Genomic DNA, 72,089 nt, shown 5'->3' with positions numbered 1-72,089 from the left:
GAGCTTTCACGATGCTGAAATAAGTTTAGAGAAAGGAGGTAAGTCAATAGCTTTGAAATTTGAAGACTGGCTCTCAAACCATGATGAGGAAATTAATCGGCTTTACCTTCTGTTAGACAACAGTTCGGAATTTTCTACAGAACTAGACACTAACAATCACTCTGCAAGTACTGGCAGGGATGATATCGACGGCATATTTGAAACTAATGAGTTAATTAAGAATAAAATTCAAACAATTGAGAATTGTAATGACACTGATAGGCAGGACCTTTTTGAGATTTTACAAGCACATTCCACAGTTTTTACTCACAAAACAGGAACAATCAAGGGATTTCAATACCAATTTCGTGTTCGTGAGTTTATTAAATTTTGTGTTAGACCATACGTAATTCCAGCACACTATAGGGACCATGTTAGAACAGAAATACAATCCGTGCTTGACGAGGGCATTATTGAGCCTGCAGCTCATACAACAATCCGTTACATGTTGTTGAGAAGAAAAATGGATCGATCAGGCTTGTTTTAGATTCGAGACAAATCAATACTATCATTATTCCTGAAACAGACAGGCCGCAGACGATGGAAGAACTTCTTCAAAATTTTAATGGTGTAAAAGTGTTGTCTTCCATTGATCTCAGATCCAGCTTTTATCAGATCGAACTTCATCCAGAATGTAGAAAATACACAGCTTTCCTTTGTTTCGGCGTTTGTTATCAGTTTCGGAAACTTCCTTTTGGTTTGAACATTTCTTCAGCAGCATTCACTCGCGGGCTAAATTCCATATTACCTGAGTTCTTAAAACGTCACATCACCTTATATGTGGACGATATTCTAATAGCAGAAGCTTCATGGGAACAACATAACCGCATCCTTAACAGTTTGTTACGTATTTTTGCAGAATCTGGAATTCTGAATACAGTAGGTCAAAGGTGAGGTTTTTGGGACATATTTTTCTTCTGAAGGCATTCAGCCGGATCCTGAAAAGTTAGACTCAATCAGAGCCATTCCAGTTCCATCCACAAAAAAACAAGTCCGCAGTTTTCTAGGTCTCGTAAATTTTTACCGTCGTTTTATGAATATGCAAATTCTTGTTACACCAAAACTTTGTTCTCTTACTGGAAAAAATACTATTTGGAACTGGGACGAACAAGCACAGTTGGAATTCAATTATTTGAAAGAATCGCTAGTTAACGCGCCAATACTAGCTCATCCAGATCTGCCACAAGATTTCTGCCTTAGCACGGATTCTTCTAAAGTCGGTCTTGGTGCCCATTTATTTCAAGAAGCCGTAGAAAATGACACTACCATTCAGAAAACCATTGCTTTTGCTAGCCGAGTGCTAACAAAATTTGAAAAAAATTATTCCGTTACTGAATTAGAAGCTTTAGCTATCGTTTGGGCATTTAACAAGTTCCGAATCTTTCTATCTGGCAAGCACGTAAAAGTATACAGTGATCATCGTGCATTACAATTTCTTACGTCTTCAAAATTAAATCATGACAGGTTAAAACGTTGAGCATTGTCTCTGCAAGAATTCCGCTTCACAATAGTCTACATTCCCGGCAAGGAGAACATTGTTGCGGATGCGCTGTCACGCGCACCGGCTGGGCTTGAGGAAAGTAACACAGAAGGCAGCATTGAGAAAAATTTCAGTATTCTTTACATTCACAAAGTCGCCTTTGAAAACTTCATCACCACATCTTTAAAGGACATTGCTCATGAGCAAGATAAAGATCCGATTTGGAAAGACATCAAAATTAAATGGCATGAAAAGACACACACTCAGATTTGGCATTATTACCTGGTTAGAAACAACATACTCTTCAAACGCTGCACTGTTGATGACAAGCTATGGGTACTTTGCATTCCAGATGATTTTGTTAATAACCTCATTTGGTACATTCATTTCAGCTACGCACATTTTGGCCCACGAAAATTTTATCATATTCTTCGAACGACTTGTTATTTTAACAATATGGAAAATCGAATTCGAAGAGTCTTGTCTATTTGTAAACTTTGTCAAAAGGCGAAATCATCTACTATCTCACATTGTGCTCCGTTGTCTCCTATTATTCCTTCTAAATTAAAAGAATTTGCTGCTGTTGATCTCTTGGGACCCCTTGTCAGAACATCGAATGGATTTTCGTACGTTCTAGTCGCTGTTGAACTTACTTCAAAATTTGTTTCTTTCACTCCGTTACGAAAAGCCACTGGACGGTCTGTATCCAACGCCTCTGTTAAAAATTTCTTACGTGAAGTTGGCTACGTTGCTAAAGTCATTTCAGATAACGGACCGCAATTCAGATCTGCTGTTTGGTCACGCATGCTTCGGAATCATAAAATCAAACCTGTTTTTATTTCATTGTACTCACCACATTGTAACCCGTCTGAAAGGATTATGAAAGAAATCAATAAGCTTTGCAGACTTTATTGTCACAGAAAGCATCAGCATTGGGACAGATATTTACACTTATTTCAAAATGTGCTAAATAAAATGCCTCATGATTCCACTGCTTTACCACCTACTCTTGTACTAAAGAATGAAGAACCACCAAACAGAATCAGAGAGCTTGTACCTTTCCCGAATACACGTAAACTTCGACACAAAGACATAATTGATTTGGCTCTTAAAAATATAAAATCTGCAGCAAACAAAAGGAGAAACCTACACGGTAAAGCAAATGCAAAGAAATTATATATTGGTCAGAAAGTTCTCATAAAAGCTCATTCATTGTCACATAAGAAGAAACACTTGAGTCACAAATTCTTTCTAGTTTACAAGGGACCTTACAGAATCCGACGTATACCACATGATAATTGCGTTGAAGTTGAAACTCTGCGTACTAGGAAGAGTAAAGGTTTACACCACATTTCACATGTAAAACCATTTATTGAAAGATAATCTGCTTTTTAACTTTGTCTTTGTCATAAAACGTTTCACTTCACATTTCTAGTATGCATTGTCAGACTTAGAAACTGTTACCATGCAGCAATGTTTGAAGTTAAATATCCAGTCAAGAACCAAGAGAACTTATTTAAACAGAAATTACGAATGCATTGTTATTGTGAACAGACGACACAGTGTTATTGTGTTGGTGCATTCTTGCTTGTTAGTTGCACGATTACGTAACGACTATAAGGCTCACATACTTAGAACATTTACCAGTACTGCTAATGAGATTTTAATGCAACATTTTGGTTTACTTGAAAATACATTCTAAATTAAAGTACTTTCTGAGAGATACCAGATGACACAGTGGTTAGGTTATGTGACAGCTACACGATTATATCACGACGTTACTAATGAGTGACAATTTACAATGTTGCTTTTGCGGTGTATCTGTTTTATATCTGCACAGTTTTTCTGAATTCTTCTGTAAAGTAAAACATGTTTTAGTAGTAACTTTTTTGGTATAGCTACAAGTAGACAGCCTTTTCCGTAACACAACAATACGTTACAGCACAGTACTTTCATCATCACAACAATAAGTGTAATAACTAAGATATCTATACGCAAAGCATTTCACTTTTGTTTATCATGAGGTAAGTACATTGGCTTCTGCAGAACTTAGCTTTCGGAGGACAATAACTACGACACTTCCACAGAGATTATCTTACAACAAGACGCACATTTAGCGCTACAGGACACGCATTTGAGTGATTAATTTTGTACTTAAAACATTTATTTTTAAAGATTTTTGAATTACAAAGAAAGTTTTCCGTGATACATTTCATTCCATTGCAGTAATCTGTAACACCTGAGGGTATAATTACATTAATCCTCAGGGGTGTACACGCCTACTTTGTGTACCATTTGCTTATACAACTTTACACATCAGTACCATATTTCTCTAACACAAATTACACAGCTATCTGATCATTTAACTGAGAGAGACAAACTTTTTTACTACGGCAGTGACAGATGTTTACGTAATTACACAGTTGGATAACTTCACACTTACGAAATTGTATTTTGTCTGTACTTTGTGAACTGTTCATATTTTTTCGGAACCATTGTGATACTATGAGAGCTTTGAATGATGTATTTGGTATGAGATCATGATTTTTAAAGTACATTTGAGGCAGATGACACTTTTGACATGAGCAGAGGATTTTTTTTGGTTTTGAAATTATTGGAGTAAGCTACGACGATTTTGAGAGTTGACTGAGGTGTTATGATGTTATTATCATGATGACTATGTGTATTATGCTGTTGCGGTATGTTTATGATCAATAAGCTGTTACTATATGAGGAATTTGATTAGGCTATGTATTTATTATGATGAAATATTGAAGTGTTGTCACAAGATTGACGTGCCGACGAATATATATATATATATATATATATATGTGTGTAATAAGGTAAGGACTTGTGAAAAAGGATGTTGGAAACCAAGAATCGTACTTTAAGAGCTATGAAATGTGTGTAAATGCGTGAATGTATCACAATGCCGGCGAAAATTTTTTGGACACTGTTATATTCATAAGATTTTGTTTCTACACATTTGCAACGCAAATTCTTGACCCGTGAAATTTTGTATATGAGACTGTCACTGTAGCGTAGTAAGGAAGTTAAGTGACCACCTGCACGTAATGCATCGTGGGCACCCAGCTGTGTCAGACGCCTGGAGAACAAGCCATTAGGGTGTGCCTTTTCAGAGGCACAGGTAGAAAAAAATAGGGAGGCCATTATCTTCGCTATTGACATTCCTTTTTAGCAAGCATCGCAAATACGACACGCTCATTACTTGGAAACATTCTTACATCTGCACACCTGATTATGACAAGTATCTTTCTATGAGAGTTGAGAGATATTTTACTACTTTATGAAATGCCATATGGCTAATGAATGATGTTTCATGCCTTCCTTTGTAAATATTTTCATTTTTTTTAATATCTAGTTTCTAGCTGCACTGCAGCATTGGTTAAAATAGAATTTTATAGATGTACTAATATAAATATTTTCTGTCTACAGATCCAATAAATACTAATTTTGTAATACATTTCCCAAAAATGGGGGAGCACAAAGACATTTCCCTTCACGGGAATTGCATACGGAATTTTCTTTTCAACTACTTGGTAATTTTTTTTGTAGAATAACTTCTTGTGGTGCACCACTTTAATTACATAGACATTAAGATGTGAATATACATTTCCCTTGTCTGCATTATTGTCTTTAGTGTAATGTTTTTTTTCTGCTTGAGCTATGTCATTTTTAGATATAAGTTCTTTCATTTGCTGCTGCTGTTTGCCTGGCATAGTGTTACTGAATTTGACTTTGTGTTACTCTGTTAAGCTAGTTTTACTACTGATTTATTTTTCTTGTTGCTGCACATTGGCTCATATTAGTTGTAATGTTGCATTGCTTGGTAATTTAGATTTACTGTAGCTTGCTTTGCAATTTTCAATTTCTTTTGTCATTGATGTTTGTGTTAATTGTTTTGTGCTGCTGCATTGCCTCGTCCCTTAGTTTATGCATCTGAGCTCAGTAGATTTAAGTTAGCTAAAGAGGGGGTAGCCTATAAGAGAATGAGTTGCGATGAATTTGAAGAAATGCACTGAGAGGTTATACGAGAAAAATACAGAAAGCATGCTTGGATAGGATTTTTTTGGCTGGAGCAAATATCGAAATAAGACGAAAGATCTATGGAAAGAAGTTTTGGGTTGGACTGCAGTGCCAAATGTTACACTGAAAACGAACCCTGTCCTTTCCTTTTGTGTAATCCCACTATGTGTTTGTGTACCGTTGTGTATTTGTTTTCTTCCTGTCTCTGTGTAGTTACATAGAATTTTTTCTTCTTCTAATACTAAGCTACATTCACTATGATGAGGAATACTGTTATCCTCAAATATAATTGGCATTAATAATATGTTATTTACCTTGTAAATATGCTTAGACATTATTTATTCTGTTTTGTTTTAATGCTTATGTGTAAAGTTGATGTTTCAAAAGTTATTCTGCTCTTTTATGTATTTACTTATCTCATAATTCCTGTAACACTGATGTATATGTTATTTCGATTCTTTTGTAAAGCTTGTACTACGAATGTTATCTGTATTGTTATGTTCTTTAATGATGTATTTTGTACCTTTGTAATTGTATTCTCATGTTATAATATTGTAATTGACACCAGTTCATCAAATTAAGTAACTTGTAAGCATTCATTTCACTGCACACATATCTGTTGGTCATAGTATATGGACAATATGTCAGAAGTAGGGGCTGTTAGTGTTTGCACGTATGTTGATAATTCAGCAAGGGACTGGATAACAGCATTGCTGGTTCTAAGGACAATTCCAAAAACTTCGTGAGTGCACAAGTGGTGGTTTATGGACTTGCTATATTCTACGCAAGACTCTTCGATGGTGAATGTGCACCTGCACAGTCGCAACAGATGGCTGCTGGCTGTCTCTACAAGGACTACAGTGGGTCTGCATCTTTGATGACCCACCAATACCATTATTTCTACAAGGACTGCAGTGGGTCTGCACCTCTGGTGGCCCACCAATACCATACTCTCTACCAGGACTAGAGTGGGTCTGCTCTGTGATGACCTACCTACCAATATTCTTCAAAAGTTCGAATGACTCTGCTGTGGGTTTGCTCTGTTGTGGCCCATTACCTATCAGCATGTCAAGAGTCAGCACTGTCTTTCCGTTGGAAGGACAACACTACTTCTTCAAGACTCCATGGAAATCCACTACTTCCATGTGCATTTTCTTTTACTGCTCAGACTTTGAGAAAAACACTGCAATCTTACAGCGATGAACAATGTGGACTGTCTTTATGGACTGTGAGAAAATCTTAGCTTTTGACCAACATTGTATCAATAAGTGTGTGCATTTGATATCTTTGTTATTGTAATTATGAAAAATTTTATCAAACCATTATTGGCCACTGCCCAAAACAATTTGTAAAATTTTTTGTGGGGGCATGGGGGCTATCTAAGTAGGCTATGTAAGTAGGCTGTTTAGGTTCTTATATTGGTAACGCCGCCGCCACGTAGCGCTCTCTGTACGAAAATCACTGGCTGTGCTGTGTGCAGTATGTGGCTAGTTTGCATTGTTGTCTGCCATTGTAGTGTTGGGCAGCGGCAGCTGGATGTGAACAGCGCGTAGCGTTGCGCAGTTGGAGGTGAGGCGCCAGCAGTGGTGGATGTGGAGAGAGAAATGGCGGAGTTTTGAAATTTGTAAAAATGGATGTCATGAACTGCTGTATATATTATGACTTTTGATGAATATTAAGGTAAATACATTGTTTGTTCTCTATTAAAATCTTTCGTTTGCTAATTATGCCTACTAGTAGTTAGTGCCTTCCGTAGTTTGAATCTGTTATTTAGCTGGCAGTAGTGGCGCTCGCTGTTTTGCTGTAGCTTGAGTAACGAAGATTTTTGTGAGGTAAGTGATTTGTGAAAGGTATAGGTTAATGTTAGTCAGGGCCATTCTTTTGTAGGGATTTTTGAAAGTCAGATTGCGTTGCGCTAAAAATATTGTATGTCAGTTTAAGCACAGTCATGTATAAATTGTTCAAAGGGGACGTTTCACAGTGTCCAGTTGCTGGCAAAGGAGACAAAGAGGGGATTCTGACAAGCTGCAGTCGATGCTTCGTGGCAAATTTCCTGTTGACTATGTGATACCACAGTGCCCGGACGTTCGTAGGGAGGAAGGGCTGGTGGACGGTAGTCCACACTATGGGCCGCTGGATGGAGGGATGTTTGGTCTCCATCACATTCCGGGGAACACAGCGCAGCAACAGGCTGTAAAAATCCCTAGTCCTGGGTGGGCGTGTATCCGGGAGACTGGTATGTATGTAACTGTAGTCGACGAAAAAGGTCGAAAGATGGGACAAATGAGGCACGATATGGCCGACAGACACCGGTGGTGAGGTGGAAGCAGGTAGGAGGACCTCAAGCAAGCTGCGTGTTAGAGATGTACCCTGGCCCGTCCACTGTTTTCTCATGGTACTCATGTACAAGGCGGCAGCTCGCAGACGGACATTGACGAGCCCGACGCCACCATACCGTGGGGGCAGGGTAAGTGTCTCATAACGGACTTTGAACATTGAACCAGCCATGAGATAATAGCCAAAAGCTGCCTGAAGGTTGCGCCCAATTGCAGTTGGCAGAGGGAGAACTTGCGCGATGTGAACCAATTTTGATGCCACATAAAGATTAAGAAACTCAACCCGTTGAAGTGTGTCCTGGCGGCGCAAGAGGTTCTGGCGGACTTCGTTGCGGATAACGTGTAACAGGCGACGGAAATTCGTTGCCGTTGTGCGTGTGACCGTGGGGGTAAACGTAATGCCCAGGTACCGAAAGTCCGCACAAGCGGCAGGGGTGCCACTTCACCCCCCTGGAGGCCTCGTCCAATGTGCATTACAGAAGATTTGGCGACATTCATGGCACTGCCAGTGGCAGCCCCATAACGGGTAATCAATTCGAGGACTTCTCGAATCTCAGAGCCGGAGCGAATGAGGAGGAGGAGGTCGTCAGCATATGCCCGACAGCGAAAAGCGTGTTGGCGTAGGGTGAGGCCAGAGAGCTTGGTCGTCAAGCCCCCAATAAGGGGCTCAAGGGCAATGGCATACAGAAGGGTAGAGAGGGGGCACCCCTGCCGTATCGAACGGCAGATAGGTACCGGCCCTGCTAAACGTCCATTGACTTGGACACGTGAACTGGCACTGTCGTAAAGACGCCGGATGACGTCGAGAAACGGAGGGGGGATGCCCATTCGGGCTGCCACCGAAAACAGGAAACGATGACGTACTTTATCGAAGGCGCTGTCGAAGTCAATAGCGACGACCGCTGCACGGAGTCTGCAGGCCGCCGCCATCGCAATTAAATCTCGGCATTCCCCTGCGGCAATCTGTATGTTAACCTGTCCTCCAGGCGTCGTTTGCTCTGGCGAGAGGATATGAGGGAGTATTGTTCGGAGCCGCATTGCCAGTAAGCGCGCGAAATCTTGTAATCGGCATTGAGTAGGGTGAGCGGTCTATAATTCGTTACCATCCACCCACGGGCTGGTTTGTGGACTGGGACGATGATTCCCTCAGCAAAGGCGGGTGGGATTGCGTGGTCAGATGTCGTCAGTTCTTGATACATAGTCGTCCACCGTGGTGCCATGAGGTCCCGAAAGGTACGGTAAAACTCAATCGGTAAGCCGTCAATGCCGGGCGATCTGTTGACAGCACCCTTGGCGATTGCGTTGTTGACTTCGTCTAGCGTGACCGCCACTGTCAAAGCATCCGCCTCCGTGTGGGGGATGGTGCGCGTGACGTAATGCAAAATGGAGTCGTCTCCTGCAGTTTCAGCGTCTTCTTCACTATAAGTACGACGGTAGTGCTCGACGAATGCGTGGACGATGTCATTCTGAGTGGTCACCTGCGTTCCATGAGGCGTGGTCAGAGTGCTGATGATCTGCCGACGACGCCGTCGTTCGTCGGACACTATATGATGCATGGATGAAATTTCTAAATCCGCGTGATCGTGGCGCCGCGTCCGTATCACGACCCCTTGCAGTTTCCGGCGTACCAATGCAATTATCGTCGCCTTAGTTCTTTGCCGTTCCAACTGGTTGTCCGGGGTTGGCGGTTGAGCGTCCAGATCTCGGAGAATCGCGTAATAGAAGTCAACAGTGGTGCGATGCCAGTCGGCCATGTCCTTCCCGTATCTCATTAGTGTCCTCCGGATCGCCGGCTTCGCGCAGTCCAACCACCATGTCAATGTCGAGTGGTAGCGAGAAAGGCGTCTTTCGCAGGCTGTCCACGTTTCAGTGAATTGTTGGCGACACGCCAGGTCATGCAAGTGTGACGTATTGAGTTTCCATGGCGCACGGCTGCGCCATACTGATTGCGGCGGAAGGAGGACCGTACAGATGTATGCGCAATGGTCGTAAAAGGCCAGCGGCCAGCGTTCGGCGCCCCGTTTCGCAGATCTAAGAGTTTGTGAGACATATATACTATCTAGTCGGCTTGCGGAATGACTGGTAAGAAAGGTATGGCCAGAACGGTCACCGTGTTGAACTTCCTAGGTATCGTGAAGCAGGAGGTCTCGCACCATTATACGTAATACCTGGCATGTAGTATAGTGGGGAATCTGATCTTTAAGATGCATCTCCTAGTAGGGAATGGTCATAACGCCCTAAAAACAGGGGAACGATTTCCTCGGAATAAAACTGGACTCTTTCATGCCGTCGGTCGGTGCCTGAGGGAGCGTAGACATTAATGATGCGTGTCCCCATGGCAGTGCGTGCCATGCCCCGAGATGATGGAAGGAAGGCGACTTCGGTCACAGAAATCCCGTGGCGGCCGTAGATGGCCACTCCGCGGCCCATAGGATCACTCGCGGAAGCATGGGCGGTATAGCCATTGATATCCGGAAGGCTAGCCAAGTGAACTTCCTGCAGAAGGGCGAAATCGATATCCGAAGCCCAGAACATCTCCTGCATAAGGCGGATTTTCACCATGGAACGGATGTTGTTGGTGTTGATGGTTGCTATCCGGTAGGCTTGGTGTCGGATTGCTGGAGGCTGGTCCACTCCGTTGTCCACGCAAGGGTGAGGGCGTCGCAGCGGAACGTTATCCCGCTGGCCCGCAGGGGAGTCTGGGGAGAGTATGATTAGTGGTGCGGCCGTGACGGCGCAGGGCCCCGTAACGGCTCCTGCTCCTCGACCTCCTCCTCGTGCCACGCCGTGGAAGCGGATATTGGTGTATCTTCCATTTTGTCTGCAGAAGATGTAATGGTGCGTGGTGGAATGTCGCCTGTGATACGTTCATGATTTAGTTCAGCACGGGGCGCAGGCACACCGATAGATGTCTCCGCGCTCATAACGTCTTCGTCAGCAGTAGCGCGTTCTGAGGCCTCGTGCTGGTCGACTGTTACGTCCTCCTCGACTTGTAACGTCTCCTCTTGGCCGGAAACTGTGCGACGTCTTCGCTTGCGACGTTTCGGAGAACGCTGTTTCCTTGTGCGACTCTCCGTGTCCGACGACGGAAGGGAGTCGCGTCGTTCTGGGAGAAAGGCCGCTGTAGGAACGATGAGCGAGTCGATCTCCATCGTGTTTACGAGGTCAGGGTCAGCGTCCGGTTGCGTCGGCATCGCCGCCTCGGCCGGCCGTCCGAGGCGCTCTCCGTCGGTGTCTGGTCGGGCTCGTTGGTGGCGTCGTTTGTCGTGACCGGGCGACGTTGCAAAGCGATAGGAGACGCTAGAGCAGCGGCATAGGTCACAAGTAGCACTGTAGGTTGCGACGTGGGTGGTTCTTCGGCAGCTGGAAGTTGCGTAATACGCCGTTGTAGGCATTCGGACCTAAGGTGGCCTTCTTTGCCGCACCCGGAACAGGTCCGAGGCTGGCCGTCGTATATAATTATTGCACGGCATCCGCCGATCTGTAAGTAGGACGGGACGTGGCTTCGGAGATCAATGGTGACCTGTCGGACCCCGTTTAGGACAGGATACGCCCGTGTTCCCGGGTTCGATTCCCGGCGGGGTCAGGGATTTTCTCTGCCTCGTGATGACTGGGTGTTGTGTGCTGTCCTTAGGTTAGTTTGGTTTAAGTAGTTCTAAGATCTAGGGGACTGATGACCATAGATGTTAAGTCCCATAGTGCTCAGAGCCATTTGAACCAACCTATCGACTGACCCAGGCGATATGCGAAGTGCGAGAAGAATTCTACAATACACGGCCCATGAAACCCTCGTGGAAACTTTGCCGACCTGATTCAACAAATCAATCAGTGGCCTAACTCAAGCCGGAGTGGGCGCAATATAACCGAATTCAACGTGGCAGGGTGACGTCGTTGTGCGGACGTCGGCCGGCCTCGTGGTGCTACAAGGCTGCACTCGTCTATTCACTCCTAGCTATCTTGCTCAGTACATAGCTGAACGAAAACTTTCTATATCCAAGCTCACTCGTTCCGTTTCCTAGGTCCTAAACTGCAGAGATGCTCACTCGCTCTCAGGAAAGCTGAGTAAAGAGCGCCATGTCCACACTCTAGGCAAGCTGGGAACGGAAGACCTCTATGGAGACTGCTGCCAGTCCACTCTTCGCCACGGTTTCCCCTCCAGCAAAATCACTCACGCCAATTGCAGCGCCAGTCACGTTAATTATGCGTCGCTTCCCAGCGCCGACCAATACCTGCTCTGGGAAGTGAACAAATTCCCACAAAATTTCTCTTCCTCTCACTTCTGCTATTTAGCTCCTCCCAGACCACCTATCAAGGCTAGCGTCTGCATAAAACACCAATTTTTCCGAAATTCTGATTCCCAGGAGAGTACTTCAAATTCCTTGATCCTACGTTCCCATTGGAGGCCGGCGTATTTCATTCTGTTGTTCTTCACCTGATTTACTTTAGACTCTGCGGACCGTGAATTCAGCGTGAAGTTGCGAATTCTTTACAGACGAATGGAAAAACTGGTAGAAGCCGACCTCGGTGAAGATCAGTTTGGATTCCGTAGAAATGTTGGAATACGTGAGGCAATACTGACCCTACAACTTATCTTAGAAGAAAGATTTAGGAAAGGCAAACCTACGCTTCTAGCATTTGTAGACTTAGAGAAAGTTTTTGACAATGTTGACTGCAATAACCTCTTTCAAATTCTGAAGGTGGCAGCGGTAAAATACAGGGAGCGAAAGGCTATTTACAATTTGTACAGAAACCAGATTGAAGTTATGAGAGTAGAGGGGGCATGAAAGGGAAGCAGTGGTTGGGATGGGAGTGAGATAGGGTTGTAGCCTCTCCCCGATGTTATTCAATCTGTATATTGAGCAAGCAGTAAAGGAAACAAAAGAAAAATTCGGAGTAGGTATTAAAATCCATGGAGAAGAAATAAAAACCTTGAGGTTCGCCGATTACATTGTAATTCTGTCAGAGACAGCAAAGGACTTGGAAGAGCAGTTGAACAGAATGGACAGTGTCTTGAATGGAGGTTATAAGATGAACATCAACAAAAGCAAAACTAGGATAACGGAATCTAGTCGAATTAAGTCAGGTGATGCTGAGGGAATTAGATTAAGAAATGAGACACGTAAAGTAATAAAGGAGTTTTGCTATTTGGGGAGCACAATAACTGATGATGGTCGAAGTAGAGAGGATATAAAATGTAGACTGGCAATGGCAAGGAAAGCGTTTCTGAAGAAGAGAAATTTGTTAACATCGAGTATAGATTTAAGTGTCAGGAAGTCGTTTCTGAAAGTATTTGTATGGAGTGTAGCCATGTACGGAAGTGAAACATGGACGATAAATAGTTTAGAGAAGAAGAGAGTAGAAACTTTCGAAATGTGGTGCTACAGAAGAATGCTGAAGATTAGATGGGTAGATCACATAACTAATGAGGAGGTATTGAATAGAATTGGGGAGAAGAGGAGTTTGTGGCACAACTTGACCAGAAGAATGGATCGGTTGGTAGGACATGTTCTGAGGGATCAAGGGATCACCAATTTAGAACTGGAGGGCAGCGTGGAGGGTAAAAATCGTAGAGGGAGACCAAGAGATGAATACACTAAGCAGATTCAGAAGGATGTAGGCTGCAGTAGGTACTGGGAGATGAAAAAGCTTGCACAGGATAGAGTAGCATGGAGAGCTGCATCAAATTAGTCTCAGGACTGAAAACCACAACAACAATAACAACAACAACAACAACAACAACATAACAAAAAAGGATAAATCAGATTTGTAGGTTTCTAGCTAATGGGTCTTGAAGTGATTACTGAGAAGCAAAGGTAGAAAGTTTGTATACTGTGTCTCCTTATTGCTTTTGTATAGTGTAAGTGTGTATTAATGGTACTTGACAAATATCATGTGCTATCTGGTCTTGTGTGGGTTGTGGAAAGCAAGTTTAGGATATATTAAGTAAAGGCAAAAGTAATAATTATGGTAAACAAGAGAAAGGGCTCATTTGCAAATCTTGTGAGTGCCTTAATACTAAAGTGACAACTGCTGCTATTCACTGTGTAATTTGTCCATTTGGGTTTGTTCATTGCACTTCACAGAACAGTATTTAATGAAAGTTCGTTTTGAATTAGTATAAATAGGTTCTTTATAAATAATGCTTTTACATTATTATGCCTAATTAGGCTGGCGACCGTATAACTATTTAAATTAACAGTAATCAGTTACTGTTACTTTTTGCAAAATTATTTTCTTTCTGCTAACTACCAACAGTTATTCTTAAGAAATTAAGGTTCTATACCAATTTTCCGTTAGGCAAACTCGGTCAAACTTCTAAACTCCTTTCAGAGGGTAACATCTACTGCAAATCTTTGCCATACTTGGCAAATTTTCAATCGCAGTAGTGTTGTACGTGGCTGCCTTGTGACAGAAGCAAACCTTGTCGTCACTCGGTAAACTGCATGCCGGTATAACAAACAGAAAAAGTGATTCAAATGGCTCTGAGCACTATGGGACTGAACAGCTGTGGTCATCAATCCCCTAGAACTTAGAACTACTTAAACCTAACTAACCTAAGGACATCACACACATCCATGCCCGAGGCAGGATTCGAACCTGCTACCGTAGCAGTCGCATGGTTCCGGACTGCGCGCCTAGAACCGCGAGACCACCGCGGCCGGCTAACAAACAGAGCAATGGTGTTATTCGTGGCTTTTCCCGTGACAGGACTATTTGTTCTGTTGGGGTGTAGAATTATACGTGGCGACGGTGACAGAACTATTTGTTCTGTTAGGATGTAGATGTTATAAACTGGCGAGACTTGCGAAATATGGCAACATTTACAAATAAAATTAATAAAACAACTAACTCAAGAAGACAAGTACTTACGATTGAAGTTCAGAAGCTCAATTTAATAAAAAGGTTGCTGTCACATGTGAATGGTGGCCTCACAACGAAAGGAAGAAGACAGAAACAACTTTGTCAAGAACAGTTCGTTAGCAAGACTCATATAGGTCTGCAGTAGAGATAGCAGTGTTTCTACACTGAAGAAATCTTACCTCCATTCCAAGCAAACGTCAGATGTGGGTGCTTAGTTTCAAAGTCAGAAGGTGCCTTAACTTTACAAGAACGGAAATTAAAGATGCTTATTGAAGTCTGCAGTAACTGAAAAGCGGTAATAAAACATTCCACCAATATCTCTTTAGTTTCTCGGTAGCGCTACTAGTTCCCGAGAAATTAATTTCCTTCCAGTTCACAGCAGCACATTACGACAAACTGCAAAACGTAACGTTTCAGCTAGCATTCTGTCACCATCGGAAGACAAAGTTCTTGCAGTCTGCGAGCAACTATCACCCGCGAATGATAAATTACGTTAAGAGTTCAAGATACATTGGTCAGCCAGAACGCTATGAACAACTACCTAATAGCCGGTATGTCCAGCTTTGGCACGGATAACAGCGGCGGCGCCTCGTGGCATGGAAGCTGGATGGAGTTGGCACCACATCTGCACACACAAGTCACCTCATTCCCATAAATTCTGGGAAGGGGGGCGGTGAGATCTAACGCCACGTTCGCTCACATCCCAGATGTATTCCATCGGCTTCAGACCTTACAAGTTGAGGGGCGCGCACGTCAATTGGAACTCACCACTGTTTGCGTCGAAATTTATAGCGACACTGTTAAGCCTACGGTTTCGAGCTCAGTACATCTATTGTACGTCACTTAACCGCCTCCCAGTAACCCAAACTGGAAGACCTTCTCTAGGTGCCGGGTGGTTATGATTAAACTGACTGTGTTCCCGAGTGCTACGGTGTGGGCTGCACAAGTAACATGACACTGAAACATCTTAACTATATTCATTAATCGGTGCGCTCTCGAAGACTGCTGGAAAAAATAATAGTCCCACTTTCTGCCTCAGGCGAAAATATGGCCGTGTAAGCAGTCAGACCACTGCGTAGAAACCAGTGATGCTCAAGATCCGATGAAATCGAAAGTGTTCTTGCCATTCATTAAGGACGTGACTGACCGCATAGGAAAAATCTTGAAAAAGCGGACCATCACGGTAATTTACACACCCATACGGAAGATACAAGAACACCTAAAATCGGCCAATGATGCTCTTCAACCTCTGGAAAAAACTGCAATTTATAGGATTCTGTGTAGCTGTGGGGAGGTGTACGGGGTACTGCAAAAAGAACTGTCAAAAAACGATCTTAAGAGCGCAAGGGCAATTGCAGAAGAGGGGAGACTGACAGATCGGCTGTTGTGAAACGTGCTTTATAGCCAGGAGACCACAGCATTTATTTTGATAGGACTCAAGTACTGGCAGCAACAAGTGGATATCACGAAAAGCTGTACAGAGGAGCCATAGAGATTGGAACCCCCACCCCCCAAGAAATTCAATAGGAAGGAGGAAGGCGTGAAATAGAATGAAATTTGTATTCCTGTGCTGAAGATGGTGTGTACCAGTGTTCCATCATAAGACGGTAGAAACAGCGGACGACGACTTTCGACAAGGACCAATTGCTCTCGCGTATTCAAAGCATATGACGTCACGCCACTGCGCGGAAGTTCACGCAAGCAATTTTACTGTAGTCAGTAGCAAGCCAGGGTGTGACTCGGAGATTCAACAAAGCTACGATCCAGCTTGAAAATGTCCTCCGCAGATGGGGACGGGATTTAAAGTTAAATCACTTCGACCACGGCATAATAGTCCAGGAAATTTTATTAACTGTGAGAATAAGAAATTCGCAGACTTTCGTGGCCGTTGTCACCGATGTTAAAATCTTCTGTGTTATTATGGCGCGTCATATTTCCTCTAAAATGAATTATGTTTGGACTCCTCTGCTGGGATCTTCCTCAGGGTCTTCCGGTGTCTACTACTGCTAGAACACTGTCTGAGACGAGTGCCACGTCGTTTTGTATAGGGAAGTTTTCCCGCGTTCGTCCTGGAGAAGTGATCGTATTGTATTGTACTGGGGACCTATAAACGACGGGCAGGCTTTGTCCCCGCCGTAGGCCGCAGTGGTACAAAACATCACGACAGGCTACAACAGTCCACTTACCGCTCCGCCACCCCACACCGAAACTAGGGTTATTGTGTGGTTCGGCCCCCTCTAGGAAAATTCAAGATGCGTGGCCTTTCAGATCCCCTGGCGTAAATCCACGAAACTTCTGGTTGTGAGGATGTCTGAACGATTTTGTCTGTCAGGCACGTATTCGCGCTCTTCCTTGTTCTGAATAGCATACGACGATACATCACTCTGTTTACACTGGATGTGCTGCGAGCAACCTACATCTACATCTACATCTACAACTACATAAATACTCCGCAATCCACCATACGGTGCGTAGTGGAGGGTACCTCGTACCACAACTAGCATCTTCTCTCCGTGTTCCATTCCCAAACAGAACGAGGGAAAAATGACTGCCTATATGCCTCTGTACGAGCCCTAATCTCTCTTATCTTTGTGGTATTTCCTCGAAATATAAGTTGGCGGCGGTAAAACTGTACTGCAGTCAGCGTCAAACGCTGGTTCTCTAAATTTCCTCAGTAGCGGTTCACGAAAAGAACGCCTCCTTTCCTCTAGAGACTCCCACCCGAGTTCCTGAAGCATTTCCGTAACACTCGCGTGATGATCAAACCTACCAGTAACAAATCTAGCAGCCCGTCTCTGAATTGCTTCTATGTCCTCCCTCAATCCGACCTGACAGGGATGTACTCAAGATTAGGTCGTATTAGTGTTTTATAAGCGGTCTCCTTTACAGATGAACCACATCTTCCCAAAATTCTACCAATGAACCGAAGATTACAATCCGCCTTCCCCACAACTGTCATTACATGCTTGTCCCACATATTTAATCGACGTGACTGTTCAAGCGCTACACTACTAATGGAGTATTCAAACATTACGGGATTCTTTTTCATATTCATCTGCATTAATTTACATTTATCTATATTTAGAGTTAGCTGCCATTCTTTACACCAATCACAGATCCTGTCCAAGTCATCTTGTATTCTCATACAGTCACTCAACGACGACACCTTCCCCTACACCACAGCATCATCAGCAAACAGCCGCACATTGCTATCCACCCTATCCAAAAGATCAGTTATGTAGATAGAAAACAACAGCGGACCTACCACACTTCCCTGGAGCACTCCAGATGATACCCTCACCTCCGATGAACATTCACCATCAAGAACAATGTACTGGGTTCTATTACTTAAGAAGTCTTCGAGCCACTCACATATTTGGAAACCAATCCCATATTCTCGTACCTTAGTTAGGAGTCTGCAGTGGGTCATCGAGTCTTTCCGGAAGTCAAGGAATATGGCATCCGTCTGATACCCTTCATCCATGGTTCGCAAGATATCATGTGAAAAAAGAGCGAGTTGCGTTTCGCAGGAGCGATGCTTTCTAAAGCCGTGCTGATGCATGGACAGCAACTTCTCTGTCTCAAGGAAATTCATTATATTAGAACTGAGAATATGTTCGAGAATCCTGCAACAAACCGATATTAAGGATATTGGACTGTAATATTGAGGATCCGTCCTTCTACCCTTCTTATATACAGCCATCACATGCGTTTTTTTTTCAGTCTCTCAGGACTTTATGTTGGGCAAGAGATTCGCGATAAATGCAAGCTAAGTAAGGAGCCAATGCAGTAGAGTACTCTCTGTAAAACCGAATTGGAATCCCATCAGGACCTGGCGATTTATTTATTTATTTTCAACCCATTCAGCTGCTTCACAACCCCAGGGATGTCTATCACTATGTCCTCCATACGGGAATCTGTACGAGACTGAAACGGCGGTATGTCTGTACGATCCTCCTGCGTGAAAGATTTCTCAAATGCTAAATTTAAAATTTCAGCTTTCGTTTTGCTGTCTTCCGTTGCCAGGCCAGACTGATCAGTGAGTGACTGGATGGAAGCCTTCGACCCGCTTACCGATTTTACGTAAGACCAGAATTTCCTTGGGTTTTCATCAAGATCTTTTGCTGAGGTATGACGGTGGTAGTGGTTGTATGCTTTGCGCATCGCTCTTTTTACAACAGCACGAATCTTTACTAACTTTTGCCTGTCCTCATTCTCCCGATCTTTCTTGTACCGCGAGTGCAACTGTCTTTGCTTCCTGAGCATTCTCCGAATTGCGCTGTTAAACCACGGTGGGTCTTTTCCGTCCGTAACCCACTTTTTCGGCAACTCTGACCATGCTATGTTACGGATGGAGCATGTTGCTGAGTTGGGAGACCATATGAAAGACATGTTGTAACTTGTGAGCATATTCTAATAACTGTGTCATAATCACCGTTATCAATGGTTGATCATACCCAAACCACATTCTGACCACTCACAGCGTCATGTATACACCTGCTGGCAGAAAGTGGAACTATTACACTAAGGTACCATAGGAAATGGTATAGGGATGCATATTCAAATACAGAGCTATGTAAACAGGCAGAATACGGCGCTGCACTCGACAACGCCTATACAACAAGTGTCTGGCGCAGTTGTTAGATCGCTTTTTGCTGCTACAATGGCAGATTATCAAGATTTAAGTGAGTTTTAACGTGGTGTTATAGTCGGCGCACGAGCGATGGGACACAGTATCCACGACGTAGCCATAAAGAGGGGATTTTCCCGTGCGACCATTTCACGAGTGTACCGCGGCGGCCGGAAGAAGATCCTGGAAGAACCGGACCAACGACGACTGAAGAGAATCGTTCAGCGTGACAGAAGTGCAACCTTTCCAAAAACTGCTGCAGGTTTCAAATCTGGGCCATCACAAGTGTCAGCGTGCGAACCATTTAAGGAAACATCACCCATATGAGCTTTCGGAGCCGAAGATCCACTCGAGTATCCTTGATGACTGCACGACACAAAGCTTTACGCCTCGACTGGGTCCGCCTAGACCGACACTGGAAACATGTCGCCCTGTCGGACGAGTCTCTTTTCAAATTGTATCGAGAGGATGGACGTGTACGGCTATGGAAACTGTGGTGTCACCGCCAGACACCACACTTGCTAGGTGGTAGCTTTTAAATCGGCCGCGGTCCGCTAGTATACGTCGGACCCGCGTGTCGCCACTGTCAGTAATTGCAGACCGAGCGCCGCCACATGGCAGGTCTAGAGAGACGTCCTAGCACTCGCCCCAGTTGTATAGCCGACTTAGCGAGCAATGGTTCACTGACAAATACGCTCTCATTTGCCGAGACGATAGTTAGCATAGCCTTCAGCTACGTCATTTGCTACGACCTAGCAAGGCGCCATTACCAGTGTATAGTGATTATACTCGTAAAGCCTGTACAGTCAGACCGATGTTCTCCAATAGTGAATTAAAGATAAGTATTCAAAGAGCTTCGTACTTTATTTATTAGACTCAACTCCTTTAACTGTTCCAGACCTCACGCCAGTCTGCGTGAGCTTTAACGCGTGCATTTCGGCATCCTCGCATTGTGACTTGGCTGTCTTGCCAAGTCACTACAGATTGGACACGCGGGTCCGACGTATACTAGCGGACCGCGGCCGATTTAAAAGTTACCACCTAGCAAGTGTGGTGTCTGGCGGTGACACCACAGAAACAACGTCATGAATCCAGGGACCCAGCATGTCAGCAGGGGACTGTTCGAGCCGGTGGAGTCTCTGTCATGACGTGGGGCGTGTGCAATTGGAGTTATACGCGACCCATGATAGTCTAAATACGACTCTGACATGTGACACGTATGTAAGCATTCTGTCTGATCACCTGCATCCATTCATAACCATTATGCATTCCGACGGACTTGCCCAATTCCAGCAGGACAATGCGACACCCTACACGTCCAGATCTGCTACAGAGTGGCTCCAGAGACGCGCTTCTGAGTTTAAACACTTCCGCTGGCCACCATACTCCCCAGACATGAACAGTATTGACCATATCTGGGACGCCTTGGAACGTGCTGTTAAGAAGAGTTCTCCACCCCTTCGTACTCTTACGGATTTATGGACAGCGCTGCAGTATTTATGGTGTCATTTCCTTCCACCACTACTTCAGTCATTAGTCGAGTCCATGCCACGTCGTGTTGCGGCACTTCTGGGTGCTAGCGGGGGCCCTACACATATTAGGCCGATGTACCAGTTTATTTGTCTCTTCACTGTATTTGTTCAGCATACTCCACAAGCTCACCGCCTAATAACCTATCCTACGATGTTTCTGCGTCCTGCCATGTATACAGCCCACACTGCCACCCTTGGAATATCGTTAGTTTTATTATAACCTCCTGGTACGTGTCAATCTCTGTAACGTTCTTCTATTGCAGAATCGTTGAGCATATTCTAAGCACAAAGTTCGTGACTATCAAGGAGAAAAATATGCTTCAAAGAAACAATATGTTTCAAGGAAATCTACCTATGTGAAACACAGCGTGTCCAATTCTCACAAAATATCTTGCCAATGGCAGACGCAGGCAAACAGGTAGATTGTGTCCAGCGGTATTCCTGAAAGATGTCCGACAATCGTACCCCAATAATTCCCTAATTACCGAGATATAATCATGCAGAAGATGTTCACAGGTTGTGTTCAGCAGAATCCAGTATATTTCATTCGATGGAAAATGTTCAAAATACCTTCTGCGACTACTGGGCACCGTTTATATATATGTAGGTACAGGTATAGGCGCTAACTTAGCCTCGATAGGCTTCCAAGATTTGTTCTTCTCTACGTTCTGAGCCGCTCCTTGTACAGAGACAGGGACATCAGAAATTTCAGACGTGGAAACTGAGCCGTGGCGAGCTGGCGCCAGTGTTATTTTGTTTATGTATCGTTTAGATCGATTGTGGTTGAGCTAAGCCATCTTTGTGGTGTGAAATTGGTTGGGCGTTTTGGCGACATTGGCAGCTTGGAGATACGAGTTCTGAGACTTCGCTGAGAACAAATTTTGAAGTGAAGCGGTGAAGCTGTGGAACCCGCTCCCTCGTATTGTGTACCCGTTATGAAGTAAGTGGACGAAATTGTGTTTTGTTGGCCGTCGCCCTCGGAGCCATTTAAACTTTATTATTGTGATGAGACTTTCATAGTCGAGCTTTAAGATGGTGTGGAAGAGTTCAGTCGGCCTAGTTAAATGGTGACCGTTATTTGAATGTTTTCTCAGAAGTTTTATTAGTGCTTTGTGTCTCTTGTAATCAAATGATTTTATGTTGGCGTTTTCAAAGCCTGCACTCTATTAATACAGTTGTTTATGTATAAAATACTTAACGTCAAAGCTGCGATTTTGTCAGTAGTGTAACGTGTTCCTTTACATGCTTACCCATATACCGAGTCAAAGGTTCTGTCGAGTGTTTCTATATTTCAAAGGTATTGGAATGTCCTTGTGATTCGGGCAGAAATTTTTGATTGTGCTAGCGCCTTGGCGGGGAATGAAATGTCGTCCGAGGTCTAGGCCTGGCAGTGTTTAAGAACTTGGCCACTACCGGGAATTGTTCACATATCGCCTTCCCAAGTTTAGTATTTATCTTCCTTCCGCTGTGATTGGCTCTGAGCACATGGGCCTTAACATCGGAGGTCATCAGTCTCCTAGAACTACTTAAACCTAACTAACCAAAGGACATCACACACATCCATGCCCGAGGCAGGATTCGAACCTTCGACCGTAGCAGTCGCGTGGTTACGGACTGAAGCGCCTAGAACTGCATGACCACTACGGCCGGCTCTTCCTTCCGCCAAGGCGTGTTAATCTGGTAGATATATAAATGTATATTGTATGTAACCTGTTCGTATATGAACCTGTTCTTTAAATATTAGGGATTGGCAACTGGCTAAACCTTAAGCTGCATAGCATCCGATGAGTTCCTTGTGCGACTCTTTCTAGTAATTTTTTTTTATTTAACACGTCTGAGCACGTGAACATTTATTTTTAAAGATCAGTGTTTCTGCTGTAGTTTTTTATGTAAGTAGTTCTATCGTGTTATGTAATTGGATCTTAGCTTGGCTCTAGTGTTCAACTGTCATTAAGTCACCCTTTACTGGTAATTCTTTTTATTATAAGTACTTTGAGGGAAATGCTATATGGGTGTTTTAAATTCTGAAGTTTGTCAATAATTCTGTTTTGTTAATAAGGGATTGTTTATTTGAGTACTGAGTACGTTGGGGTTCTAACTGTATTTGCAAAGCTTTATCTAGTGGCTCATCCACAATTTGTAATTGTCGAATTTATTAAAAGGCGTAATGTCAGTAAATTGTCTTAATTATAAATTGTAACTACCAACCATGATTCCATCCCGCTTCCTCTTTTATGGTATTTAAGATGCGAGGTACGATTAAGGAAACAATGCACCAGAAACTTTCAGTTTTAATTAAGTAGTTAGGGCATAGTCTGTTGATCAGGAACTGTAAGATACCACATCTAGATGACAAAGAGTGGTAATGAGAATTGCGATCACTACAAAGGCTCGATCCAGCTACCTGGTTAGAGCGCCCACTGTGCTACTGTGGTTTAGCAACTTAAGCCACAGAAGGGGACTGAAACGCTCAGAGTGTATCGGCTTTGTAACAGAAGTGGAGCAGCGCCAATACCGATTAAAAATTTTACACAGCGGATAGAAATCAAATCAGATTTATGGTGGGGGTGAAGTGTTATTCCTGTAATGTCAGCTATACTGCAGACATATAATGGACGCTTTCATCTCTCTTCTGCCCGGGAAAGCAATTACAACTCGATTAACATGCATAACGCAGCGGCCGCCACCGGGCTGGCGGTTAGATACCGGCGCCGCTGGCGGCGGTGGTGGGAGCAAGATGTTTGTTACAGACGGCAGGCACAATTACAATAATTAAGACGGGGGAGGGGGCGGCGAATTCACAGCCAGAATGCTGATTGGGCGCCGACCGCCCCAATCGCCGCCCCCAGCCGCCGCCGGCCGCCGGCTGATTGTACTTTAATTAAGGGCTGGGCTGCGGGGGCGACCCGCGCGCTGCCGTTGCCCCCTGTCCTAATCCCGCCCCGCCGGCAGAGTCCATCCGGCCGCGGCGGCGCCGACTCGAGAATGTACCGGAAGCACCGCTACTCTGCCCACCTCTCCGGCCGGCCCGGCAGCGCAGGTGAGGGGCTGGCGGCGGTTCGGCTCCTGCGGTTCGGGACGGACCGCGCCACACCACCATTAACGACCTGTGCGGTCTGTGAACCCGTAACAGTTGAGCGAGCCGTCGAGCATCAAATATGGGACAAGACCGTCTCAACAGTGCGTAAACGGGCTTCGTTAACATCGATACTTACACGGGAGCCTACGAACCTCCCCTCACCGATTTCATTCATATAGGACATGATTAGGACTTTGGAACATGTAAGCAGGAAAACGCAACTCTCAACCACTATCTAGAAAAGAGAGTTTGAATGGTCGCTTCAATTAAGGAAGGCTGTAGCCGAGCGAGTTCGTCAATTGTCTGCAGACGGCGAGAAAATTGTCCCTGATTTTTGGCACTTCCTTAATGAGCGACATCGTGTGGTTATCCGCAAACCCAAATACAGATAATTTTCCTCTAATTTCGTTTGTGATGTCTTTCTTAATCCACCCCAGAGATGGGATGTTACGGCAATGATGAGGTGACCCACGCGAATTCCACTCTTGGTACGGGTTATTCTCTGGTCATCGGAACATTCTCCTCAGCGACTTAGTACTCCTACTACGCTCGATGGTAAAAAAAATAAATAAATACATTATTGTTGTTGTTGTTGTTATTGTTGTGGTATTCAGTCCTGAGACTGGTTTGATGCAGCTCTCCATGCTACTCTATCCTGTGCAAGCTTCTTTATCTTCCAGTACTTAATGCAACCTACATCCTCCTGAATCTGCTTAGTGTATTCATCTCTTGGTCTCCCTCTACGATTTTTACCCTCCACGCTGCTCTCCAATGCTAAATTTGTGATCCCTTGATGCCTTAGAACATCTCCTACCAACCGGTCCCTTCTTCTTGTCAAGTTGTGCCACAAACTCCTCTTCTCCCCAATTCTATTCAATACCTCCTCATTAGTTATGTGATCTACCCATCTAATCTTCAGCATTTTTCTGTAGCACCACATTTCGAAAGCTTCTATTCTCTTCTTGTCCAAACTATTTATCGTCCATGTTTCAATTCCATACATGGCTACACTCCGTATATATAAATATATATAAATCAAAAATAATTTATTTGACCTTGTCTCCTTGATTTGCTTTGTACTTCTACTCTTTCCTTTATTCCTGAGGGTGGGAACGGGACGTTGTGGAAAGTCCTTGAGTTCCAATTCCTGCCCACCTTTCCCCCATCCCTTTCTTTGGGTGCCAGGAAGGTCCAATATAGAAAAACAGGGAAAAAAAGTGAGAAGTCAACTAGTCTCGTATGCAGGAGGTCTGTGAATCGGATCTCATTATGAGTACTTGATTTTTTCCACGTAATTCTAACAACATTTGGAAGGTAAGAGACGAAGTACCGGCAGAATTAAAGCTATGAGGACGGGTTGTGACTTGCGCTTGGATGGCTCAGCTGGCAGAGCACTTGCCCGCGAAAGGCAACGGTCCCGAGTTCTTATCTCGCCCGCCAGATAGTTTTAAATCTGCCAGGAAGTTTCACATTTGCGCACACTTCACTGCAGAGTGATAATCTCTTTCTGGAAACATCCCCCAGGATGTGGCTACGCCATGTCTCCACAATATACTTTCTTCCAGGAGTGCTAGTTCTGCAAGGTTAGCAGGAGGGCTTCTCTGAAGTGTGGAAGGTAGGAGATGGGGTACTGGCAGAATTAAAGGTGTGAGGACGGATCGTGAGTCGTGCTTGGTTAGCTTAGCTGGTAGAGCGCTTGCTCGCCAAAGGCAGAGGTGTCGCGTCCGAATCTCGGTCAGGCACACAGTTTTAATCTGCCAGGAAGTTTCAATATTTTATTATGACTGTGACTCATCGTCTGAAGCCATTATACAGATATTCCTGCAAGTAGCTTTGTGCCGCCAGCAACAACTGCGCGAGCACAAAAGACTTTCGGTTGGTGGAAGAAGAAAGGGAACAGCACTCACAAACGCAGATAATAATTCATTTGTGTGTTAGCTCCAGAGATAGTTGATTCCTAACTCCCCAAAACGTCTGATTTTACGGGACAATGTAGTGATGCGCCTGGTGCTTCTGCAGGAAGAGAATGTGAACCTGATTGTAAAGCTGAATCGCTTTACACTGAAACTTCAAATTTGCGATTGGAAACGGTGGGAAGTGTAAAGCGGCAGTCCTTTCTCCAAAACAATCTCGTCTCTCTGAATTCTTCTGCTGTAATACAAGAACACGCGGATATTGGAAAAGAAATACACTACTGGCAGTTAAAATTGCTACACCACGAAGACGACGTGCTAAAGTCGAGAAATTTAACCGACAGGAAGAAGATGCTGTGATATGCAAATGATTAGCTTCTCAGAGCATTCACACGAGGTTGGCGCCGGTGGCGCCAGCTACAACGTGCTGACATGAGGAAAGTTTCCAACCGATTTCTCATACACAAACAGCAGTTGATTGGCGTTGCCTGGTGAAACGTTGTTGTGATGCCTCGTGTAAAGAGGATAAATGCGTACCATCACGTTTCCGACTTTGATAAAGATACGATTGTAGCCTATCGCGATTGCGGTTTATCGTATCGCGACATTGCTGCTCGCGTTGGTCGGGATCCAATGACTGTTAACAGAATATGGAATCGGTGGGTTCAGGAGGGTAATACGGAACGCCGTGATGGATCCCAACGGCCTCGTAACACTAGCAGTCGAGATGACAGGCATCTTATCCGCATGGCTGTAACGGATCGTGCAACCACGTCTCGATTCCTGAGTCATCAGATGGGGACGTTTGCAAGACGACAACCATCTGCACGAACAGTTCGACGACGTTTGCAGCAGCATGGACTATCGGCTCGGGGACCATGGCTGCCCTTGAAGCTGCATCACAGACAGGAGCGCCTGCGATGGTGTACTCAACGACGAACCTGGCTGCACAAATGGCAAAACGTCATTTTTTCGGATGGATCCAGGTTCTGTTTACAGCATTATGATGGTCGCATCCGTGTTTGGCGACATCGCGGTGAACGCACATTGGAAGCGTGTATTCGTCATCGCCATACTGGCGTATCGTCCGGCGTGATAGTATGGGGTGCCATTGGTTACACGTCTCGGTCACCTCTTGTTCGCATTGACGGCACTTTGAACAGTGGACGTTTCACTTCAGATGTGTTACGGCCGTGGCTCTATCCTTCATTCGATCCCTGCGAAATCCTACATTTCAGCAGGATAATACACGACCGCTTGTTGCAGGTACGGGCCTTTCTGGATACAGAAAATGTTCGACTGCTGCCCTGACCAGCACATTCTCCAGATATCTCCCCAATTGAAAACGTCTGGTCAATGGTGGCCGATGAACTGGCTCGTCACAATACGCCAGTCGCTACTCTTGATGAACTGTGGTATCGTGATGAAGCTGCATAGGCAGCTGTACTTGTACACGCCATCCAAGCTCTGTTTAACTCAATGCCCAAGCGTATTAAGGGGCTTCGGAAAGGCTCAATATCATGAAAAGTTCAATTTTTACTTTTTTGCGTTTTCTGAATCTGCAGACTATTACCTTTTAATAGATATATAATTTATTCAATTCCGAAGACTACAACTATTTTTAAATTTTTTTTGAAATGTGTTCTACATGGGCGTGACCCACTGTGGCGCTGTTAAACTGCTGTCAAATGGTGTTATTATTAACGTCCGTGTTCATCCGGTACATTTTAGTGATGTGAGATAAAGTATGTGTTGTGGCTAACCTATTTACAGAGACTTAGCAGCACCTGAACTGTTGAAAAAGTGTATTCACGGAAAAACTCAAAACCCAAATGAAAGTGTAAATAGTGTTATATGGTCGAGAATCCCCAAGACTGTATTTGTTGGAATAGAAACACTTCGCTTTGGTGTGTATGATGCTGTTGCGACTTTCAATGATGGCAACATTGTAAGGTGCAAGGTATTTAGAAATATGGGAATGAAGATAGGTTCTAACATGGTACGAGCGGTGCTTGCTTTAGACAAGGAACGCCTTCGGGCTGCAGACAGGGCTGTAAAGAGTCTAGAAATACAAGCAAGAGTAAACAGGAGGAGGAACAAGAGGAAGCTGGAGGAGGAGTTTGCAGAGGATGAAGATAATCCATCGTATGGACCTGGAATGCACTAAAAAGTTAATCCAATCTTTGTCGCTCGATTCTCAAAACTTTTATTTTCTCATACTAATTACATGTTTTCTAAGGATCTTCCAAACATATTTGTTTCAAACTTTCAGTAAATGTTACACAGTACCTTCTGCATAATTTAACACAGCCTTTTTCCAAAAAACTATATCTTTTTGAATATATAAATAAAAAATTGCCAAAAAATGTTGTGAACTTTCATTACAACTGAAAAAAAATCATCTTTAATAACTGAACTAAAATTTTGTAAAATCCCTGTGTTAAGTTGTAGCCCATATTCCAATAAATAATCTGTAAAATGTTCAACTTCCTACCTTAAATACTTTGTGAGGAAAGATGTAATTTATAAGCGTTATTTTAACATTGCAAGTATAGGGCGTTCAGGAGTCCCTTAAGGCCGTTATTACGGCCAGAGATGGTTGTTCTGGGTACTGATTTCTCAGGATCTATGCACCCAAATGACGTGAAAATGTAATCACATGTCAGTTCTACTATAATATATTAGTCCAATGTATACCCGTTTATCATCTGCATTTCTTCTTGGTGTAGCAATATTAATGGCCAGTAGTGTATTTCGCTACGGTTTTGAAACGCTAGCGCAGAAGCAACTCGTGATACAAGAGGAACCGATTGCTCATCAAGATATCGACGGAAAAAGTCTGTTTGAAGAAACCGAAGAAGTCGCTTCATTTTCATCAGCCAGAGGACAACCATGCGAAAATCGGCAGCGATTATGTTCAGTAGGGTTACAAGATTATGGTATTCAGTCTAGCGAGACAGCATCCATAATGGAATTTAAAAATCTGCATAGTCGGAATAAATCTATTGTTAGAGCTACGCGGGAACGGAAAACAGTACGAGGAGAGAGAATCGATGAAGCAACCTCGTCCTTATGAATTTAAGCGGTTACTCGCTCTATCGCGGGTTTCTTGGCTACCAACGACCATACAAATGTTAAAAACAGGCCTAAAATTTTGAAAATTAACTTTCTCTGAGACGGCTGTGAGTCGCTTCTTCTTGTGTACACGTGTTAAATTCCTAGTCGTGCTCTGTAAACCAAATACGAATCCAATCGGTGAGGGGAATTTCGTACTGTTCCGTCGTTAGCGATAGTTGGCCGTTTAGTATCTCTATCGCTGAAGCAGCTCTACTCTCATTTAAACAATCTGCTAAACAATGTAATTTAGTTACGCAACCTCATACGGCAAGTACTTCTACTGCTTATAGATTCTGCGCATCAGTCATTAGTCTGATTTTATCTTCGCGATCTCTGCTGGTACGACATCTGAGAATGTAATGATGACAAAAAAAAAAATGGTTCAAATGGCTCTGAGCACTATGGGACTCAACATCTTAGGTCATAAGTCCCATAGAACTTAGAAGTACTTAAACCTAACTAACCTAAGGACATCACACGCACCCATGCCCGAGGCAGGATTCGAACCTGCGTCCGTAGCAGTCCCGCGGTTCCGGACTGCAGCGCCAGAACCGCTAGACCACCGCGGCCGGCGTAATGATGACACCTTTAACTTTTGTTGTCCTGTCGTCCTCAGTTGCGTGATATACCGTTACATGTCGCTAGTTGTCACATTAAGTCTGTTTGTGTGGCATTGAATAAAATCAGCGTTAAAAACATTCAAAACAAGAAAAAAGAATAAAATGTGTGTTGATATGTTCTCAGTGCTGTGCTAGTAACAATTCGAAATACTGGAACCAGGAAAACAGTTTCAGAACCAGAAAAGTGAACTCACGCAGAGCAGCAGCTACAAATCTTGACGCTGATGATGCATTTCAAAAATTAATAATAAAACGCGTATCTCATGTTAAATTATTTTTTCATTTCCACAGTGTTTAAAGATATTCGTAGATTCATCCCTGATATCTGTGTCCTGGCATTATTTATCTAGGTTTTCACGAGACTTAAGTTAGATCTTTTTTTCAGCACCAAACGCCCGAAGGAACTGAAGCACCACACTCTTAGATTACTCCTCGAATGACGGAAGTTCGAACCGTAATCTTTCTCTTACTTTCTTAAATCACTTGCGAATAACGCGTTGGAATACGGGATTTATTACGCGTCCATGTTGTGATCTTCAGTTGAAAGACAGGTTTCAAGCAGCTCTCGACGCTAGACTGCCCTCTGCGTCCTCACCTCTCTCTCTTCACCTCTCTGTCTTCACCTCTCTCTCTTCATCTCTCTGTCTTCACCTCTCTGTCTTCGCCTCTCTCTCTTCACCTCTCTGTCTTCACCTCTCTGTCTTCACCTCTGCGTCACTACTGCAACCTACATCCGTATGAACCTGCTTATTCTGCCTCAGCCTTGGTCTTCCTCTACAACTTCTACCGCCAACATTTTGATCCATTATGAAACAGACGATTTCTTGATGGCTCAAGATGTGTCCTACCAAATGATACCTTAATTTAGTCAGTTTCCCCAATTCGATTCAGTGTCTCCTCTGCTGCCCTTCTAACACTTAGCATTCATCTGTGACACCACATTTCACAAGCTTCTATTCTCTTCTTGTATTAACCCCTTATCGTCCACGTATTACCTACGTACAAGGTTGCATTCCTGACATTTAAAATTATATTCAGTATTAACACATTTCTGTTCTTCACGAATAATTGGCTTTCTGTTCTCACTCGGCCTTTTAAGTCCTTCCTAATTCGCCCGTTATTTTGCTGCTCAAGTAACAAAACTCATCTATTACTTTTAATATATTCATTAATTAAATTCTTTCAGCATCACAAGATTTAATTCTACGACATTCCACAACCCTTTTTTGCTTTTGTCGATGATATTCTTGTAACATCTTCTCAAGATACTATCTGTTACACTCATCTGCTCTTCAAAGTCCTCTTCCGTCTGTGATAGAATTACAATATCATCGCAAATCTCAAAATTTTTATCAATTCTCCATCATCATTGATTTCCTTTCCGGATTACTCTTTGGTTTCCTTTGCTGACTGCTAAATGTACAGATGGAATAACATCGGGGATGGGCTACAGATGCCTTATTCGCTTCTCATCTACTGCCTCACTTTCATGTTCTTCGACTTTTTCTGTTCAAGGTATATACAACCTATTTATCCATGTTATCTTCATAATTTCGAAGAATGTATTTCAGTCCGTTTGGTCAGTGTGAGGTATAGTTTTGCAAAAAAAGTTAAATGACTTTAAAATAGCATAATAACTGTATTTAATAAGAACTTACTTAATTATTTGTGGAAAAATTGCATAATGTATTCTTGTCTGAAATTCAGTAGGCAAATGAAGAGCTGGAAACAGAAAATGGGCTATCAAATCGACCAGTGTGGCATCTATTTTTGTAGAAAAAATTCATTTGCATGAACTTAAGCAGGGTAATTAAGAAAATGTAATTAGTTAGTTAAGAGAAATTTTTGGTCTCAGTTTTCTAGCAAAACCAAGGGTGGGAAAAGGAAAAATGGAGTTGCAAACTGAACAGGGTGAGGTTCAGTTTTGCCAAATAATATGTGTAATTGCTTGAAACTAATCAGGATGATTATAAAAGCTTAATCATTGGGTAGACGTAAAATTAAAATATTTGACGTACAGTTGTTGCTGGCTACGTAAATGAAATGTCAAAATTCGTCTGTTCATCACCTAGCTATTTTGCAGGTACGAAGTTACAATGATGTGACATTTACTGTCAAAAAACCTTTCTTCTAATCAAATACTAAACTGAGGACAATTCGAGAACAGCAGACAAGTTACATGTCTAATAGTTTATATTTCACATTATAAGTATTATGCGCATAAGAAGTTTCACAGGTGTGATATATAACTGTCAAAATAGTTTCTTTCTAATCATATAGTGCATTCATGACATTTCGTGGACGCAAGAGGCTAGGAAAGCAAATGAGGTGTCAACTAAGTCATGCTTTCTCAACAAAACATGAAAAAAGAAAAAAGTTGAAAACACGGTCAGATGTTTTGTGAAACGAGTTTTTAATTTTTTCTGAAAGAAGTTCATTAATAGGTTAATAAATTCCTACTGAAAACTGTAGTTGATTTACAGGTCCATATACGTCCTCAAACGAAGTCAAACATGCTTTAATTTCACACTGAGCAATCGGAAAACTAATTTCTCTGTACAGGACGTTTAGTAACGAACTCCTGTATAGTTCTGGAGAGAATGATAACTTTGAATCTTCATCACGACGGATTGAAAAGATAACACTGATCACTATAATCAGTTTCAATGTAGTGAAACTCTAGCAACCTACGAGTTCTCTTTTCACCATGCGAAGAATGCAGCCGCAAGCCCGGACGTGCAACAGTCGATAGTAAACTGTGCAGAAATTTAGCAAGCAGTTCCGAAATAAGCAGTTCACCTAAACTTCGTCATGGCAAGTAACTGAAATAATCTCCTCCGATCTCGTCGTCATTGGAGAACCTCCAGACGTGCTCAGATATCCACCAGACAAACCCAGTCTTGCTCCCAAGGCAAAAAACTCGTCAAGTAGACGCCAGGTCGGCGGAAGCCCAGTCAAACAAAAATCCAACATGTGGCCTCCAGAACGCAAAAGCACCTCATCGGCTAATAGACGAATCGACCTCAAAAAAGGGAAATAGTCACAGAGGACGCGCAAAGACCTGCCTCAAAGAGCTAATTTCTGTCAGTCGAAGCTAAGTACGATACACAAACCATTGCAAAGATATATGAAGATGGTATCTGTTCTTTCGGACATTGACCTCCTTCTTCTGTGCTGGATGCACACGCATTGCCCGAACTCTTCTGGAATTCGGTAAGATTGTCTGCCGCGAGTAATGAGTGTAACGGGCAGGGGAATTACGAATGTAGTGTGTGGGCATTAAGTTGGGAATGTAGGTCTCACGGGAAGCGTACAAGGGACAAATCCCTGCAGTCGCGCTATCCTCTGTGCCCTCGGTGGCTCAGATAGATAGAGCGCCTGTCAGTTAAGCAGGAGATCATGGGGTTCGAGTCCCGGTCGGGGCACACATTTTCAGCTGACCCTGTCGATGTATATCAACGCCTGCCGAAAGCTTAGGATCTTGATTTAATTACCATTTCATTGCAAAAATAAGTGCCGTGATTGACTTATAGCAAAATACACTGGGTATAAAAGAGACGGCTGAATGGACAGCCAACTTTCAAACTGTAGACACAGTTTTTCTCAACTGTAGAGTAAATTTGGGATTTGTGAACACCTTCAAGACCCCATAAGTATGATATTGGTAGGCATATATTAATGGCTCCACTCGAAAACGTTTTGTCCATTTGTACAGGTAGTAAACTTCCGATGGCCATAAGCATGTTCATGCGTGGATGAAAGACATCACTGTGACAAGTGCGCCACGGGAGACTGCAAGAGACCCGATGGCGCTGATGACACAAGCCGCGGCAGGGAAGTTATGTGATTGGGTCAGAGACGAATGGAGAGTCATTGTAGAGACGATGCAGGCCGCACAGGGGACAGTTAATTGACATGAGCGACTTTTACATACATACGACGGTCTTTTATGGCCCGGCATGTGAGAAATAACATCTCGGAAACGACGAAGTTGCTCAGATTTTTGTTCCCTACTGTTATTAGCAACTGTGGAAAGTGTTTGAGATACGCAAGGTTAGGTGATGGACGTGCACAACTCACCACTGGACATGGAGCTGGAGGCTGTCCGCGCTGTACACTAGGAAGGCGTCCGTGTGTGGTAGATCTGAAGGCAGAGTACAGTGCTGGTTCGGGCCCAAGGGTTCGTTGATCAAGGACTTCTGATGCTGACCCAACGACATCGCCAGTTACTGGGCACAAGATCATCCATATTGAATCTTGGATCACTGGAAATGTGTTGCATTGTCAGATGTATGAAGTTTCTTGCTACAGTATGTCGATGATAGCGTCCAGATACGCCGTCATCCAGGCAAGCGGCTTCTCTAAACATGCACAGTGGCACGGACGCAGACCGGCGGGGCAGTGTTAGCCTATGGGAGACACTCACATGGGCTGCCGTGGGAGCCTAGGTTGTAATAGAAGCCTCTGCCACAGCGGTCAGCATTACTGCGGACCACGTGTGAAGCGCCTCTTGTCTTTCTCGACGTCGATGGCATCTTCCAACAGGGTAATTGTCCGTATCAGAAGACCAAAAGCGTCCTACAGTGGCCTGAGGAACATGATAGCGAACTCATGCTGATGTCTTGGCCACCAAGATCACCTGATCTCAAAGTGATGAAACACACCGGGATTCTATGGAACGCCAGCTCTTCACCCCGAAACCACCAGAGAATATTTACTATCAAAAAAACTCTTGATCACAATTTATTTATTACTGTGACCGGTTTCGGCCACTACTGTGGTCGTCCTCAGACCGATGAGTAAGAACCTCCTTCTGCTGGAGTAGTGATTCTCCAGCAGCAGCAGGTTCTTACTCATTGGTCTAAAGATGACCACAGTAGTGGTCGAAACCGGACACCGTAATAAATAAATTGTGAACAAGACTGTTTTTAATAGTAAATATTTGTAACACATTGATCACTGTTCACTCCCACAATGTATTCAAAAGTAATTAATTCATCAGACAATAATTTACGGAATTGTGTGATGCATCTGGTGCTACATATCTCTGAAATCATATCAAGGAACGTTCGAATCCATGCCACCCATAATCGCTGCTGCATTGCATTTCAAGTTTGACAAAAACACTACTAAGTCACTGGTCATACCATTTCTGATAGTTAGTTTGTGTATCAATTGTCTTAGACTACAATTACGGAATAATTGTTTCCATTGTGTAAGTCCAATGCAGTCCTGAAATCGTGCTTAGATATTATACAATTGCGTCAGATGTTAGTGATTCACGCATCTTCCACATCTCGTCAAAATTTATTCAAAACACGTCGCCAATAGTTCAAGCGCCGTTCAATAATGTACTGCAAATGTTCAATGACGACCAGAACTGTTAGTCGTGCTGGTCATAGGAGTTCATGAACTTCTTGAGATTTATTTCAGTAACGGCATAAGGATGCATTCGGCCATCGTCTAACTGCAGGAACACTACTCCACGTCGTTGTAGGAACAGCAGCAGAGTAGCAGGTGTTGTTTAATGAAATAACGGGACTGCTCACAGGTGCTGAAAGTATTGTGTACTATTCGATGTTTCTCCATAAGGCACTATGGGCGTACCATCATCCGTGGCTCACATTTCCATGATAACGTGAATTTTTTGTGTGTTTCGTTGTCTGTTCCATTTCGGTAGTGGTCGTTCTGTTACCGGACACCGATCTCGCACACGACCATCGGTAACGGCACGGAAGAATTTGCTTCTGTCGTTGATCACTTCTTTGCGCTGTTCGTCCTACTCATTGCGTCCTTTCCTGGATCATCGGAAGCAGACATCATACTAATTAAGTATGAGAAGGAGCCTGCAAAACAGCCGTCTTGTTCTTATACTGTCTTGTAGTAAGCGGATCGGACGGCCGGGTGGCCGAGCGGTTCTAGGCGCTACAGTCTGGAACCGCGCGATCGCTACGGCCGAAGGTTCGAATCCTGCCTCGGGCATGGATGTGTGTGATGTCCTTAGGTTAGATGGGTTTAAATAGTTCTAGGTTCTAAGGGACTGATGACCTTATAAGTTAAGTCCCAGAGTGCTCAGAGCCATTTGAACCAGTAAGCGGATCCTGTTGATCCGAGCTGACACACTAGGCGGAATATTGGTCCCAGTGTACGCTGTTGACTCCTTACGATCAGAAGTGGTTACTCACTTCACGTAGCGTTTCAGGCGTAAATTTATATTCCATATCATCTAGACATACGTCGACGAACTTACGTACTTGCCAATTTACACGTAGAGCAGGAGAACTGGATCCTCACTATCTGCCAGAATTGAACAAATAAGACATTCAGGATATTTGGAGACCAAAAATTTTCTAAAAATATGTTTCATGATGTGGCTGTATTTTTTATAAACGTAAATAACGTCAAACAAGGAAATCTGGCACTATAAATATATTGCCTGACAAAACAACCGAAGCACCCGGAAGACACGGTCGGATGGTGAGGCAGCTTCATACATGTATACACAATCGGCGGGTCTCTAAACGATTACGGTTGCTCTCTCTGCCACAGGTAGAACGGTCACCATAGTGCATTAGTATTGTTCGTGATAAGTGTTGGTGCCAAGCGTGGTAGGATATATAATAGGCGTTAACAGAGACAGATTTGAACACCTATTTTCAACCTATTTTGTATCTGTATCGATATTTCTATATCAATTTTTGGTGTTCTTGTGTAAAGTCTTGTACCTGTCATGGAATTTCTGTGACTATGTATATACAGGGTGATTCAAAAAGAATACCACAACTTTAAAAATGTGTATTTAATGAAAGAAACATAATATAACATTCTGTTATACATCATTACAAAGAGTATTTAAAAAGGTTTTTTTTCACTCAAAAACAAGTTCAGAGATGTTCAATATGGCCCCCTCCAGACACTCGAGCAATATCAACCCGATACTCCAACTCGTTCCACACTCTCTGTAGCATATCAGGCGTAACAGTTTGGATAGCTGCTGTTATTTCTCGTTTCAAATCATCAATGGTGGCTGGGAGAGGTGGCCGAAACACCATATCCTTAACATACCCCCATAAGAAAAAATCGCAGGGGGTAAGATCAGGGCTTCTTGGAGGCCAGTGATGAAGTGCTCTGTCACGGGCTGCCTGGCGGCCGATCCATCGCCTCGGGTAGTTGACGTTCAGGTAGTTACGGACAGATAAGTGCCAATGTGGTGGCGCTCCATCCTGCTGAAATATGAATTGTTGTGCTTCTTGTTCGAGCTGAGAGAACAGCCAACTCTCTAACACCTCCAGATACTGTAGTCCAGTTACAGTAGCACCTTCGAAGAAAAAGGGACCAAAAACTTTATTGGCTGAAATGACACAGGAAACGTTCACCTTAGGCGAGTCACGTTCATACTGAGTTGTTTCCCGCGGATTCTTTTAGATTAGATTAGATTTACTTTCATTCCAATTGATCCGTAGTGAGGAGGTCCTCCAGGATGTGGAACATGTCAGAAAAACAACAATACATGACAAATATTTACAACTAAAACAAATAAGCTAATGTACCATTCCACAGGTCCCAAGTGGAATGATCGTCATTTTTTAATGAACACTAAGAGTCATTTTACAAATACTAATGCACTGAATTTAAAATAAAAAAGTTTTTTATTTATTTATAAGGTAATAAACATGTAATACAACTACTGAAATACTTATTTACAATGAACACATTAATGCACTGAAATGGTGCAGAAGTTAGATTATACTTACACACAACCACACACACACACAGACACACAAATTTTCAGTGAACACATTACTGCACTGAAATTGTGCAGAAGTTGTGTTGTACTTATATACAAATCAGTTGGTGTTACTAAGAAATTCATCAATGGAGTAGAAGGAGTTGGCAACCAATAAATCCTTTAGGCTTCTCTTAAACTGAATTTCATTGGTTGTTAAGCTTTTTATGGCTGCTGGCAAGTTATTGAAAATGTGTGTTCCTGAATAATGCACACCTTTTTGTACAAGACTAAGTGACTTTAAATCCTTGTGAAGATTATTCTTATTTCTAGTACTGATTCCATGAATTGAGCTGTTGGTTTGAAAAAGTGATATATTTTTAATGACAAATTTCATTAAGGAATAAATATATTGGGAAGCTGTAGTTAGTATCCCTAGTTCCCTAAACAGGCTTCTGCAGGATGTTCTTGAGTTCACACCACATATAATTCTTACTGCACGTTTTTGTGCCCGGAAAACTTTAGCTTGGCTTGATGAATTACCCCAAAAAATAATCCCATATGACATTATGGAATGAAAGTAAGCATAGTATACCAGCTTTTTCATTTTTATATCCCCTATGTCTGACAAAATTCGCATTGCAAACAGAGGTTTGTTAAGACGCTTCAGCAGTTCTGTGGTGTGCTCCTCCCAGTTGAATTTATTATCAAGCTGTAATCCCAAGAATTTAACACTGTCCACTTCTTCTATCTTCTTGTCATCGTATGTTAGACATATACTCTTGGGACACCCCTTACAAGTTCTGAACTGCATGTAGTGTGTTTTTTCAAAGTTTAGTGACAAAGAATAGGCTAGGAACCAGTGATTAATGTCCACAAATATTTTATTGGCTGATCTTTCTAAGCCTACACTTGATTTGCTGTTTATTGCAATGTTTGTATCATCGGCAAACAAAACAAACTTGGCATCTGGTAATGTTACTGATGAAAGCTCATTGATATACACAAGGAAAAGTAAGGGCCCCAAAATGGAACCTTGTGGGACCCCACATGTAATTAGTTCCCAGTTGGATGATGCCTGATAGCTTGATACATGTCTCTTTCCTAATAACACTCTTTGTTTCCTGCCAGAGATATAAGATTTGAACCATTTTGCAGCATTTCCTGTTACACTATAATATTCTAGTTTACTTAAAAGGATATTGTGATTTACACAGTCAAATGCCTTTGACAGATCACAAAATATACCAGTTCTCAGTGCCCCATATACAGACATTGTGACGGTTGACTTTCCCGTTAGTGTGGAAAGTTGCTTCATCACTAAACACAATCTTTGAAACGAAAGATTCATCTGTTTCCATTTGAGCAAGGATAAAATCGCAGAAATCGATTCTTTTAAGCTTATCAGCTGCAGACAGTGCTTGAAACAATTTCAGACGATAAGGTTTCATAACTAACCTTTTTCGTAGGACTCTCCATACAGTTGATTGTGGAATTTGCAGCTCTCTGCTAGCTCTGCGAGTCGATTTTCCTGGGCTGCGAACAAATGCTTGCTGGATGCGTGCTACATTTTCATCACTCGTTTTCGGCCGTCCAGAACTTTTCCTTTGCACAAACACCCATTCTCTGTAAACTGTTTATACCAACGTTTAATACACCACCTATCAGGAGGTTCAACACCATACTTCGTGCGAGATGCACGCTGAACAACTGTCGTCGATTCACTTCTGCCGTACTCAATAACACAAAAAGCTTTCTGTTGAGCGGTCGCCATCTTAGCATCAACTGACGCTGACGCCTAGTCAACAGCGCCTCAAGCGAACAAATGTACAACTAAATGAAACTTTATAGCTCCCTTAATTCCCCGACAGATAGTGCTTAGCTCTGCCTTTTGTCGTTGCAGAGTTTTAAATTCCTAAAGTTGTGGTATTCTTTTTGAATCACCCTGTATATTTCGCCGGCCAGAGTGGCCGAGCGGTTCTAGGCGCTACAGTCTGGAATCGCGCGACCGCTACGGTCGCAGGTTCCAACCCTGCCTTGGGCATGGATGTGTGTGATGTCCTTAGGTCAGTCAGGTTTAAGTAGTTCTAAGTTCTAGGGGACTGATGACCTCAGATGTTAAGTCCCATAGTGCTCCGAGCCATTATACATATTTCAGTTACGTGAACTTTTTGAGCGATGTTGTTTAAACTGTTCTTGTGGATTTAAATAACTACTGGAATGATTGTTACATAATACATACTGTCAATGGCTTGGTCCATAGTCAATGAACGTAGGGTTGAATGTAAACGATATGGGGAAGTGGAAAAAGTGTGGTTGGCGCGCAAGTGGCACCTCGGCCTTTGTGACGGGTAAGGACTCTGGCCTGAGCAGTGCTGCGCCTGACATCTCGCTAGCAATAGCGGAGCATTGTGGTTCATATCCTTGGAGTTTTGAGACCAAAGGAGCTTAAGAGCAGTATTTAAGGGCCTTGGATGGTGCATTTGGTGATACTATTATCATGCCATGGTTTTTGGCCCTGTAAAAGTATAATTCCGGCTCCAAGAAGATCTGTAACAGGGCGAGGCCAACAGTACTGCCACGACTGCATCGCCTCCATGTTAACAGCCACGGCTAATTACGCCACCAGTACCACCAGTCTTCCACTAAATCGTTTATATTTGGCACTCTGTAAATGGACCAGGTATTTGCGAAATTTGATTGATTTTATAATAATAATTGTGGTGCTGGTAAAAACTCTTTCTTGCACCCGTGATAATCCCAAATCTCAAACCTGGACAGGAATCCTAGCTTAGTGAATTTAATTCCGCATGTCCTAATTTATTATCGAAAGACTTATTCGACAGCTGCAAAAATAGTTGTGATTGCTTTCTAATGTGTGGAGTTATAGTGTTTAAAGCTTAGTTTTATAGTTTCAAAAATCTCAACTTCCAGTGTATTTTTAAATCGAACTGCAGTCATTTTCTTAAATGACTTGCCTTACATGAAAAGCTGTCTGAAAATAGTATAGTTGTTAGTTAAAAGAACAATAATATTGATTAGAAGTGAAAAAGATCAGGATTACAAATTTTATCAGTGGTTATTTCATGACAAAGTGTTTGAACTGGAATTTAAAGTTGGGTTGGCATTTGCACAGCCAACTATATTTTGAGTAGGTAAAATCTACATATACATCTACATGGATACTCTGCCAATCACATTTAAGAGCCTGGTAGAGGTTTCATCGAACTACCTTCACAATTCTCAATTATTACAATTTCGTATAGCGCGTGGAAAGAACGAACACCTGTATCTTTCCGTATGAGCTCCGATTTCCCTTATTTTATCGTGGTGATCGTTTCTCCCTACGTAGGTCTGTGTCAAAAAAATAAATATCGTATTCGGAGGAGAAAGTAGGTGACTGGAATTTCCTGAGAAAATTCCGTCGCAACGAAAAACGCCTTTCTTTTAATTATGTCCATCCCAAATCCTGTATCATTTCACTGACACTCTCTCTCATATTTCGCGATAATACAAAACGTGCTGCCCTTCTTTGAACTTTTTCGGTGTACTTTTGTCAGTCCTATATCGTAAGGGTCCCACACAGCGAAGCAATATTCTAAAAGAGGACGGACATGCGTAGCGTAGGCAGTCTCCTTCGTACATCTGTTACATTTTCTAAGTGCCCCGCTAGTAAAACGCAGTCTTTGGTCAGCCTTCTCCATAACATTTTCTACGTTTCCTTTCGAATTTAAGTTCTTCGCAATTGTAATTCCTAGGTGTTTAGTTGAAGTTATGGCATTTAGATTTGATTGATTTATCGTGTAACCGAAGTTTAACGAATTCCTTTAAGCACTCATGTGGATGATCTCACACTTTTCGTTATTTAGGGTCAACTGTCAATTTTCGCGCCATTTACATACCTTTTATAAATCGTTGTGCAATTTGTTTTGATCTTCTGATGACTTTATTAGTCGATAGACGACAGCGTCATCTGCAAACAACCTAAGAAGGCTGCTCAGATTGTCTCCCACATCGTTTATGTAGATAATTAACAGCAAAGGGCGTAGAACACTACCTTGGGGAACGCCATAAATCACTTCTGCTTTACTCTACGACTTTCCGTCAATTACTAGGAACTGTGACCTCTCTGATAGGAAATAACGAATCCAGTCACATAGCTGAGACGATGTTCCATAAGCACGCAATTTAACTACAAGCCGCTTGTGTGGTACAGAGTCAAAAGCCTTCCGGAAATCCAGAAATACAGAATCAATCTGTAATCCTTTGTCAATAGCACTCAACACTTCATGCGAATAAAGAGCTAGTTGTGTTTCACCAGAACGATGTTTTCTAAATCTATGTAGACTGTGAGGTAATTCATAATGTTCGAACACAATATATGTTCCAGAATCCTGCTGCATATCGATGTTAATGATATGGGCTTGTAATTTAGTGGATTACTCCTACCACCTCTCTTGAATATCGGTGTACCTGCGCAACTTTCCTGTCTTTGGATACGGTCATTCGTCGAGCGAACGGTTGTATATGGTTGTTAAGTATGGAGCTAATGCATCAGCATACTCTGAAAGGAACCCAATGGTATACAGAACACTTGCTTTTAGTAAGTAATTTAAGTTGCTTCACTACTATGAGGATATGTACTTCTATGTTACTCGTGTTGGCAGCTGTTCTTGATTCGAATTCTAAAATATTTACTTCGTCTTCTTTTGTGAAGGCACTTCGAAAGGCCGTGTTGAGTAACTCTGCTTTGGCAGTACTGTGTTCGATAGTATCTCAATTGATATCACTCAGAGAAGGCATTGATTGTTTCTTTCTGCTGACATAGTTCACATACGACCAGATTTGGAGACAAAGTTTCGTTGTGGAAACTATTATAAGCATCTCGCATTGAAGTCCGCGCTAAATTTCGAACTTCTGTAAAAGATCGTCAATCTTGAGGATTTTGTGTCTGTTTAGATTTGGCATGTAAAAGGATGGTTATTAAAGCAATTTGTTATTTAAGGAGTTATAGTTTGTTCTACTTTATTTAATTAATAATTATTGATGAGAATACTTTCCATTGCTCAAACTTACTTCTTTAGTTTTGTTAATGAGCATGGTTCTGCAAACCATGAAAGTTTAAGGGCCCTCATGTGCTAGGGTAGTTACTTAATGAAGCACAGCAAAGGGTTCTTCAGAGCTAGTGTAGTTAGATTTGATTCTGTTTAATTGCTTCAAACTGAGCTTAAGAAAGAAATATTTACTGTGTTAGCTATCCTATTGCAAGCTGGTCAATTCACAGGCATAGAGACCCTGTACTAAGCAATAATGTTATGGAGGATGATTATTAATAGCCCTCCTGATTTAAAGCAGAATCATTTCATGCTCTTCCCTGTTTAATGTGGCTATTAGCTTCAAGTGTGTTGGTTCCATATGTGTTGGTTACTGGTTTTATAAACTGCTGTATCTAGTTCATTTAAGGTACGTGTCGTTGAGAGCCTGTTTGCTACCTCATTGGCCATTTGTTTGTCTGACCTACAAGTTAGTAGTACATTTATCTGTAAGGTTAGGTTACTGTGTTGTACTGTGAACAGATATAAAGAAAGAGTTTAGTCTGTTTGTCAAGGAAAGTTAGGTTAACCCTAGCACTGCCTTCTGCTTTATTATATTGCTTGACACAAGAATGCCTGATTCGGCTGGCGACCGATATTAATACGTAGTATGACGACTTGCTTTTGTGCTGGAGAACGTCTGTTCCTGATCTACGTGTTTACTGTTGGTTATAGACTGCTGTTCCCATTAGGTTATGTCACGGTCACAACTTTCTCAAAAATTCCTCGCAGAGCTTTAGCGTTAGCGTCGATTACCGTTTAAGGTGGTCGGTGAAACCGTTACAAGATGTTGAAAGATCACTGAAGGTCACAGAGGTGTCGTGTACTCTTGTGAGGCAATGCTATCGTCTGCTGATAGAGTCTCAAAGGGGCCGCATTGTGGATCTTCGATTGTACAGAGGCCCTTTGTTGATCTGCATGGGAACATGGGATACTCTTTGTCAGTGTTCGGTCGATAACGTCTGGCCGCCTTAACGTGGAGCAAGCACACCGTGAGCCCTTCATACCTGCGCCTTCCACCTCAGAACAAGTAATGCACCCCCTGTACGATTCTTTCTCGTCCCCCACCATTAGTAGGAGACCAGCCGCAGCCCGACTAGGGAATTACCGAAAAGACACAGGCTGCCGTTAACACCGTGGCACAGACGGCTGTGTCTGGAGTGAGGCAGTGACCGGGAAGGATGGATTGCTGATAGGTGGTGCTGCATTGCGTTCAACGATGAACTACGTTTCTGGAAAACCCCGGATGGCCCTCGTCGGCGTATACGGTGATGATCTGGGGAGGGACCCCATTCTTCCAGTCGCTTGGAGAGGCGCATTGGTGTCAGTCCTCGCGGTGTGGTGCGGGGAGCCAGCGGATGGACTTCCTGCCACCGCTGCTGGTGACTGAGGGAACCCTGGCAGCTCTCTGGTATGTCACGGACAACCCACATCCTTACGTGTTCATTCTCATTTGACAGTATCACGTGTAGCGACACAAGTACGTCACACAGTGTAGGAATTGTTCCATTCAGTTAGTTCGTTGTTCACAGGCATAACTTAAAAATTACTATTACTAGCAGGACAGTTGTAAAAAGCCTGTGTAAAGCAAGGAATGAGATGATATAGCACTGAGGGTGCACATCCCATCTAACAGCAGCAGGGTAAAGTAAGGCAGATTCCCGCTAAGGTGCTGCCACCAGACTGCGAAGTACGCAATAATCTGTAACAGTGTCTCAAATGTGTAGCTGTAAATATACGTTTTTTATTTATCTCTACACATTGTTAAGTAGATTTTAATCTTGAAAGTATTATGAACCTTTGTAATTAAAGCTGTAAAGAGTCATGGCTGTAGGATAAATTAAAGTCTAAAGGGACTTCCCCGCAGAAGTATAAGGCGGGGGAAACGTAGCGACTAAAAGTTCCAGAACAGTCTCCTTTGTGAGTCAGAAAGGTTGTAAAGTACACTACTGCCCTTTAAAATTGCTACACCACGAAGATGACGTGCTACAGACGCGAAATTTAACCGACAGGAAGAAGATGCTGTGATATGCAAATGATTAGCTTTTCAGAGCATTCACACAAGGTTGGCGCCGGTGGCGACGCCAACAACGTGCTGACATGAGGATCGTTTCCAACCGATTTCTCATACACAAACAACAGTTGACAGGCGTTGCCTGGTGAAACATTGTTGTGATGCCTCGTCTAAGGAGGAGAAATGCGTACCAGCACGTTTCCGACTTCAAAAAAGGTCGAATTGTAGCCTACCGCGATTGGGGTTTATCGTATCGCGACATTGCTGCTCGCGTTGGTCGAGATCCAATGACTGCTACCAGAATATGGAATCGGTGGGTTCAGGAAGGTAATACGGAACGCCGTGATGGATCCCAACGGCCTCGTATCACTAGCAGTCGAGATGACAAGCATCTTATCTGCATGGCTGTAGCGGATCGTGCAGCCACGCCTCGATCCCTGAGTCACCAGATGGGGACGTTTGCAAGACGACAACCATCTGCACGAACAGTTCGACTACGTTTGCAGCAGCATGGACTCTCAGCTCGGAGACCATGGCTGCGGTTACTCTTGACGCCGCATCGCAGACAGGAGCGCCTGCGATGGTGTACTCAACGACGAACCTGGCTGCACGAATGGCAAAACGTCATTTTTTCGGATGAATCCAGGTTCTGTTTATAGCATCATGATGGTCACATCCGTGTTTGGCGACATCGCGGTGAACGCACATTGGAAGCGTGTATTCGTCATCGCCATACTGGCGTGTCACCCGGCGTGATGGTATGGTGTGCCATTGATTACACGTCTCGGTCACCTCTTTTTCGCATTGACGACACTTTGAACAGTGGACAATACATTTCAGATGCGTTACGATCAGCGGCGCTTCCCTTCAGCCGATCCCTGTGAAACCCTATATTTCAGCAGGATAATGCCGGACCGCTTGTTGCAGGTCCTGTACGGGCCTTTCTGGATACAGAAAATTTTCGACTACTGCCCTGGCCAGCACATTCTCCAGATCTCTCACCAATTGAAAACGTCTGGTCAATGGTGGCTGATCAACTGGCTCGTCACAATACGCCAGTCGCTACTCTTGATGAACTGTGGTATCGTGTTGAAGCTGCATAGGCAGCTGTACTTGTACACGCCATCCAAGCTCTGTTTGACTGAACGCCCAGGCCTATCAAGGCCTTTATTGCGGCCAAAGGTGTTTGTTCTGGGTACTGATTTCTCAGGATCTATGCACCCAAATTGTGTGAAAATGTAATAAAAAAATGGCTCTGAGCACTATGGGACTTAACATCTGTGGTCATCAGTCCCCTAGAACTTAGAACTACTTAAACCTAACTAAGGACATCACACACATCCATGCCCGAGGCAGGATTCGAACCTGCGACCGTAGCAGTCGCGCGGTTCCGGACTGAGCGCCTAGAACCGCTTTGAAAATGTAATCACATGTCAGTTCTAGTATAATATATTTGTCCAATGAATAACAATTTATCGCCTGCATATCTTCTTGGTGTAGCAATTTTAATAGCCAGTAGTGTAGCTTGTGGTGCCATGCCCACATACTTTATTTTGTGGTTATTCAAATGGCTCTGAGCACTATGGGACGTAACATCTGAGGTCATCAGTCCCCTACAACTTAGAACTACTTAAACCTAACTACTCTAAGGACATCACACACATCCATGCCTGCGGCAGGATTCGAATCTGCGACCGTAGCAGTCGCGCGGTTCCGGACTGAAGCACCTAGAACCGCTCGGGCAGCGCGGCCGGCTTTGTGGTTATTAAATGGAGCAAAATCATTATTAAACTGCCTCGGATGGACGGTAAATTATTACTGCACATAATTCTACAGTATTAACCAGCTATTTGTCAACCAAGAAGAAATGGCAATGTTATTACGAGGGCCAGTGGGAAACCGTTGTTTGCTGCGAAGGAGGCAGACGTTATGATGCAGGATTACCCACCGTACTGGCCAAATATTACGATGCGAATCACGATGTGGAAGCCACTGTGTCAAAGCTGCTAGACCATCAATCGGTAGCAAAATCTCGTCAGAGGCTGCAGTACGTTGCTCAACACCACAAAAGGTCTGAAGTATTTATTTCTATGGTGAAGTTTTGTGTATTCTTTTTATCATAGTGACGGACACATTCTAAAAATCATAATTCGTCGTCTTTTTGTACAAGTTAAGTAATACAAGTCTTTAAAGGTAACGAGCTTTGTTATTGTTGCTATTTCAGTAGGTATTTAGTGTGTCCTTTCCATATACTCAGATATTTAATCAGCAACAGTTTCAGATCATAAGCTGGACATACGTAAGCCTATATAAAGTGCTTAAAATTATTATTGCCATAGTAAGCAAAGCATCAGATAATGTTCAATGTACCAGCTATTTATTACACTGACAAGCATAATAAAAGCTGTTCCAGAAGAAGACAACGAAAGGTACTATGCACATTATCATTACTACTGCGGTGTTCAGAACAAACGATTTTACTGATTCATGGCATGTGACAAACTAAATTGATGTTCCAACAAAAGTACAGGAAAATTTTGTTGTTACGTTGCATTGAAGTACTATCAGTTCAAAAATTCTTCACGTTGAAGATTATCAGGAAATATTAGTGTAAAAATTCATTTTCAGTCAGTGGTGAATTCTTTGTAAAGATAATGTTAAAGAAAGACATTTATTAGTTACGAAAACTACAAATAACACCACCACAGTAGCTATGCATCTTTAATGCTTAGAAGGAGCTTTCCACTCTACATTTCAGTGTCTTAAGTTTAAAATAGATTTTTTTCCATACAGACGAAAGTGTCTTTTGCTGTGGGAATGAAAGTAATACTCGTGGAGGATCCATATTGTCCATCTGCAGTTATGTCACTATTTGAAAGTGGTTGTGACTTTTACTGTGTGCTTTCCGCCCACTCCCCCCCGCACCCCCACCCCCACCCCCGCTCTTGTTTGCTCGTCAACTTGCTGTATCGGCTCTGCAGTGCATAGAACGATTAGTGAAATCAGCACTGAGGTCTTACTGCACACGAGTGTCCGCCCATTTTATTTACGAGTCCGATCGCCAACCACGGTCATTTATGGGCGAAAGCTGGTTCATTGGTCCATATAAGGATAGAACTGGTTGGGGCATCGCACATTGTACCACTTTTCTACAGGACAAGGCTCGTCCATGCATATCAGGTGTCTATGAACTGTCTCCGTCATGTTAAGATACTCCCGTGGCCACCAAGAACCCAAGACGTGGCCGCGATACACCATGTGTGGGACCGGCTTGGACATCATGTCCGTCCTAGTACCAGTATCCGGGAAGTGGTTATAACAGTTGTGGGTGACATTGCCAGGGGAGAGGGTGCATCGCCTTTATGATGCCCTTCCCAAAAAAAATTAGGGCATTCATCCATGTCATACAAATGTCTCATACTGGCAAGTCCCTTGTAGTTTTCACTCGATTTCGTAATCGCCGAAATAACAACACATACGCTCTCCACCTGTTAAGTTTCATTTCGTTTGCTCCTCGCTTTCCAGCTGTTTCGCTCTTCTTGTCAGGCAGTCCTTGTTAAGTGGGACACTAATAATTGGAACGTGGTTGCTAACTGCGTATCATTAGTAGAGTACAACTGTTTCGCACACACATTCATTAGCGAACGGCATCATCAAAGAAGTGTGCGATAGTCCTGACTAGACTGCGCTCTGCAGTGCTCTTCAAATTGAAAGATGGGTAAGCGACAGTACCGTAGTAGCTTCGCGAGTTCTGGCAGCGTAAACGATGGATGAGAACGAGAAACACGTTGCAGTAGCAGAAAGTTCTGTTCCAATGTCTGAGGAGGAAAGACTCGAACCTTGGCGGACCTGTATGCAGGATTCTTTGTTCATGACGCCACTGGGGTTATGGGAATACACGTATGTATTAAATCAGTGATCTTGAATCGTCCCCTTAGAAAAATTAATGAATTACTGTGCTGATAAACCCCTTACGTTTTTTGATTTTCAAACAGCTGAGCAAAACTGAACGTACTCAGACATTTCTCTCTTTATTTATTCGATCATCACTAAACTGACACACAATATTTTTAGCGCAACGCAATCTGATTTTCAATAATCCCTACAAAAGAATAGCCCTGACTAACAATAACCTATACCTTTCATGAATCACTTACCTCCCAAAAATCTTCATTACTCGAACTACAGCAATACAGCGAGCGCCAATACTGCCAGCTAAATAAAAGATTCTAACTACAGAAGTCACTAACTACTGATAGGCATAGTTAGCAAATGAAAGATTTTGATAAAGAACAAACAATGTATTTACCTTAATAGTGTTCAAAAGTCATTATATATATATATATATATATATATATATATATATATATATATATATATCAGTTCATGACATACAGTCTTACAAATTTACTGTCTCTGATGGACAAACGTCCAGATCATCCGCTTTCAAAACTCCGCCATCTCTCTCCCCACATCCACCACTGCTGGCGGCTCACCTCCAACTGCCTAACACTACAATAGAGAATATTTCAACAATGCCAACCAGCCACAGACTGCACACAGCACTGTCAGTGATTTTCATACAGAGCGCTACGTGGCGTTACCAACATAAAAACCTAAACAGCCTACTTACAATCTGTATCGAACAATCTCACTCAGAATGCAGTTCGGCAAAGTGCAATTCAGATGTATGATAATGAGGAATGGATAAGGAAACGGAATATGGTTTGCCCTGACAAATGAAGCTTAGCTGTGGGTCTTAGCTGTGGGAGTAGGGAAGGGTACTTTCACCTACTGAAATTAAAGTGGAGTTCGTTCAGTTCATTATTCATATACAAAGTTAGAGTGTGTGTAAAACGCCACAGGATATGAAACTGCTAAGCTGATTATTTCATAAGTTGGAGACGAGTGCAGCATGGCATCAGAAAAAAAAGTGTGTGAAATCTTATGGGACTTAACTGCTAAGGTCATCAGTCCCCAAGCTTACACACTACTTAACCTAAACCATCCTAAGGACAAACACGCACACCCATGCCCGAGGGAGGACTCGAACCTCAGCCGGGACCAGCCGCACAGTCCATGACGATGGTATCTGAGTCCATACAAATTAGTCCCTTGTGATACTGCATTGGAAACAATACCCGAGGGAGGAATAGAAGTATCTCTGGTAAAAAAAACTCGTGCTATACTTAACTTAGCAATTTGAGACGGTACATCCCAAAAAGTCTATGAAAAACCTTGAAAACGGACGCTGCCGTACGCGCGCGTCCTGTCATAACACCGGCAGCCGAGTCGGCTGCTGTTGTGACGGCCAGGAGAGCGTGACCTGGCAGCTGTGGACCATACTAGGCCTTACGAGCTTTACAGCTTGGTCAGTAGGTGGCAGCACCTTTGACACACGATGATTGGCAGAGCTTAAAGTTTGAGAAATCCTGACGGCACGTCAGGTAGCCTGAAGCTCTGAAGACGCGGTGGGAAAATCCCGATTGTTTGAACGAACTGAAGAGGGTAGCCACCACGACCGAACCAACTAAATAAATACAATACGAAATAAGCGAACCTCTAAAAAAGTTAACCAAATCAGTGACCAAAAATAGTTACGTGGTTTAAAAATAAACATTAGACTAGTGAGAGAGTGAAGACGCGTCCTTGCTGCGACATTTTGTTGACAAGTTACAAAAATTAATGTATAAAAATTAGTAACTCGCTAACACGTATTCAGACAAACTGTAAGTAGGCTGTTTATGTTTTCTTATTGGCAACGTTACGTAGCGCTCGGTATGAAAATCCCTGGCTGTGCTGTGTGCAGTCTGTGGTTAGTTTGCATTGTTGTCTGCCATTGTAGTGTTGGGCAGCTGGATGTGAACAGCGCGTAGCGTTGCGCAGTTGGAGGTGAGCCGCCAGCAGTGCTGGATGTGGGGAGAGAGATGGCGGAGTTTTGAAATTTGTTAGACTGGATGTCATGAACTGCTATATATATTATGACTATTAAGGTAAATACATTGTTTGTTCTCTATTAAAATCTTTCATTTGCTAACTATGCCTATCAGTAGTTAGTGCCTTCCGTAGTTTGAATCTTTTATTTAGCTGGCAGAAGTGGCGCTCGCTGTATTGCAGTAGTTCGAGTAACGGAGATTTTTGGTGAGGTAAGTGATTTGTGAAAGGTATAGATTAATGTTAGTCAGGGCCATTCTTTTGCAGGGATTTTTGAAAGTCAGATTGCGTTGCGCTAAAAAATATTGTGTGTCAGTATAAGCACAGTCGTGTATAAATGTTCAAAAAGGGGACGTTTCAAAACATAGTGTCAATGGATATGGCTCAGTGAATAGATTTTCTGTGAAAATTTCGTATTTCAAATTACAGTCCAGAATGTATATCCCACTGAAATTGGGTGGTTAACCTCTCCAAGGAATGATATATGCCCACTGAAATATGATAATGTAGTACATGCTGCCAAGCCGTAAACTCTCACATTAATTATTTTGTTCAAACTCCAGTCTGCCTACCACAAGAGCAGTTACTAAATACAGGATGACAATTATTGAACTATATGAGAAAAACGTAAATTAGTTACAAACTAAGGAGTACACACACTTCATTTCCCATGTAAACGTCACTACAGATAACCGGATTCAGGTTATGACATGTTCCATATGCCTCCCATCATTGGCGATGATGTGCAGCAGACGAATGTGAAATTCTTCATGACCCACTGAAGTGTCGGAACATCGATGCTATCGATGACTCCTGAATGGCTGTTTTCAGCTCCTCATTGGTTTTGAGGTTATTGCTGTTCATCTTTTCTTTAAGGGAGCTCCACAAAAATGAGTCGCATGTGTTCAGATCCGGAGAGTATGGAGGCCAATCGAGGCCCATACCAGTGGCCTCTGGGTACCCCAGAGCCAGAAGGCTGTCCCCAAAGTGCTCCTCCCTGACATCACTCTCCTGCTTCGATGAGATGGAGCTCTGTCTTGCATGAACTACACCTTTTCTAAATAAGTGGCACTTTGGATAATGGGGATGAAGTCATCTTCCAAAACCCTGACATACCGTTCAGTAGTCACCGTGCCATCAAGGAATATCACATCGATTATTCCGTGACTGGACATTGCACACCACACAATCAGCCGTTGGGAGTGAAGAGACTTCTCGATCGCGAAATGCGAATCCTCAGTCCACCAAATGGGCCGAATTTGCTAATTCCCGAGCCCAGCCAAATGAAAGTGGAATTCGTCGCTAAATCAGCCATGCATGCGCATACTAATTCTCATCATTGCCCGAGGCCAAATGTGCAGTTTTAACGTCCTAAGGTAAACTGCTCAGAAGTTATGACGATTTTATTTCATATGTTTCAATAATTGTCATCCTGTCTTTTCAACATTGCTCGCCTCAAGTCCAAGACCAAAGTAAATACAGTTGTTATCCGTGAGTTGTTATATGCCGACGATGCGGCTCTAGTAGCGAACACAGAAGATGAGCTGCAGTATATAATCAACAAATTATCAAATGCCTGTGAAAAATTTGGTCTACTCATCAGCCTTCAAAAGACTAAGATCATGGCGCAGAGCACTACCAACCTTCCATCCATCAGCATTGATGGCAATTCTCTCCAGGTAGTTGATGACTTTACCTACTTGGGATCCACAATATGTAGCAACTTGTCCATGGACACTGAAATTACTAACAGAATCGCAAAGGCATCATGTGTCATGGCTAGATTGAAAAAACAGAGTATGGAACAACGGACTGCTTACCACAAAAACTAAATTGAAAGTCTACAACGCTTGTGTTATAAGCACCCTTATCTATAGCTGTGAGTATTGCTCATCAGTGTGGGATCCGTACCAGATCGGGTTGACGGAGGAGATAGAGAAGATTCAAAGAACAGCGGCGCGTTTCGTCACAGGGTTATTTGGTAACCGTGATAGCGTTACGGAGATGTTTAACAAACTCAAGTGGCGGACTCTGCAAGAGAGGCGCTCTGCATCGCGGTGTAGCTTGCTCGCCGGTTTCGAGAGGGTGCGTTTCTGGATGAGGTATCGAATATATTGCTTCCCCCTACTTATACCTCCCGAGGAGATCACGAACGTAAAATTAGAGAGATTAGAGCGCGCACAGAGGCTTTCAGACAGTCGTTCTTCCCGCGAACCATACGCGACTGGAACAGGAAAGGGAGGTAATGACAGTGGCACGTAAAGTGCCCTCCGCCACACACCGTTGGGTGGCTTGCGGAGTATAAATGTAGATGTAGATGTAGATGTAGATGAGACAGGGACAACTCTTTCTAAGCATGAATCACGACTCAACAGCTTTCATCTCCGCTGTCTCCGGAAGGTCCTTCAGATCTCTTGGAGAGATAGCGTACCCAACACCAAAGTCTTTAACGTGCAAGCACAACCAGCATCTTTCCACTCCTGAGTCATCGACGTCTAAGATGGTTGGGACATGTCAGGCGCATGGATCCTGAACGGATACCGAAACAACTGCTGTTCGGAGAACTTCAGGAGGGTGTGAGGCCAGTGGGACGACCGCATCTTCGTTTCAAGGATGTCTGCAAGAGAGACCTGACCAAGACCAGAATCAATCCAAGTCACTGGGAAAGCATTGCAGACGACCGTGTCAAGTGGTGAGTAACTGTGCGCAACGGCGTCAAGCTCTCAGAGGACGAACGCACACAGGAACAAATCAGGAAGAGGACGAAGCGAAGTGACAGAGCGGCTTCTGTTCGAAGTCCCTCAAATTTCACATGTCCAAACTGCAGTAGGGACTGCCACTCTCGAGTGGGACTTTTTAGCCACAGCAGACGCTGCAGACTCTGAACCAAGAATGTTACACCATCATCCCTCAAGGATGGACGGATGCCATTATTATGTCTGTACCATTATTTTCGCAACATATGCGAAGATTTAAATTAATCAAGACATAAGTAAAAACATTAATACACTCCTGCAAATTGAAATAAGAACACCGTGAATTCATTGTCCCAGGAAGGGGAAACTTTATTGACACATTCCTGGGGTCAGATAGATCACATGATCACACTGACAGAACCACAGGCACATAGACACAGGCAACAGAGCATGCACAATGTCGGCACTAGTACAGTGTATATCCACCTTTCGCAGCAATGCAGGCTGCTATTCTCCCATGGAGACGATCGTAGAGATGCTGGATGTAGTCCTGTGGAACGGCTTGCCATGCCATTTCCACCTGGCGCCTCAGTTGGACCAGCGTTCGTGCTGGACGTGCAGACCGCGTGAGACGACGCTTCATCCAATCCCAAACATGCTCAATGGGGGACAGATCCGGAGATCTTGCTGGCCAGGGTAGTTGACTTACACCTTCTAGAGCACGTTGGGTGGCACGGGATACATGCGGACGTGCATTGTCCTGTTGGAACAGCAAGTTCCCTTGCCGGTCTAGGAATGGTAGAACGATGGGTTCGATGACGGTTTGGATGTACCGTGCACTATTCAGTGTCCCCTCGACGATCACCAGTGGTGTACGGCCAGTGTAGGAGATCGCTCCCCACACCATGATGCCGGGTGTTGGCCCTGTGTGCCTCGGTCGTATGTAGTCCTGATTGTGGCGTTCACCTGCACGGCGCCAAACACGCATACGACCATCATTGGCACCAAGGCAGAAGCGACTCTCATCGCTGAAGACGACACGTCTCCATTCGTCCCTCCATTCACGCCTGTCGCGACACCACTGGAGGCGGGCTGCACGATGTTGGGGCGTGAGCGGAAGACGGCCTAACGGTGTGCGGGACCGTAGCCCAGCTTCATGGAGACGGTTGCGAATGGTCCTCGCCGATACCCCAGGAGCAACAGTGTCCCTAATTTGCTGGGAAGTGGCGGTGCGGTCCCCTACGGCACTGCGTAGTATCCTACGGTCTTGGCGTGCATCCGTGCGTCACTGCGGTCCGGTCCCAGGTCGACGGGCACGTGGACCTTCCGCCGACCACTGGCGACAACATCGATGTACTGTGGAGACCTCACGCCTCACGTGTTGAGCAATTCGGCGGTACGTCCACCCGGCCTCCCGCATGCCCACTATACGCCCTCGCTCAAAGTCCGTCAACTGCACATACGGTTCACGTCCACGCTGTCGCGGCATGCTACCAGTGTTAAAGATTGCAATGGAGCTCCGTATGCCACGGCAAACTGACTGACACTGACGGCGGCGGTGCACAAATGCTGCGCAGCTAGCGCCATTCGACGGCCAACACCGCGGTTCCTGGTGTGTCCGCTGTGCCGTGCGTGTGATCATTGCTTGTACAGCCCTCTCGCAGTGTCCGGAGCAAGTATGGTGGGTCTGACACACCGGTGTAAATGTGTTCTTTTTTCCATTTCCAGGAGTGTACTTTTAAACTTAAAACTGGACGGGGTCCAAAGGTTGCTAGGCACTTTTTAAGCATGGAATCGATTTCGGAGTACATCATAAACCAGCAGTAGTTAGTTTGTATTCTCTTTCGACATGTGTGGAAGCTGAACGTGAGAAAGATTAAAGTTACCTCATATTTAGTAACCAACTTAATGAAACCACCATCTGGTGTCGATAACGCCTCTAGAAGCAAAGTGAAAACGCAAGGTATTTTTGCACTCTTTTTGTAAAGACGGTTACTATTCTAGCCTTAGCTGTAGAGTTGTTTCCTGCTTGTGATACATCTCAACAGTTCGGTTCTAAGAGGTGTTGACTGAACAGGAATGGCCCAGTTGAATACAGACGGCCACGTTCGCCAAAGTAAATGAGGAGCACAGGCCAGAGCGCGAGAGGGAAAAAGCCCAGAGGGATGTGAGGGCCTGCAGGAGCAGCAGAAGAAGCTGGCCGACCGGCGCCGCTAACAGCGGGCACCAATTAAAAGTCCCGCCACGGCAGTCCGACTGCTGGTAATTACGAAGTTGGCGCGAGCCGCGCCGCTCCACACCGGCCACGCGACTTTTCGCCCTGTTCTCCGGCGCCGCCCCCGGCAACAAACTAATCACAAGGTGGACGCCGCCGCCAGCCGGGGTTGCTTTACAAGCCGCCCTCTGCCCCCGGCGGCAAGAAACTCCGCCCCGAATGATCCGCAAACTTGGGCCGGAGGCGGCGCACGTCCGAAGGCAGCGAGGGGGGAGGGAGGGATTGTCATCTGAATAATGCGCAGGTGGGCGCGGCGCCAGCTCCCGCGTCCCCAGGCGGAAATGCTGCCTCCCAAGGGCAGTGCGTCTCTCAACTGCCTCACGCCTTACTCTTCCTCATCTTTATCAGTGATCTGCCATGCTGTATGACACAAAAAGCACACTTCGTCCTATTTTCTGATGGCACAACCATTATGATTGACAAAACACCCAGTGGCAGTCTAGAGAACACTGCGACCATTGTATTCAAAGAAGCTATAGGCTGGTTCACCTCAAATGGTCTGTCACTCAATGTGAAGAAGACTCAGTTCATTCAGTTTCAAACAGCAAATAAAAAACGGTAAAATGCTGAAATAAAACGTGGTGAGGTCGAAATATTTAGAGTTAAGTCTTCCAGATTCCTGGGATTGCACGTAAACAACAACCTAAACTGGTCAGTTCACATCCACGACATATGTGAAAGACTGAATTCAGCAGCATTTGCCATATGTGTATGACTTGGAAACGAAGAAGCTGCATACCTAGGATATTTCCATTCAATTATGACACATGGCATCGTATTTTGGGGTAACCAGTCACGAGCAAACGAAGTCTTTATTCCATAGGAAAGAGTCATCAGAATTATGACTAGAGTGCACCCCAGATGCTCTTGCAGAAACTTATTCAGACAGCTCGGATCCTCACCATGCCATCTCAGTACATTTTTTTCACCAATGTGTTCTGGGAAAAATAATCATACAATTTACAAAACAGTGAATATCATCATCAAGATACAAGAAGTAAACATGACCTTCACAAAGATATAAAAAATCTCAGCGTGGTAGAGGAAAGAGTATAATTTTCAAGCACAAAAGTATCCAGTAAACTTCTATTTCATGTGAAATCAATTGTTGTGGATATGACTAAATTAAAAAACTGAAACTATCTTTTAAATAGCTCTTTCTATTCTTTACAGGAATTTTTTACAGTGTGTAACAATTAGTACAATGTATTTAATTTTAAGCATTTCTGTAAGAACTGATTACTTAGCACTGGCAATCAGTTGATTTCAGAATGCTTTTTCTTTGTATTAGCATGTAAGACCTATAATTTCTTTGTATAGTCATTATTACTTCTATAATATATATCGTTTAAACACTTGAACCTTATGTATCTGTTTATATATGATTTGGTTTGTAAGTCTCATGATCATTTAGATATGGTTATTACTGTAATAATCTGACAAGTTCTCTATCCTAGCTATACATTTGCATGAAGGGTCTATGGAAAACGAAAATAAAAATATAACAATAAATAAATAAACGTTTACTCAGTTGTGACAAACGCCACGCAACTAACAGTTGTGATCATTATGTGAACTGTCTTCATCGGTAACATTTAGGTCACGTTTCGGCAAAAAGTTGAAAACTGAAGACAAATAAAAGGAATTGATCATTTATGATATTTATAAACAGAACATAAATTAGCCATACTGATATAGGTTAATACCAGCGGACCCGTGAGAAACTCTCACACTTTTATAGTTTTAAATAATGACAGTACTCGGATAAGTGTACTCTTTCGGGTAAGAATAGATGTCGAAATGAAGAGCAAACATCTTTAAAAAAGTACCGAGCAATTTTACTTACAATCATTAATTTATGATTCATCATCGAATATCGTGAATATATCCATATATTTTTTAGTCAGCTGTCTTCTGACTGGTTTGATGCGTCCCGCCACGAATTTCGCTCTTTATCTCAGAGTAGCACTGTCAACCTACGGCCTCAATTATTTGCTGGAGGTATGCTAATCTCTGTCTTTCTCTACAGTTTTTACACTCTACAGCTCCCTCTAGTACCATGGATGTCATTACCTGATGTCTTAACAGATTCCTTTTCCTTTTCAGTGTTCTCCACATATTTTTTTCATCTCCGATTCTGCGCTGAATGTCCTCATTCCTTACCTTATCAGTCCACCTTCGATTCCCTTCTGTTCCTGTCTTAACACAGTCCTTGTTTCACTACCATACAATGTTGTGCTGCAAACGTACATTATCAGAAATTTCTTCCTCAAATGAAGGCCTGTGTTTGATACTGGGAGACTTCTCTCGGTCAGGAATGCCCTTTTTGTCAGTGCTAGTCAGCTTTTTATGTCCTCCTCGCTCCGTCCGTCATTGGTTATGTTGCTGCCTAGAGAGTAGAATTCCTTAACTTCATCTGCTTCGTGACCGTCAATCCTCATCTTAAGTTCCTCGCTGTTCTCATTTCTACTATCTATCATTACTTTAGTCTTTCTTCGATTTACTCTCAGTCGATATTCTGTATCCATCAGAATATTCATTCTATTCAGCACTTCGTGTAATTGTTCTTTACTTTCACCCAGGATAGCAATGTCATCAGCGAAACGTATCATTGATATCCTTTCACCCTGAATTTTAATTCCACTCCTTAACCTCTCTTTTATCTCAATTATTGCTTTTTCGATATACAGGTTGAACAGTAGGGGTGAAAGACTACAACCATGCCTTACACCTTTTTTAATCCGAGCACTTTGTTCTTGGTCGTCCACTCTTATTATTCCCGCGTGGCGCTTGGACACATTGTATAGTACCCGAATCTGCCTATAGCTCACACCTAACTTCCTCAGAATTTCGAAAGTCTTACACCGTTTTACATTGTCGAACGCTTTTTCCAGGTCGACAAATCCTATGTCCGTGCCTTGATTTTTCATTAGTCTAGCTTCCATTATCAACCGCAACGTCAGAATTGCCTCTCTGGTGGCTTTACTCTTTCTAAAGCCAAACTGTTCGTCATCTAAAATATCCTCAGTTTTCTTTTCCATTCCTCTGTATATTATTCTTGTCAGCAACTTGGATGCATGAGCTGTTAAGCGGATTGTGCGATAATTCTCGCAATTGTCAGATCTTACAGTCTTCGGAACTGTGTGGATGATATTTTTCCGAAAGTCAGATGGTATGCTGCCAGACTCAAAAATTCTACACTTCACCGTGAATAGCCATTTTGTTGCCACTTCCCCCAATGATTTTAGAAATTCTGATGGAATTGTATCCATCCCTTCTGCCTCATTTGATCCTAGGTCTTCCAAAGCTCTTTTACATTCCGATTCTAATACTGGATCCCCTATCTCTTCTATATCGATTAATTTTTGTTGTTCTATCACATTAGACTAATCTTCCCCCGCATAGATATCTTCAATGTACTTTTTCCACCTATCCACTCTTTCCTTTGCATTCAACAGTGGAATTCCCGTTGTACTCTTTATGCTACATCATTTGTTTTTAATGTCACCGAAGGTTGTCTTGACTTTCCCGTATGCTGAGTCAATTCTTCCAACAATCATTACTTTTTCAGTTTCTTCACATATTTCAGGCAGCCATTTCGTCTAAGCTTACCTGCACTTCCTATTTATTTCACCCCTCACCGAACTGTATTTCTGTATTCCTAGATTTCCCTGAACATTTTTGTACTTCCTTCTTTCGTAGATTAACTTAGGTAACCCTTCTGTTACCCATGGATCCTTCACAGTTACCTTCTTTGTCCCTATGGTTTTCTTTCAAACTTCTGTGATAGTCCTCTTTAGAGGTGTCCGTTCCCCTTCGACTGTACTGCCTACTGAGCTTAGCGATCTTTAAGCGCATTGGTTCTTCCAGACAGATCTATTGAACTTCAGACTACTCATCACTACTACATTGTGATCTGAATCTATATCTGCTCCTGGGTACAATCCAGTATCTGATTTCGTAATCTCTGTCTGACCATGATGTACTCTAAATGAAATCTTTCCGTATTACCGGGCCTTTTCCAAGTATGCCACCTCCTCCTCTTGTGATTCTTGAACGGACTATTCGCTATTGCCGGCCGGTGTGACCGAGCGGTTCTAGGCGCTTCAGTCTGGAACGGCGCGACAGCTACGGTCGCAGGTTCGAATCCTGCATGGGGCATGGATGTGTGTGATTTCCTTAGGTTAGTTAGGTTCAAGTATTTCTAAGTTCTAGGGGACTGATGACCTCAGATGTTAAGTCCCATAGTGCTCAGAGCCATTAGAGCCATATTCGCTATTACTGGCTTAAATTTATTACGGAACTCAATTAGTCTTTCTCCTCTCTCATTCCTTGTCCCAAGCCCATATTTCCTGTAACCTTCTCTGCTACGCCTTTGCTTATAACTGCATTCCCGTCCCCCATGACTGTTTCATTTTCATCTCCCTTTACGGGTTTTATTACCCTATCTCAGATACTTCTCTATCTCTTCATCTTCAGCCTGCGACGCCGGCATATATACTTCAACTCCCTTTGTCGTTGTTGGTTTGCTGTCGATTCTGACAAGAACAACCATGTCACTGAACTGTTTACAGTAACACACTCGCTGTCCTACCTTCCTACTCATAATGAATCCTACTCCCATTATACCATTTTCTGCTGCTGTTGATATTACTCTATATTCATCCGACCAGAAGTTTTTGTCTTCTTTCCATTTCGCATCATTGACCCCTACTATATCCAGATTGAGACTTTGCATTTCCCTTTCCTGATTATCTAGTTTCTCTAACACATTCAAGCTTCTGACATTCCACGCCCCGACTCGTAGAAGTTACCTTTTCGTTGGTTATTCAGTCTTTCTCTGATGGTCACCTCCCAATTGGCAGTCCCCTCCCATATCCGAATGGAAGACTATTCCAGAATCTTTTGCCAATGGAGAGATCACCATGACACTTACAGGCCCCGTGTCCTGTGGATTTACGTTATGTATTTTTAATGCAATGGTCTCCATTGCCTTCTGCATCCTCATGCCGTTGATCGTTTCCCTAGATCATCTTTGGGATTTTTGGAACGCCGACTTTGTGCCAAGCCTCACAGACCGACATCGATACCTCTCCTCAGTGCAGCACTCCGTCAAGAATGGGCTGCCATTCCCCAAGAAACCTTCCAGCAGCTGACTGCTGGGTGAGCCAACACCATACTGAATTCCAGTATTACCGATGGAAGGCGCCACGAACTTGTAAGTCATTTTCAGCCAGGTGTCGCTATGTTCGGTTGCTCCATTTGACTGAGTCTCTGGGCAGTGCTGCCCTCTCTGAAGCTGTCTGTCCATGAGGGGCAGTGGTCAGTGGGCCACCCCTCCAAGGGCACTTAGCGGTACACTCGCCGCGGCGAGGGAGAGGTTGGGCAGTGATGAAGGACTGTCCTTAGCTCATGGCCGCGCGCGCCATGTTAATGGCAAAGATGTCGATTTTGGTTGATAACTTATCTATGAATAGTAAGTGACTATCTCATCTCTCGTGTTTCATGACAATCTGAATGGATTCAAACCATTATTCAGACATGTCCGAAAGAACGGATACCAGCTTCGTATAGAGAAGGATCACCGGCTAATGATCTTCTTCAGTGTGGATAACCTCACATTGCTCAAAATCTAACAGGAATCAGTAGACTGGCTGCCGCGAGTAAAGAGCATAGTGGCCAGGGACACTACAAATGTGGTGTGTGGACAGTAAGTTGGATGTGTGGGTCTCACAGGGAGCATGCAAGAGATACATCTCTGCATGAAATAAGCAGTTGTCACCTGAAGTTGGCCTGTGAAACCGAAAGCCGGTTTGTGACCATATGAATATAATTTTACAGAACGTTATGAAGTGTCTTCCTTTTTAATGTTAATAGAAGTGAGTTGCCCCAAGATCGTACTTGGCACGCAGAAGCTTGCGAACCAAGGAGACAGTGTTATGGCCCAGTGCCAGCCTCGAGTTTGTTAAGGTGCATTGTGTATACCAAGAGTTGGTAGTTTCTGCCGCATTCCCCTGTTTATTCATGAAATAAGCAATATTCTCGTCCATCACACTGATAACAGCGCTGAGTTGTTGTCTCCACTTAGAGGTTTTTTAAAGTAAATAGCTGAGGTCAGATAATTAAGTATCGTGGTCACTCATCTGCCGGCGGTAGTCTAGTGGTGATGGGCTCATGTTTTGCTGATTTTCGGGAAATAAATTTCAGCACTCTCAGCTGCTCGCTACTTACTTGTTCTGACATGCACAACTTGAGTTACCCGTTTGATCATAATTTATGTGTTGAATTCACAAGCTGAGGAGTAGAGGGTAACTTATTTTTTGGCTTTCATCATACCGTCTTCGATATAATTTCTTGTCTCCCACTGTGCTGGCGTCATTTCTTGTTAATTCAAACCAGATTTTTAGAGACTCCCATCTGTGTTAAGTACTTGTGTTTCTTGTCCAATAATGGGAACAAATAAAATTCTCTTACACTCAGTCTTAATTAAGATTACAAGTTCCTTTAAACTGTCCCACTGACAATAAATAGACTAAGTGATCCAAAGTATCCGTAAACCTGTCTGAAAATGACTTACAAGTTTGTGGCGCCCTCTAACGGTAATGCTAGAATTCAATATGGTGTTGGCCTACCCCTAGTCTTGATGACAGCTTCCACTCTCGCAGGCATACGTTCAATCGGGTGCTGGAAAGTTTCTTGGGGAATGGCAGCCCATTCTTCGCGGAGTGCTGCACTGACGAGAGGTATCGATGTCGGTCGGTGAGGCCTGGCACGAAGTCGGCGTTCCAAAACATCCCAAAACATCTATAGGATTCAGGTCAGGACTCTGCAGGCCAGTCCATTACAGGGATGTTATTGTCGTGTAACCACGCCGTCACAGGCCGTGCATTATGAACAGGTGCTCGATCGAGTTGAAAGATGCAATCGCCATCCGCCAATTTTCTCTTCAACAGTGGGAAGGAAGAAGGTACTTGAAACTCAATGTATGCCTGTGTTGTGATAATGCCACGCAAAACAACAAGTGGTGCAAGCCCCCTCCATGAGAAACACGACCACACCATAACACCACCGCTTCCGAATTATATTGTTGGCACTACACACGCTAGCAAATGACGTTCAACGGGCATTCGCCATACCCGCACCCTGCCATCGAATCACCACATTGTGTACCGTGATTCGTCACTCCACACAACGTTTTTCCACTGTTCAATCGTCCAATGTTGCGCTCCTTACATCAAGCGAGGCGTCGTTTGGCATTTGCCGGCGTGATGTGTGGCTTATGAGCAGCTGCTCAACCATAAAATCCAAGTTTTCTCACCTCCCGTCTAATTGTCATAGTACTTGAAGTGGCTCCTGATGCAGTTTGGAATTCCTGTGTGATGGTCTGGATAGATGGCTGCCTATTACACATTACTACCCTCTTCAACTGTCAGCGGTCTCTGTCGGTCAACAGACGAGGTCGGCCTGTATGGTTCTGTGCTGTACACGTCCCTTCACGTTCCCACTTCACTATCACATCGGAAACAGTGGACCTAGGGATGTTTAGGAGTTTGGAAATCTCGCTTACAGACGTATGACACAAATGACACCCAATCACCTGACCAGGTTCGAAGTCTGTGAGTCCCACGGAGCGCCCCGTTCTGCTCCGTCACGATATCTAATGACTACTGAGGTTACCGATATGGAGTACCTGGTAGTAGGTGGCAGCACAATGCACCTAAAATAAAAATCGTATGTTTTTGGGGCTGTCCAGATGCTTTTGGTCACATAGTGTATAACCTACTGCGCACTTAGGCTTGTTCTCCCTCTTACTATGACACGTTTCTGTTAGATTCGCTTCATACTATTTAAATTGTATTTCGAGCTGCCACGCTCAGTTATTTGTAATTTAGTTTTGTACTTTGTGTTTGTCCCCGTTATGTTGTGCACAATTACCTTAAAATTATCAATGTCTCCAGTAAGCATATAATCCTATATAGGCCCTACATTACCTACATTTTGTGCTCCCAAATTTCCTTTCTCTCTTTATCACCTGTATGACTGAGTGTGTGCGTTGACTTGGCTCATTATGGTAGCAGTACAGCATCTGGTTATCTGCTGTGGTAGCAACAGTGTAACCAAATGTTCAAGTGTGTGTGAAATCTTATGGGACTTAACTGCTAAGGTCATCAGTCCCTAAGCTTACACACTACTTAAATTATCCTAAGGACAAACACAGATACCCATGCCCGAGGGAGGACTCGAACCTCCGCTAGGACCAGCCGTACAGTCCATGACTGCAGTGCCTTACAGTGTAACCAACGTAGCTTTCTCAGTCAAGGCAGAGAGATTTGTACCCTTCCGTTAGTCATTAGACAGTAGTTAATTCGGTGGCGGAAAGGCCCCCTTTGGTGTCCGCCGGCTATTTGTTGGAGGTTCACTGCAGGGAGAGCGTGTTCTCGGCACTCGGGACTGGACCTTTGGTGAGTAAAGACGGTACTCTTGAGTTCGACTTGGTGCTCGTCAGCACGTTAATGTGTGGCAGTGTGTAGCTATTTTAACTAATGTACACGTTTTATCTGCTAGTTCATCTTCAAGTTCGGAAATCGAATTCTTATATTTTTCAAAGTGTAGTCACGAGTATATTTTCTGTATTCAGCAAATTTTTTTCAATCCTTTCTGTGTATTACCAGAACACGTGCTATAGGAAGTTTGTTACCCCAGCACAGACATAAAATTCAATTGTCTGACTTTTTTTAAACTGGAATATATTTGTGAACTTTTCTCGTGTGTATGTCTTCTATTTCTTCTACTGTTCATTGAGTTTCAGTTTTAAGATTGTGTAGCTTTGTTCATAGCACGTGGTAGTAATTTCACCGTGTGTTATTTCAGTACCGTCTTGAATAAGTTTTATTCTTAATTCTGTGTGATATTCATTTGCTATATGTGTCTATAAGATTTATATTTGTGTTCTCGAAATTTTCACGTATCTTAATCATTTTGCTTTGTTCATGAATATTCGCGGCATTTGCGGGTGTTTCACGCCAGCGTGGCTTAGTTTGAAGTGCAAGTCGATGCTGATAAATTTCTTCTTGTTCACAATAACTCAATCATAGCGATACGGATGAACCTTTGGGCGTCTGACTTACTGTGATGGGCAAAATTCTTTTTATCTCCCTTGTCGTGTGTGAATCGTGTATGTTTGTGTGAACTTTACCCATGGTTCCCCCCTTCTGCTACTCGGTCACATATCGACAATGGTCCACCTTACTACACTGATGCAATACCACTTACTGGCACAAACACACTACTTCACTGCTGTGACTTGCGTCAGCTATGGAGCTGGGCACGACCATATGACATTAATGCTGTACCATTAGCAACATCTCAAAGCAACCAGCGTTCTTTTAACGATGTTTTTTTGAATTTGTCATATAAGATTGTATGTAACAAAATACAAAATATTCGTACTCGAATAGGATAATATAACACTAGATGTATGGTACTTAGATGAAGTCAATTATATCGTATATAAAGATTAGTTTTGTGCCTATACATTTATCTTTCACTACCACTGAAATGAATTTTGTCTGTGTACAAACTCGTTAACCAGATTTACTGGTCATTATTTTCAGAGAAGTTAATATAAAACAGTTCTATCTTGAGATCAGATAACTGTCAATGATTTGTACGTCGCACTACTTCCCCGCACAGCTACCGTCATTGAGTGCTTGTCAAAAGTAGTTTCAATGGAAGTTTTTAGCGCAAGATGTTTAGCTCTAAGGTACTGTCGAGGCCTGCCTCACGTCGGTGTATACTAGCTGCCTGGAAAGCACAAAGAAAAGAGTCACTTCATCTCACAGAGAAGTACATATCGAACAACCAGTTTGCTTTAGTATAATTAAGGTGAGTAAGCGACAACGGAGAAGGAAAAATTAGCACTAAGAGAAAAAGAGGGCTCTTTGTATGACTTTATTAGTGACAGCCCTAATACTGGAGTGATTTGTATTTTCTCCACATTCTTCCTGTTGTCATTCTTCTCTGACTTTGGATCCAAACAGCTGAGAGTAATGGAAAAAGATTAAGATGATTGAAGGAATTTGTTGTGTGTCAACAAATGACTGCATGCTAACAAGTTTGATATCTTGGGTCCAACATGGAGAGCACTCACGTGGATTCTGGTAGCAATAGATATCTAGATCACCAACGCCACAGGAAACTTCCTGATAATAAGTAGTGTGACTTGCGTTATAAGCCGCTGTCGACTAGGAAAATCAAATATACTTCTATATTTATTGGTATATGGAAATGATACGGTCGAAACAGCTCATCGATCCATCCGTACATTCAATGAACATTCAGTACACAAATATCACACACGGTACATCAATTAACAAGTGGGAGTGTGTTTCCTAGCTAATTAAGTACGTATATTTTACAACAAGTCTTGAAGTTTGGCACTAAAACGTTTCCAGGGCATTAATTTTATATTATTACTATGGGGTCTTGCCCATTCGTCTACGTATAGGGTGCCTAAGGGATGCTGCATTCTCGGAATGCTATACACCAATTCAAGCAAATAACATCAGTAGTTTTATTTCAATAAAGCAGATTGACAATACTTTGAATTTAGAACAAGTGTTGCAAGCGATGGGCGACAGGCAATCTATATCAAGAGTCCTGTGATACATGCGCTGTTCAGGCAAGTCTGTCACACAGCTAGGCCGTGTCAATACTCCGCGAATAGTTTCCACTAATGTCCGGCCGAGGTTCAAAATGGTTCAAATGGCTCTGACCAGTATGGGACTTAACTTCTGAGGTCATCAGTCCCCTAGAACTTAGAACTACTTAAACCTAACTAACCTAAGGACATCACACACATCCATGCCCGAGGCAGGATTCGAAGCTGCGACCGTAGCGGTCACGCGGCTCCAGACTGATGCGCCTAGAACCGCACGGCCACACGGGCCGGCCCGGCAGTTTTTTTTTTTTTCTTTATTGATTTTCAATTCCCCCCGAAGGGGGCGGGCTGGCAGCAGCTTACTACGCTGCTCTACAGCCTACAGACTTTTCGTAAATAAAGGAAGAAGAAAGAAACAAGGAAAAACAGGCGATAAAATGGCGATTTAAAGTGAAAAATTGCGTAAGATTGCGGAAAGTTAAAACAGAAAGCAAAGGGTGTTGGCAATGTAGATAAAAGACACAGGAATCAGACAAGTAACACAGTAGACACACAATTAAAAAAACATGGCGACAGTCTGGTTTCTGTTCGCAAGTAATAAAAAGCACACCCAGCGACAGTATGATGGCTGTTCGCTACACTTCCCAAAAGACACAACACGGAGCACGCACTGGGAAAAACACACTGTAAAATACTGCACGAAAAAGGTGGCACAAAGATGGCGCTCCCGACCCAAGGCAGATGGGGGGGGGACCTGGAGTAGGGGGAAAAACAAGGAGAGAGGAGAGGTAAAAACGAAAAGGGGGGGGGGGAACCAAGGAGGGAGAGCACTAATAAAGGGGGAGAAGGGCAGACGCGAGAGGGAATGAGAGGAGGCAGAGGAGGGAAATGTAAAAGGACGCGGGGGAGAGAAGGGGGCAAAGAGAGGGGAGGTGGGGAAGAAAGAGGATGGAAAGGGGGGAGAGGGAGCCCAGGAAAAGGACAGAGGAAAGGAGGAGGAGTGAGGATCAGAGTTGCTAGGAGGGATTAATGGAGGGAGAGAGGGCATCATCCGGGAGGGGGAGTTGATGGAAGCCACCTTGGGAAAGGAGATGTAGGGTGTAGAGATGGAGGGTAGGGGGGACACAACGGTGAAGACGTGGCAGGGGGCGGGGATGGGAGAGGAGAGGTCCGGCAGAGGCGAGCGGCGCTTATATTCCCTCCGGCTAGGGGGCGCTCCTGTCGTGGTGCGGTCCTAATCCTCACACCATTGGCTGAAATCGTTTCAACGCCTTCTCTGCTCTTGCATTCTTCTTCTTCGTTCCGGCGCTTGTGGTTACGCCATGCAGCGGGGCGGGGTTGGCGGCCCTCGTTTTGCGATTTATTTAATGTCCCCCTACCTCAGTACAGTGTCCATTCACCACCCGTTACTCCGCATTCATAGGTACTATGTAGACGATGAGAAAAGCAGCGTTGAAGGAAACCACCGTCCATACTTACGATTACAAATTCCGCGTAACTCCAGTATCAAGATAAACCTGAAAATCTCTATTAACGGACAAAGTGGGTGCTTCCTCCCTTCATTGAAAATGTTTGTTTGTAGATACTGATGTTTTATTACGGTCCTTTTTATTTATTATATCACCAAGCTCACATTTGCGTTGGTACTACATCTACTACTAGTTCGTGCAGCTTATATCTTCATCTACATCTACGTCTACATCCATAGTCCGCAAGCCACCTGACGGTGTGTGGCGGAGGGTACCTTCAGTACCTCTATCGGTTCTCCCTTCATTTCCAGTCTCGTTCGTGGAAAGAAGGATTGTCGGTATGCCTCTGTGTGGGCTCTAATCTCTCTGATTTTATCCTCATGGTCTCTTCGTGAGATATACGTAGGAGGGAGCAAAATACTGCTTTACTACTCGGTGAAGGTATGTTTTCGAAACATCAACAAAAGCCCATACTGAGCTACTGAGCGTCTCTCCTGCAGATTCTTCCACTGGAGTTTATCTATCATCTCCGTAACGCTTTCGTGATTACTAAATGATCCTGTAACGAAGCGCGCTGCTCTCCGTTGGATCTTCTCTATCTCTTCTATCAACCCTATCTGGTACGGATCCCACACTGCTGAGCAGTATTCAAGCAGTGGGCGAACAAGCGTACTGTAACCCACTTCCTTTGTTTTCGGATTGCATTTCCTTAGAATTCTTCCAATGAATCTCAGTCTGGCATCTGCTTTACCTACGATCAACTTTATATGATCATTCATTTTAAATCACTCCTAATGCGTACTCCCAGATAATTTATGGAATTAACTGCTTCCAGTTGCTGACCTGCTATATTGTAGCTAAATGATAAGGGATCTTTCTTTCTATGTATTCGCAGCACATTACACGTGTCTACATTGAGATTCAATTGCCATTCCCTACACCATGCGTCAATTCGCTGCAGATTCTCCTGCATTTCAGTACAATTTTCCATTGTTACAACCTGTAGAAATGCCACAGCATCATCCGCAAAAAGCCTCAGTGAACTTCCGATATCATCCACAAGGTCATTTATGTTTATTGTGAATAGCAACGGTCCTAAGACACTCCCCTGCGGTGCACCTGAAATCACTCTTACTTCGGAAGACTTCTCTCCATTGAGAATAAGATGCCACATAAGACAGCCAGAAATGTGCTAAGTACAATCCGAAATATTACGATATTCACTAGGCAAGACACTGTTTCAAAACGAGTTCACATTCGGTGCTTTTCAGTGTATTATTCAAAAGAAGATGCTCGTCAAAATGTTCTGTACATGCATACGGAACACGCCACTCAGAATATTCACAAAGGCCGATAGTTTCATACGCGGTTTATTCTGCAACCAACATTCCAAAACCTCTCAAAACTTCACCGAAATGTCCGTAATTGCGTCTGCTAGCATGGCGATATAAACAGAGCGCGATTTTACCGTCATTTCTTCATCTTGCAGATAATTTTTTCGGACACATTTAACATGACCTTCTCGTCTGACAGCGAGTCCGCGACTGACTGAATACTGTCGCTCACAGGGCATATAACTCATTCAAATATGTGGGAAAGGCTTTTCTCACATTGGTTGATCAAAATGGTCATCCAATCAGATTAACCTTTCATGATCAATTTGTCGCGCAACAACCGCTTTACTCCAGTCAGCATTCGCAGATGCATCTACGTCATTTCATATTGCAAAATTTCACAAAATGTTCCACAAAACCAAACCAAACGAAAATCAAAAGAAAACTTTGCTTGAAATATACTTTAGAACTAAGTATCCTCTAACCATCTTCCTGGCTGCCTTATTACAAAAGCAAACGCTCCTCGATATACGTCATCCACCAGTTAGGGGGATTCACCGTTTTCAGGACATCCTGGTTACGTAACACTTGCTATATCACACTGAAATTTGACGTATGTCCCCACATACACACTCACATTCGCTCTCATCTACTCCCACCCTAAGACAAAATATAAATATCGACTTTTAAACTACTATTTTCCTTACGAAAGCAATATTATCAAGAGTTTAGAACTAAAATCCTTTAAAAATACACTCCTGGAAATTGAAATAAGAACACCGTGAATTCATTGTCCCAGGAAGGGGAAACTTTATTGACACATTCCTGGGGTCAGATACATCACATGATCACACTGACAGAACCACAGGCACATAGACACAGGCAACAGAGCATGCACAATGTCGGCACTAGTACAGTGTATATCCACCTTTCGCAGCAATGCAGGCTGCTATTCTCCCATGGAGACGATCGTAGAGATGCTGGATGTAGTCCTGTGGAACGGCTTGCCATGCCATTTCCACCTGGCGCCTCAGTTGGACCAGCGTTCGTGCTGGACGTGCAGACCGCGTGAGACGACGCTTCATCCAGTCCCAAACATGCTCAATGGGGGACAGATCTGGAGATCTTGCTGGCCAGGGTAGTTGACTTACACCTTCTAGAGCACGTTGGGTGGCACGGGATACATGCGGACGTGCATTGTCCTGTTGGAACAGCAAGTTCCCTTTGCCGGTCTAGGAATGGTAGAACGATGGGTTCGATGACGGTTTGGATGTACCGTGCACTATTCAGTGTCCCCTCGACGATCACCAGTGGTGTACGGCCAGTGTAGGAGATCGCTCCCCACTGCATGATGCCGGGTGTTGGCCCTGTGTGCCTCGGTCGTATGCAGTCCTAATTGTGGCGCTCACCTGCACGGCGCCAAACACGCATACGACCATCATTGGCACCAAGGCAGAAGCGACTCTCATCGCTGAAGACGACACGTCTCCATTCGTCCCTCCATTCACGCCTGTCGCGACACCACTGGAGGCGGGCTGCTCGATGTTGGGGCGTGAGCGGAAGACGGCCTAACGGTGTGCGGGACCATAGCCCAGCTTCATGGAGACGGTTGCGAATGGTCCTCGCCGATACCCCAGGAGCAACAGTGTCCCTAATTTGCTGGGAAGTGGCGGTGCGGTCCCTTACGGCACTGCGTAGGATCCTACGGTCTTGGCGTGGATCCGTGCGTCGCTGCGGTCCGGTCCCAGGTCGACGGGCACGTGCACCTTCCGCCGACCACTGGCGACAACATCGATGTACTGTGGAGACCTCACGCCCCACGTGTTGAGCAATTCGGCGGTACGACCACGCGGCCTCCCGCATGCCCACTATACGCCCTCGCTCAAAGTCCGTCAACTGCACATACAGTTCACGTCCACGCTGTCGCGGCATGCCACCAGTGTTAAAGACTGCGATGGTGCTCCGTATGCCACGGCAAACTGGCTGACACTGACGGCGGCGGTGCACAAATGCTGCGCAGCTAGCGCCATTCGACGGCCAACACCGCGGTTCCTGGCGTGTCCGCTGTGCCGTGCGTGTGATCATTGCTTGTACAGCCCTCTCGCAGTGTCCGGAGCAAGTATGGTGGGTCTGACACACCAGTGTCAATGTGTTCTTTTTTCCATTTCCAGGACTGTATCTTGTGCCCACTGAGAGTGCTGTTAGTATTTTCAAATGACAAAGAAACTTAATCTGTCATGATTCCTATCTGAATTTTATCTTTGTCGGTTAAGAACTTTTTAATAGATTTTTATATTTTCAAAACTATTAAAGTTTTCCGTATGAAAATGTTACACACTATTCGTCTAAATTATGATAGTTCCTCTACCAAATTTGAAAACAAACAGATCATATTTATCATAGTTATTAAGTTTCTTAGGTGAGATGAATAAGTGATCTTAGTATGCTCCACTCAGAGCAGTTCTCGCGGTCTGCACACCGAAACAGATAGCATTATGACGCCAGCAGCCGACCACACAACGGCCAGGGCTGGAGGCTTCATTGCCGGCTTGACCTAACGGAATAAAACTTACTGCAAAACTCTGCAGCCGTGTAAAATGCTGCGACGTTACAGCCAGAATGTAGATGTAGATGTAGATGTAGATGTAGATGTAGAACAATTACGCACTGGAATATCTTCTTTTACCAAAGAACAACGGGTGTCAGTGCAGCAATATAATACTCTATTTTGAACATTGGAGTTTTATGGCATGAAATCTACAAGAAATACCATACTTTTTTGTTCTACTCTTGTGTTGCGTGACATGCAGAAATGTCAAAGCACTCACTGGCTACGGAGTGCGGACGAACTGACAACACACCGTCCCTTCCGCGGGCAGACCACAATCCCCAGCGTCACGCAGGTCGCCTAATGACGCGGCGTCCACAGCCTTGCCTGCATGAGTGGCAATTATGCCGCCCCGCGCCCCTCGCCACAAACGGAACCGAAAGGAAGAAACTCTCTGCGCCAATTTGCTGGCGAGCTTTGTATCTCCGGTCGACGACGCGGGTTTCGTCCCCGGCCATTTTCCTTTTATGCGGATGCCTGCCCTTTCACAGACTGCGCCCTCCCTCTCACCCCGTTCCCCTTCCCCAAGCTCTTTTCGCTTCTTGTCCCAGTCCGGGCACATGCGCTCAACGAGAAAAGCAAACAGTTGTATAACCATGCTTTTCGAATTTCAACCTAAGCGTTTT

The sequence above is a fragment of the Schistocerca cancellata genome, chromosome 6 (genome assembly GCF_023864275.1).
Source record: "Schistocerca cancellata isolate TAMUIC-IGC-003103 chromosome 6, iqSchCanc2.1, whole genome shotgun sequence".
Taxonomy (NCBI): Eukaryota; Metazoa; Arthropoda; class Insecta; order Orthoptera; family Acrididae; genus Schistocerca; species Schistocerca cancellata.
This window is presented reverse-complemented; position numbering follows the sequence as displayed.